This window comes from Amblyomma maculatum, chromosome 10 (genome assembly GCF_055883805.1).
Source record: "Amblyomma maculatum isolate TAMU_Amacu chromosome 10, ASM5588380v1, whole genome shotgun sequence".
Taxonomy (NCBI): Eukaryota; Metazoa; Arthropoda; class Arachnida; order Ixodida; family Ixodidae; genus Amblyomma; species Amblyomma maculatum.
In genome coordinates this window covers 20,959,594-21,031,023 of record NC_139353.1, presented here as the reverse complement: position 1 = coordinate 21,031,023, position 71,430 = coordinate 20,959,594, and the positions used below count along the sequence as shown (strand labels likewise).

General features: G+C 48.9%; 2 protein-coding genes across 2 annotated transcripts; one reads left to right on the top strand and one right to left on the bottom strand.

Moving 5' to 3' along the window:
* Positions 1-337: 337 nt before the first annotated feature.
* On the bottom strand, positions 338-11,878 carry LOC146175790 (iris-like). The gene is made up of 4 exons (XM_084581206.1): positions 11,831-11,878; positions 10,900-10,963; positions 2,914-3,662; positions 338-346 (listed from the first exon to the last, which is right to left on the bottom strand). The coding sequence occupies exons 1-4, from the start codon at positions 11,876-11,878 to the stop codon at positions 338-340; spliced, it is 870 nt and encodes a 289-aa protein (XP_084437332.1).
* A 20,600-nt stretch (positions 11,879-32,478) lies between these two features.
* LOC146175789 (uncharacterized) lies at positions 32,479-48,438 on the top strand. Its single transcript, XM_084581205.1, has 4 exons — positions 32,479-32,665; positions 40,249-40,317; positions 41,629-42,662; positions 48,427-48,438. The coding sequence occupies exons 1-4, from the start codon at positions 32,479-32,481 to the stop codon at positions 48,436-48,438; spliced, it is 1,302 nt and encodes a 433-aa protein (XP_084437331.1).
* The last annotated feature ends 22,992 nt before the right edge of the window (positions 48,439-71,430 follow it).

The window sequence follows — 71,430 nt, the reverse complement described above, 5'->3', positions numbered from 1 at the left end:
CTTATCAGAGTCAGTCAATAGCTTCGATGGCTTCGTATCTTCCTTTAGGTATTTGTGAAACAGCGCGTACCCCACATATACAGAAAAGTGAGAAGCCTCCTGATAATGATGGAGGCGTACATAAGCCGAACATGCTACGCCAGACCGTTCTTCAAAATCAGGACCAATGAAAAAGATAAGATAGGCGCGCTCATCAGCAGTTACGTCAAGAAGACGCTGGCTCTACCCATCCCTTCCTCTGTGCGGACGCCTGCTAGAAATGGGGGTGCATAACAGCTGAACGGAACTTGCTGAAGCAGTAAGAATCGCCAAACACGAAGGTAGGACAAGCATAGGTCTAACCATGCTGGAATGGGTGGGCAGAAAAACTGATTGGGGCAAAGGAGACCAGGTCGCCCTACCGCCACAATGTCGCGAGATCATAGTCCCTCCTCTCCGCAACATGCACCCCAAATAAAACAAGGAAAGGAGGGAAAAGAGAGCAGATGCGCTGGTTAAAAGAGTATAAAATTAACGAGTATAAGAGGTAGTCGGCTGCAAGCGGCCTTTCGGAGGCCGAAGTCGCCGCGGTAATATATGGTAGCGGTGCACCAGTCGTCTTTGCCACCATCCGGGGCAGAAACATAGACACGGTTGAATAGGTCGCAATAGCCCTCGCTTGCGTCCCAACCAAAGGTAGCTTGACTCTTAGCGATCGTAAAACTGCTATCTGGAATATTGGAGAAAGCAGGGTCTTTAGGTAAACCACCCACCTTTTATCAACAGCTGATATCGATCGCAAAATCACCCGAATTAGGGTCCAATACACACATCCGTCCCCGACAACGAGAAGGCCCACGCATTAGCCCGAGATCTCTACTTCCGGGCGAACGCGGACCCGCACGACTGCCAGGAGATGGACGATCGTTTGCAAACTTATACAGAAATCGTCGAAAATTATAGACTACAGGAAGACATCTGATGCCACCACTAGATCCTAGCTTAAAAAATAGAGGCCATAGCCTGGCGGCGATTACAAGCCGCAAACTTCCTTGACCCTTTCTGGTCGTTTCACAGCAAGATAGATGAGAAAAAATATGATAAATGTAAAACCTGCGAAATGAGGGGTATCCTCGACCACATAATTTGGGAATGCCCTAAATCTTTGGGCGCTAGGGGCAACATTAAAAAATTAGAGAAGCCTAGAATAGTCTGCTGTGAAGCGAGGTCCATGCTAACCAGCAACGGGCTATCCTCCTGGCGGATGAGGCCGCGGCGAACCAATATATCTTCGCCAGTATTTAGTCGCGAAAGTCCCTGCCCCCGGTCCTCAGGCCAGCGCTCCAGGAGCGAGGAGTAGGCGGCCTCCTAAATCGATCGAGAATAAAATTTTAATCAACCAATCAACTAATCAATCAATCAATCAATCAATCAATCAATCAATCAATCAATCAATCAATCAATCAATCAATCAATCAATCAATCAAATATTCAATCAATAATTTTCCTATCTTGAAAGAAATTGCCTTTTTGAATCACAGCACCAGGTTCTTATTATTTATTAAGGTTTTACATAACAATCATTTAACACCTGACACTGCTGTTGTGCCTCTAAATGATTACGCGGTTACTTAATGGTAATTTGGTAATATGTTTTGCTGTTGTTTCTCTTTGTTAAGGCGTCATTCCATGCGGAACGTCCCTGGCCGCAAAAGTGACCACCGCCAATTGTTCTAAACAATACTGTTTGTTCAACACGTTTGAGGTATTTTAATATTAACTAGAGCAACCAGAGAAAGCGCAAACTATTGTTTGGGGTTTCAATTTAAAATTTTTTCTAAAACGTTATATTTCTAGCATACTCAGTGAGCCGAGAAAATAAAAAAAAAATTCTTCTATTCCAGTATTCATGAATCCACATGAGAAAGCAAGAAAAGTAAAATATTCGCAAATATATTTCTCATTGTATGTTGCCTCTCGAATCACTTAATTTTTCAAGATCACCTTTTGATGCTTCGCAGAAACTTCAATAGCTCTTTATGAGCGAAACTTCTGCGTTCGCACAATAGCTAACTTGAACAATTATTTTTCTTTCACAACAATTGTAGATGGTCGCTCTTGGAGTCTGGGATGTTTCGCATGGAATGACGTTAATGAAGGTTTGCTTGTGGTTTTATTCTCTACGTTGGCGTTTACTTCGATACTCTGACTCTACTATTTGCTATGAGATATATTTTTTATGAGGCACCTAGTATCTATTCTCTGCTTTTGGACGCCGTACACGAGCTGGTTCTCGGGTTGACTCTATCTCGCCTTCGGTGGTATTAGTAATGGCTGTTTTGCAGTGATGGATACGCTTTCATGCTTCGACTTTATGACTACGCAGTGGATGCTTTTGTTTGTATAAAATGAGGCCTTCTGTCAATAAAATTCCATATGATTGTTCAACGCCGCCTGTCGTGTGGTCCGTGTGTCTTCTCTTTTGTCCTCGTTCTTTCGCGCTGCCACCTTCTACGAAGAATCAGCGACTAGCCCGCAGCAAGTTATTAATGCATTACTCAAAGTTTTTGTTGCAATGGCTACAGGCAGAAATCTTGTAAAGCGTGCTTTGCTTTGAAAAACAAAAAAAGCATTATGTTTCGAATTTGGTTATAATATGTAGGTAAACCTTAAGTTTCGCGTGGCATGATAATTGTCGGTGCGTTTCTAAACCCCCGAGGTTGACCGAAGAGTCGCATGATTTCAGACACTTATACTGCTTTCAGCTTCCAACCTCTTGATATCTTTATTATACTACTATCTCACGAACTGTTTGAAAGTAATCGGCTGGCGTTCTGCTCCAGCGTTGCAAGATACAAACACAACTTGATGAGTGGGGGTTTGATTCCAATGCCGCTATTCGATGCTTCAGCAATTTTAAGCCGGATTACGTACCGATCCCATAAATAATATCAAATTGTTATTATTACTCTTGATGATGAACATGAAAGGGTGATCCACCACGAAAAACTCAGGGGGTTTACCTCCGCGAACGACTATTGCAGTGGCAGCAGCGGCCTCTGTGCCATTTTCGTCGACTTCAACTACCGCTTGGTGAATAATTGAGCCCACTACCGCACTCGTATTCTCAAATATTCCCGACAGGTCCGTGAGTGCTGGATTGAACAGATCTTGAACACCCAGAGCCGTAAGAGTTTCTGCAAAGTCCATTTTGCTCCCGACCTTGAACATGGGAAGGGACAGCTTGACATTCTTAGGTGTGTCGAGGCTTTCCAGGAGCGAGCGTAGGTTTGTTTCTGTCAGCCGTTGTTGCAAGAAGGACAAGCCATCAATTTCATCTGGCAGAAGGATAACCATGGAGTAATGTTTTCCACTGTATGGCTTTTCCAGTGCCCAGCACTTCAGTTCGTCGGAACGGACAACTTTCAAAAGCGTCGTTTCGTGCATCATGTTAACCTTCAAAGAATTCCCAGAGTTGAGACGGAAGTCCTCCGAATTCGTTCGGTTCGGATCGAACATCCTTTCCCAGTTAGCCTTGAAATAAATGGCATTCAGCAAAATGAACAATGTTTGGCCATTGACAATACCAGGCCCTATAAGATTATTAATTTTATGCCCTGTGTTGTTCGATACCCACTCGTTGGCATTTTGTCGGATATCCTCGGCGTAGTCCTCGAAGTTGACTGATTCAACGGGACATTTGAATAATTTATCCAGAAGTGCTACGTAGTCGTTCCGAACAGGATAAGGACACGAACTGTACATTCTGTTCGCTATATTGAAGATGACGTGACTCGTTGAGAGGCCGCTGCTAACATTGGATAATCGTTGTATATGGACTTCTTTGTTCTCGATATGCATAGCTTTGCAGAGTTCAGTAGCGGTGTTGCCACGCGCTCCCGCGAGGACCATTGTGAGCGCTGTAACGAGGCTGAAGGGTGAATAGACGATGTTTTCGCCAGAAGAGTTCCTTACAATATGTGCATACATTTCCAGCGAAATATTGAACAGGTGGTATCCGAACATTTGTTCATCCATGATTGGACTGGGTCTGAAACGAAAAAATATTAATCATGTATTAAAAGTGCCAACGTTCGGAGTGAGGTTGGTATAGCATAAGAGACAAATAGAAGCAATATCTCTCATAGTAAGGACTCCCTTTCATGTCATTTAAGTTGCACTGCCTCATTACAACGAGGCCCATATCTGTCAAACTCTCATTTGAATAACGGGCATGGAAATGTCAAAGAATCGAACTGTATTCTGGTTGTTGCCAAGTGAAGGCTCCTATAAAGTGTGCATCACTTGCGTCAATCAGGAGCGCTAGATATATTGCCAACTTGTCCTCTGCCTCACCAGTTAGTGCAACAGTGTAGAGAGTTCAATAAAATTTTTACGTCAGCAAACTCCGGTAGTTCAGCCTTTCCTGCATTTGATGTCGCTTGCCAGGCAGTAAGCAATGCACCTACTGTTGAGATATTTAGATTGCAGCTTGTAAAGTTTTTTTTTTCCTTTGCTCTTGTTCAAACCCGGTTTTCGCCAGCGACGCAATGGCTAAATAGGACACGAACCATGGTACAGATGCGGACATCGTTATTGCTTACAGCCGGCGAGCGACGTGGTCTAGTAACAACGGAAATTGAAAGGTACAACCGTCACTTCCTGTGAACCTGTCATGAATCCCGTTCTCTAGTGTGACAACGAATTTGTCACTGGCATCCGGCACGACAACCTGCACTTCAGCGAGCCCAGCGTCAGAGAGCGCGTGAGCTCGGAGCAGGCTGTGCTATAGTGCCGCGCAACAATGTCTGTGCGCTGAAGAGCGCCCATGTGTATTTCAATGAGAATTCTCTGAGTTAGGAAGAAAAACTATAGGTACTACACGATGCGTCGCTGAGCCACCGACACCACTGATGAATAAAGACTGCTGGTTAAGGACATTTTTAGAGTAGCAAGGCATAAACTGTGCGCACATAACTCCTGTTTTGTGTATTTTTTCCCGTATCTTTCTCAATTGGGATTATCAACCAAGCGCTGGTTCATCCAGCGTTTTCTTGAATATTTACAAATCCAGGAGACCTGATCGGAAAGGAATTAGCTAAGGTGAGCAGCGAGCTAGATATTGATGCGACAGGTGTATCCGAGTGTAGAGAGAATTGCGCGTGTTCTGTATGATAACAGAACAGCGAAAATTGAAAGATGGGGATATTCTTAGACGTCTCTACGAACTGAAATTTTTTTTATGTGGCGGTGTCGGTGAAAACATCTAATAATCAGCAAAAGGATACAGCTTCTCGCAGAGTCTCCGCGTAGCTAGGATCGCAATTTCAACGTTTGATAGAAGATATGAAACTCCAAACTGTAATTATGCAACGCAAATAAAACAAATTCTGCTTTTAGGTGGATTATTTGTGTTCTAAAAGTATTCTTGAAAGAAAACAATGTTCCTGCCTGGGTGTTCACTCGTGTTTAAGTGTGTGTGTGTGCGTGTGTGTGTGTGTGTGTGTGTGTGTGTGTGTGTGTGTGTGTGTGTGTGTGTGTGTGTGTGTGTGTGTGTGTGTGTGTGTGTGTGTGTGTGTGTGTGTGTGTGTGTGTGTGTGTGTGTGTGTGTGTGTGTGTGTGTGTGTGTGTGTGTTTTACGCGAGAGCGCGTATACGGCTCTTTCGGCCTAAAATCTATCGCCGTGCTACGCCAGTTTAGATTCGGATTCTTTCCGAATTTCCCGGAAGCTGGGAGTTTTCGGAACGTGGTGGAAAAATTATTGCCGCTCATGTAATTGAGAGCTTATGTGACCATGAAATTGTTAGTTCGTATATTGTGTACTCCGGCAGTGGGGTGCAGTCTTCTACCATGACGTAAACCTCACAAAGCGGTCACTTTGCTCAGTGCGCTTCATACCTCTCATTTCATCAGTCTCCCGTGCTCATCTTAAGCAGCTGTGACGGCAACGGCATTGAAATAGAGAACTATGCACAAGCGCATCCGACAACGAAAAGAAGCTGAGCTGACAACAATAGAAGAGAAGCAGCAAATTCGATTCCTTCTCAAGCATGCATGCAACGGTCTACTAAGAAAAGAAACGCCATGTGCTGAGGCTGCAGATACAGGCCTGATTTTAAATTTCTGAACGCATTTCGAGCTGCTGCAGGTAGGCAGTCTGGTCAAGGCGGCGCATAGCAGCTGGTCTAGCTGGAACGTCAGCATATGTGTAATGGTCGCGAAGTGTGTGTGATCAGCGTCTAGAGGAAAAGCGTCAGCACCTTGTTGTTCAGTAATTTGGTGCAGAATGACAACCAAGTATGGTGAAGGTTCTCGATGGCTGGAAATAACAGAGAGCTGCAGAGCGACTTCTCGTTATCTGCGACAGGAGCGAAGACTGGTCGCCTGCATCAGTCAGTCTAACAAGTGACTCGACGTTTATTTTGCTTTCGCGAGTCAGAAATATCTGCTTGTATAGTTCGTCGAACCTAATATAGAGTAGCTAACGCTGACAAATTGGTGATTAAACTTCGGGCTACTTCTACGATGGGTAGCAGGTCTTGCACTCAAAACATGTCAAATGCGTCCTTATCGATGCTCTTTGGAATCGGGCTCTCATAGCTCTATGTTTACTTTCTTGTGCATATCGGTGACATCCTCGATGTGATTTCTAAAGTTCTTGCCGCCCTACTTAGACTGCACACGCAAGCGCTGTTGGAAGCGTAGTTTTCTGATAGCCGTACAGCAGCTGAGATTTCAGGTAAGTTGCTTTTGAACGGGAACCATGGCGTAATGTTGTCCTTATGGTCCCTATAACACTGGTTTTGCCACGCCGGTGAACTGAAACTCACCTTGTTCAGATTGGTCGCCGCTTCCCGTTTTTTGTAAGCACTGAACGGCTCGCCACATCTGAGCTTATCCTCACCACCATTGTCATCGGGGCAAATAAAGATGGCATGGGTCTTGCTGCCGGAAAGAGCCGGCCCAAATGGCGGCTTATCCCGCTTGTATGCTTTATTTGGTATGGCGATGTCTTCACGCATCGCGGGAAGTAGTGGCGTTGGAGACATATTAGACGGTAAAAGGCACATGAGTTGTGTTTGAACCAGCCTCTAAGTGACCGGTCTGTACAAGCACTAGGTGGAGGTGCCTTGCTTTGGGACTAAGGTGGCGGTGGCTGCCATCTGGACGCGCCCGACTACGGTTTCTTAGGCCTGTAAGTCGTGGCAGCCGAGCGTGATCACCTCCCAGTCCTCCCGGGTTGGGTTGGGTGTTGATTTGATTCAGTGATTTCGTTTAACGTCCCAAAGGGACTCAGGCTATGAAAGGCGAAATAGTGTATGGCTGCGCAAATATCGGGGGTTAAGGAGATAGCCTGATTGGAGTGGCAAACCTACACCATGTGAGAAGTGTCCGAAGACACAGTTCTACCCGTTCTTCGGCGACAGCTACAATTGGTAACGTGCGAGTACGGACTTCAGTGTCAGATGAAAGGACCCAACACTCCACCAGATTTATTCTGGGAAAATATTTCGGTAAGCATAGTGACGGCAGCAGAGCCGACAGCGATCTTAGATCAACGAGCCCATCCAAGAGCGTGCGATAGGCCATGGTAAGGTGGCTTTCATGTATGCTTGTGCCGACATGAGAGGGGAATTGTGCTTTATAAGCACATAGCTGCCGTTCATTCACAGCAAAACTTCTCGCATGCGGGGCTCAAGGTCACGTCGTTCCACATTTGTGATTCTGAAATACTGCGCCTAACCGCGTCATTCGCTCGCTCGACAGGTGTGCCTAAAGGCCCCACTCCATGGACACATTCAAGTCGCACTTGGGCGCCTGATCGTCAAGCACCATCTCCCGCTGGTTGTCTAAAGGAGACATGCACCTCTATGAGCATCATTCTGCTTCGCTCGCCCTCTCACCTAGACTGGAAAACTAGGGGATAATAGAAAAGACTTTTAGCAGTGAACAGAAAAGCAGGGGAAAAGGCGCAATGTCCTATTATTTCATTTGGGACCTCTGCTTGAGACGCGCGTGAGGGAGCCAATACCTGTCATGTACAGATATGTGCGCCGCTCCCCTGCCTGGGCTCACGCCGCGTCTGGCGCACGACTATTCCTGCTCCAGCGTATAGGCGTTGGCGGGCAAGCGCGTTTTGTGTATGCCTAAGTTGTCATGCAGAGAGGCCTTAACCACGTTACTCTCAGCTAACTCACCGCCGCGCGATCGCTTCTCTTTGCGTTTGCACCGATACAGCGACGTGTCTCGCCGTTTGCCAGATATAAGCACGAAAGTAGCTCGGAGCTTCGCAGAGCTATGGAAGAACCGGTGCAGATATTAGGATTTGGGCAGTGAATCGAAGGCTTGAGGCCGAATCTCACTGCCCTACCGATTGGGGTGCGCCGTTTATATTTGGCATAATTGAAATTGCGGAATAATAACGTGGTGTTACCTTCACCTAATTAAGCGTGGTTGTCCACAACCAAAGAGTAAACCTGGGACTTTGCCTTCGTTTCTCCAAAAAAAATTTAAACAAAAATAAGAAAAACGAGCAGAAGGAAAAGACGACTTTACATGGGCTATCGTGTGTATTCTCGAGGCAAAGATTGAGCGTCCCCACACATCAAACCATCAAACCATGTGAAACATTGCTAAACCATGTTTAGCGCAGCTTTCGCTCCTATGACTATTTCCAAGCTATGCTTAAACCCGCACAGTTGTTTTGTAGTTTAAAAACAAATGGAGGTGCTCTCGAGGGCTCGCGGCGAAAAAAATGTCTCTAAAGGACGCCTATTGAAGGAATCAAGTGAAAGCACCTCAGGCGAGGTGTCTACAACATAGATTACTAGAAATAAAAGAATGTTAGGGGGCACGTTTAATCACTAAGCAGTGATGAGGCGATCACCTCTATCGTGTGGTGATCCGAAGCCGTCCATTACGGCACTTCTTTCTCATTGGTTTCACTTCCACATTTGCGATGAGGTGGCAGCGTAAGCTACCAGCCAACATATAAAGCCCCGCTTTAACCGAGCCGTATGAACGGGCCTGCGTGGCCTAGGGATAACGTGAATGCAAGGATTTTGGCAGGCTGATTGTGGTATCACCCTCCCATGTGTAAAGAGAGACTCGAGTTGGCAGCTCCTGCCAAACGGGGGGCCAGGAAGCCCTACGTCCAGTTAGTGCTCGGCCATGTCAGCTGCCAGCTACGCCGGTGAACATTAATGCATTCAATAAAATGCTGGTCGTGTTCGACAAGGGGTGCGCGAAGTACCGTCACAACAAGACACTTTCCTAGAGCGGCCCCGAGAGAGGCCCGGAAGGTTGAATGTTTCCAGAGCGCACTGTCGAGGGCGCTTTACGCTTTACGCTGCGTATATCCAGGCACAGCAGAGCTATGTGTGAGAATCGTGTGAGAAAACGACGACATCGTCGAAATAACATAGGAAAGCGTTCACTTGACGCCGCATAGTCCATCCTTCGCTCCGATGTAACAGGGTTCACATAAAAGCCGACCGGCATCACGGTAAACTCATACGGTCCATCCAGGGTGAAAAAGGCTACTTTCAAAGCCATGTTGACTTTGTAATAGCCGGAACACAGGTTCAGGAACAAAAGGAACTCGGCTTCTTGTAAACAATAGATGGCGTCATCAATGGGGGGTAGTGGATATGCGTCCTTACGGGTGATTTTGTTAAGACGGCGGTAGTCAATGAAAAACCTGATGAAGCCATGCGCCTTTTTCAAAAATGGCATGGGAATTGCCACGGACTAGAAGAAGGCTGAATTCCACCGCGTTGCAGTATGTCGTTGTCCTACTCAGTAATGACACGTTGCTCTGAAGTCGACACTCGTTGGGCGCCAGCGAAAAAGCGCATGATTTCAGGTATCGATTTGGTGAGACATAGCGGCCGCACGGCCCAAAAAAGCCATCTAAACGTCAAAGGAACAACGGAACTTGTTGAGGAGAGCGAGCAGTCGCTAGTGGTGAGTCGGCTTGAGGTTACTGTCCACAGAAGACTGAAAAATGTCCGAACACGTTAGATCGAATGGAGCGGTAATCGGCGTGAGGGAGACTACGAGAGTACTCTGTGGGGAGTAGGCATCAGCGTCAAATGGCGAGAATGAGTTACAAATTCAACATAGCCATGGCATTCGCCACGACGTGATGGGACCGAAGCGAATGAGGCTATGAAAACAACGTCGGCGGCACCGATGTAAATGTCGACGAGAACACAGCGAACAAGAAGGTGGCGGTGAAAAACGAGCACGGAAGAAGGTTCTGGGAGAGTGTCGTGTCGAAAGAAGAGGTCGTACACACAGCAACAATCACAGCATAGTAGGCGCGAATGTTGGTGTCGGCCGCGACAAGTTCGGCGGCATTGAAGCCAGCGCGACGTCAAGAACCGCATCACCGGGCGCAGAAAATGCTACATGAACACGGGCGCAGTCAATAATAGCTGGGTGGCGGGTAAGAGAAACCCAGCCAAGAATGAGGTCATGCGCGCATGCGCCACGCACTAAAATTCAACAACACCTGTGACATCGGCGATACCGATGAGCACTGTTCAAGCAGCAGACGGACAAACGGGATCGACGAAGAGAGTCCAGAACGCGGGGTGGTGACGTTATGAAACAACTGGCAGAACATTTCCCCAATGATGCAGAGGGTAACACAGGTATCTCCAAGAGCAAGTGGATGAACACCGTGAGCAAAACGTCGAGAACGTTCAGCAGAAAGAGGCGGGAAGTTGTGGAAGAAATTGCACATTTCGTGCCATAGGAACTGGGGCTGCTAGCTTTCACAGTAGTTGATCACGCTGCGACGCTGTATTGGCGACGACGGTGGACGGCGAATGGCGTCACGGAATGCGCTGGTGGCCTGATGAGTTGTGGAGGGGCTCTAGTGATGTCACTGAAGGTGGGCGCAAGGTGTCGTACCGATAACAGTAGTCAGGTGTAGTGCGTTCAGGGACAGGGTGCAGAGCACGGCGACACAGGCGGCCTACGTGGCCAAGAATGCGCAGGCATAGGTGATATGCCCATTGCCATTAATTGCGCCAAGGATTGTAGGAAGGTGACGTTGACCGGAGTCGTGGAGCGGCAGACGGTGGCGCCACAGTCGACACGTATGCAAGTGGCTGCTGCGGCGATTGTTTGGCGGTAACTTCGGCATGCACGTAGGCATCTGCGCCAGCACAGAGAGTGGCGGCCCCACAACAATGGGGCCGTAGCTTAAAGGTGCAGTGACAGGTGTGGGTTGCAGTGGAACAGGGTCGACATCAAGTGCCACCGGCGCCGGCTGCCCAAAACTAGGAAGTGCACCTGCAATCTCCTGCTTGATGCTGTCGGGTCCTAGGGGTAAGCAATTCAGCTGTACACGACGGGCGTATGCCGCAGAGGAAGCCAAGGTGCCGGGCGACCTCGTCCCGGACGACATTTTTGATTTCAGCCAAAAGGTAACCGCGCACAGCCAGTCCAGCAATGGACGCGGCAGTTGCGGGAGAGTGACGGGTGAATAGGCACTCCTTGCACAACCCGTCGACACTGACACAGGTTGTAGTGTGGTGGGCCTACTTGCCAACAGCAAGCGTAGTACATCATCAATTCCTTTTTCATGTAGTTTATCTTTTCAGCCTCATCTATTGATGGGTCGACGCGCTTGCACGAATCAACGACATCTTCAAGATAGCTAGTGAAGGTTTTGCTTTCCTGCTGAGCTCGCACGCTCAAGGATTGCTCAGCGCGTATTTTACGCTCTTTGGGGTGATCAAAAACGTCTGCGAACGTTGTCGTGAAGGTAGCAGAATGTCGGTTAGAAGATGACCTTGTTGATCGTCATGAAGCCATCTGAATTGTTATGATTACTCACCCGCTCGTACCAGGCCAAGCAGTCTTCAACGTCTTGGTCGCTGAACATGGCGGGGTCTCGCTGTCGAGAGCATCTGACCATAATATGGAGCTCAACGGGGCAGATACAGGCTAATGGCCTACCTAGTTGGTTGCAATGAGTATCGTATGGCAGGGGAACTCTACGGTGATCGCGTACGGGTCGCACCGCGCACCTTCACCAAATGAAGAGATGTTTATTAGGATGTCCAAAGGACTGGAGACGGCGACCGATGGCACTAAGCGATCGTGTTGCAAAGCACAACGTCGGGTCCGACGATGACAGCTGAAGATTCAAATGCGCGTGATAGTTGATTGGCGAATAATCCAGAAGCCTTCACCGTGTGTCGGTGTAGTAGCATTTTCTTTACACTGAGAACATACAGACGCTAATTATGGGAGTAGGGAACACGCGAGTAGATATCCGCTCGGGATTGATGAAATTTTAGCGAGGACCCGCCAGACGAGCTGCTGAACGACGCGAATAGCACTATGGCATCATTCCATGAAGGGGAAGGCATGAAATAGATGTATCATACTTTTTACAACACAAGAAGCGTGGGTAGAATGGGCAGTGTTGCTCACCGTATTTCTTTATAATAAAAAAAGAACGAAATATTCCGATTCAGAGCGCTCTCCTTCTGTTCACACTTTTTCTAGAAAGCCGCAGTTATAGAATCTACTTCTAGATAACAAAGCCGTCATATTGAACCACTCATGTATCCTATCCACAAACTCAAAATGCCAAGGCAAGAAACATGGCATCAGGCAAGCACAGATAGACTTGCTTCAACCAAACCACATACCGTGAGGGTTCAGGCTTAATGTCTGATGAGGGGTGATTAATAAGAAGGATATTACAGCAAACACACGACTAAAAATGGCATCTGAGTAAGTTTAGGCTGGATGGGCTTTATATAGTTTCTTGGCTTGTGAGCCTGCTGCAATTTCGCTCTCAATAACTGACAATCTGTGAGGCAGTTCCAAGAGCTGAATATAAAAATACGGCATGAAAAGACACGCCGTGAGCCAAAAAAGAATAGGGTGAAGTGCACAAAGCGCAGCTGTTGTGTAGCCATTATCCAATTTGTGCGCAAGGAAATGGCGGCAAAGTTCTTCCCGATTCGATGCGCTGGCTCTCATCAGAATGCAACAGCCTTTCTCGACAAATCAGGCAGCGGGGAAAAGAACACACGAGGGTTTACGGCGCTAGAATATTTTAGAGCGTATTTTCGAAATCTCACTGCTCTCAGGCAAGGGCTCCCAAAGACTAGAGAACGCGGTAGTCGTAGTGTTCTCCCGAGGCCCATCAGGAGAATAACTTGGAGACAACTTTTGACGGGGAGGAAATAGGTGACGGGCGCGAACATAGGGTCAGATCTTGCGATGAGCAAGCAGCGTCGCAGCTCCAGAAATGTGTTCACCATGCCCATCTCCTGAAGACGCTTTTTGGAGGGTTCGCGGGGAGGTCGAGAGCGCGTTTGATAAACTCGCGGAGGACGACTTCGAGTGCATCCTTGTCCTGCTTTCGCAGGTGGAGGTACGAAGTCTTCTAAAGCATCCGACTTTTTACAAAAGCATGCGCAACACCTAAGGCGGCCTTGCATCGTAACTCCCGCGCTTGTAGGAAACCTGGCAGACCACGCGGCCCACCTGGCCCCCACCTTACACAGTTCTGCCAATGTCGTTTCTGACCGTCTGTGTGTATGTATAAAGATCCCCAGCATCCGGACTTTCGCACGTTCAGAGATTGGACCTGTTTCGAGGGACATTATATAAAGAGCCCCAGTATCCGGACTTCCACACCTTCAGAGTTTGGACCTATCTCGAGAGAAACTGTAATTTTGGCTGTGCATTTTGGTGATAGGCGTATTTGCACAGCCCCGTCGGGGTGGTGCAGTGGTAAGACGCCCAACTACTGTACCGGAGTACCCGGGCTCGATCCCGACCTCGGCGGCTACGTTCCCATAGGGGCGAAACGAAGAGGCGTCCGGGTGCTGTGCGATGTCAGCGCACGTTAAAGATCCCCGGGTGGTCGAAATTACTCCGTAACACTTCACTACGGCTACTCTTTCTCTCTTTCCACTTGCACTCCCACCTTCCTTCCTTGCCTTACGGCGCGGTTCAGGTGTCCACAGCAACAAGCGTGACAGATACTGCGCCTTTCCCTTCCTTTGAACCAATATTATTATTATTATTATTATTATTATTATTATTATTATTATTATTATTATTAATATTAATATTATTATTATTATTATTATTATTATTATTATTATTATTATTATTATTATTATTATTATTATTATTATTATTATTATTATTATTATTATTCCAAATTCCCACTTTGCGGGGAGCATTGAATCGCCGCCTGCTGAAAGTTTGCCACAATGTCTCTGGGGGGGAGCCCTGCGTCATCCACAAGATGATGTCATCGGCGTACAGCATATGCTGCACATCAGTGACAGCACCCAACTAGACTGACAGGTGCATCATGGCCAAATTGAATAATGGGAGAGAGCACCGCGCCCTGAAGACACCTAGCTCCTAAGCTGAAGATGTCCATGCTCCGTATCAAGGGTTCGAATGTAGTAAGACTGTTTGTCGGTAAAAACTGTCGAATGTATTGAAACGCGCTTTTGCCGCAGTTTTTTTCAGGGGGGATGATGTGCATTACGAGGGCACGAGAAGCAATGCCTTCTTTACAGGCACTCGCGCTTCTCTCTTTCCTTCTCTTCCCCTCTCTCACAAAGCACTCTACCCAGCAACCCAGCACTCTACCCAGCAAAGTAGTCTCTACCCAGCAACCGAATCGAGAGGTTCCTCGCTCACGGGGCTCCCACGCCCCGAATATAACATTGGCGACATGAGTGAGGCTGGTGTTCTGCCCGTTGTTGCCGAAACAGTCGTGTGCTGCTTGAGCAGAAACCGAGCCAGCCTGCACGCGAATGTTCCGGACTGATTCTTGGCCGATGCTTGCTTTGTTTCGTACACGAATGTCCCTGCTTGCCTATTAGTGGCCGGATGATAGGGAGCGCTTGTAATGTGCGCGACACCATTCTTCTTCGGGAAATCTCCTATTTCCGTGCAAACGAAGGACGGGCCGTTATCCGTTACCAGTTTTCTGGGAATGCCGAAGGTCGCGAACTGGTTGCGCAGTTCCTCGATCAGAGTCGGTGACTGTATGTTGCGCATGTAGCGCACTTCCAGCCACTTGCTGTACGCGTCTACAACAATTAGTAGCATCCTTCCCTCTACGGGGCCAGCGAAGTCAGCGTGGACTGTGTGCCATGGAGCAGTAGCGCGGTTCCAGTCAGGAAGTGGAGCCTTAGGCGGCGTCCTAAGGCTCCACTGGCAGCAAGTTGCACAATTCTTCAGTAGTCGCTCTATGTCTTTGTCGACACCGGGCCACCAAAAGTATCCTCGAGTGCACGCTTTCATGGTTACTACGCCCCTGTGCCCTGCATGTGCCAAGTCCAGTACGTCTTTTCTCGCTTCCGCCGGAACAACCAATCTGGTACCACGAATAAGGCAACCTTGCTGTAGGGAGAGCTCAGGTCCTTGCCTTTCGAACGCAGAAACTTCCTTCTCGAGCAATCTCTGCAGATCTCCGCTTGACACGGCTCTCATTACGCGGGACAGCAATGGATCTTCCCGGCTCAGTTCTGCGAGTTGACTTGGAGACAGTTTTATGCTCGGCGTGGAAGCCAGCATGAGCACATCTGCAGGAGGGTGTGGCTCATCTACTCGATAGGGCAGCGGCCGCCTGCTAAGTGCGTCGCATTTTGGTGCAGGCGTCCAGGCCTGTACACCAAATCATAATCGCACGTGGCCTACTTCAGACACCATCGGGTCATCCTAGGCGAGAGTATCTCCGGTAATTGTTTCTTTTATCCCATGATGCCGAGGAGCGGTTGGTGATCCCTTCATACGGTCACGTGCCGGCCAGCTATGTACTGGTGAAAATGGCTCACGCCGAAAGCTACTGCCAGACCTTTCTTGTCTTGTTGGGAGTAGTTTTTTTCTGCGGCTCCCAAAGTTCGCGACGCGAACGCAATTGGGGCCTCTCTGCCGAACGCATCTTTCTGGGCTAGAATCGCGCTGACGCCATATGGCAACGCATCCACAGACAAAAGTAGAGGCTTTGTATCGTCGTAATGCGCAAACAATGTGGAAGAGTGAATCAAACGCTTGAGTTTCTCAAAAGCAATCTGGTGCCTTTTCTTCCACGTCCAGGGTGTGTTTTTCTCCAGAAGCTTGTACAGCTCTGCGGCAACCGTAGCTCTGTTTTCTAGAAACCGGTCATAAAATGTCAAAAGCCATAGGAAAGCCTGCAGAGATGTTTTGTCAGTCGGCCTTGGAGCCTGAAGGATAGCCTGGACCTTTTCCTCGGTTGTATGAACGCCTTGCGCGTCAATTTCATTTTCGAGAAATTCGACTGACTTCATGCCGAAGCGGCATTTTTCTAGCTTGAGGAGTAGGCCTTTCTCGCTTAGCCTCGACAGGACTTTGTCTAGACGTTGCTCATGCTGTCTAGCGTCCTTCCCACTAACAATAATGTCGTCAAGGTAAACACTCGCCTCAGGAATTCCCGCCAGTCTTTTCTCCATCATACGCTGGAAGATGGCTGGCGCTGCGGATATTTCGAGAGGAAGCCGTTTCACTCGGAACAGTTCCTTGGCAGTGTTGACGGTGAGCACTGCGGCCGCCACATCGTCGACCTTATGGGAAGACAAAGAGCAACTTCATAAAGGCGGTGAAGAGTAGGCGCATGTGTGTAAAGCTGGCCCTGAGTGAATGAAAGATATGGTATAAAGTAAAGAAATTTGTTAAGAGCCAGCGTGTGAGCCAGTCGACAGGCGTCAGCTTCCCTCAGGCCAGAGGACAGTCTCACAACTCGGCGAAGTAAATGGGTGACGGACTGACAGGTAGCAACAGTCGCATGGAGAGCCCGGACATTTTTGACGGCATGCAGAGGCATGCCAAGAACGCGGCATTGAGAAGCTTTGGGGATTGGGGAGCCGCCCAAGGTAAGGGAGATCAGTGAGTTGTGAGCTCGTTGATAAGCAGAGTGAGTCAAAAGTAGGAGTTCTGACTTCTAAGGTGCGTGAGACAGTCTTGCATGGCCAAGAAAGCAAGAAATGATATCCAATCCCTGCTGAATGAACCTGACCAGAAGATTCGCGCGAGCACCACAGTGTGATGTCGTCGGGGTAAAAAAGTGCTGAAGATCGGGCCTAGGCGATAACTGAACCGCAAGAGGAACCATGGCGATATTAAAAAGGGTGGGTGAATGAACAGCGCCCTGCGGGGTACCGCAGGTGAGACGATGGAGTGTTGAAGTGAAGTTAAATGCTCTGAAACGGGCCTCGCAATTAGAAAGAAAAGCTCGAATGTAGTTATAAATGCGGGAGCCGCAGTCGGTGCTGGAAAGGCAGGTAGAAATATAATCATGGTAGACGCAGTCGAATGCCTTGCGGACATCGACTGTGACCAGGGCGTGAAGCTGAGAGCTACCACAGGTGAAGAAAGCATGCTGAAATATGATGAAAATGTCCTGTGCAGATACGCGGGAACGAAAACCAATGAGGGTATGAGGGAGAGATCTCGAAACCTTCAAATGCCTACTAAGCCTAGAGAGCGCCATTCTTTCCATCGTCTTGCTGACACAGGAGGTCGAAGAAATGGGCCGGAGATTTGAAAAGGCTAGAGGCTTACCAGGTTTAGGTATGAGCGAAATAAGTGAGGAAGTCCAGGATGATGGCAGAGAGCCTTCTTCGCAGGCAGTACTATAGAGGTTGAGAAGGTGCTCGTTTGAGTTATCGGGAAGATTGCGAAGAGTGGAGTAAGTGATTCCATCTTCACCGGGAGCCGACCGAGTGGCGTTAGCAAAAAGTGCAGCTGCAAGCTTGCGCAGTGTAAAAGAGGCATCGAGGTCATTGCTTGTACAGCCTGTGTATTCAGGGTAAAAGGGGGACAGGGGTTTTAACAAGAGACGGACAGGGGTAGCGGTGGCACCAAGGAGGGTTTGAAAAAGAGTCCAGGTTGATTTTTTATGGAGCGCGTGTCAAGATTGTTGCATAGGGTATTCCAACTAGAATCCTCAAGCGTAGCAAAATATGTCACGACATCGTCTCGCACTTTTGAAAGGGTGGTCTGCAATTGGATGTTGCGGGGTTGTAATCTGGCTGTTCGGAGCTTTTTGCGACGCTTTCATAGCCTGATGAGATGGGGGTCGGGGCCAGAAGTGGGATATGCAGCGGTCTCCGTGCGAGTAGAGGATGACGACGCTTGGAGAAGGGCATTAGTCCACTCCTCATAGGACGTGAAGGAAGCAGAGGAGAGGAGACAGCAAAAGGCCTGCCAGTTAGTATGCCGAATGCGCTGCTTGCGGATGGGCATCGAAGAGGAACCGGACTGAAATTAATAAAGTGGTCACTAAGAAGGGCTAGGTGGCTGACCATTGAGGTGATGTAGGACTAGAACAATAAGTGCGGTCAGGGGTTGTGGGGCGCTGGGAGTATGTCCCCGCCCTAGTGGGTACTCTGGGGGTGTTGAGGAGAGTGAAGTGAGCTTGCTGGGCCATGGAGTGGAGTAGGCGGCCGGTATGAAAGGTCAGCGGATAACCCTCTAATGTGTGCGGGACAGTAAAATTGCAGCAGAGAAATATAGCCGCATAAGATGGCAATGGGTTAAGAAATTTACCTAGGGCCGTGAAATGTGTGGCGTGAATGGAAGGGTTGAACAAGGACAGCCGTGCCAGGCTGAGGTAAGCCTGAGGAAGATAGTAGAGGGTGCCCACTAGGTAGGATTGGAGCGATGAAGGAATTTCAAGGTCTGCTACCGTGAGGTCACGGCGAACATAGATAGAAGATAGGGGGTTAGTATCTATAGAGTGAAATGCCCGGTAGCCAGGAATGTTAGCGGAGCAGCGAGTTTCCTGGAGGAGAAGCAAGTGGGGCAGAGAGGGGCAGAGAGGGGAGATTAAGATACTGGTTTAATGAAGTGTGGTTAGTATTGAGATTGCGATAGTTCCACTGAACTATATTGAGGTCCTCCATGTTGACATCTAAGCAATTGAATTGCGCTGTGGCATTCCATCGCGTTTTTTTGAGGGAGGATGAAGAGACTCCGTGATGGCTTGCAGTGAAGTCTGAAAGGTGGAGATCAAATTAAGGATGCGTTCGAACTAAACGTTGACGTGAGTATTGAGGCTATTGAATTTGGCATTAATTTGGGTAATAGGCTTATCAGGCTGTTGGAGGTGGCGCTCAAGGTCAGACTGGTATTTGAGACAGTCAGGGATGCCATTCTCTATGTTTGAGAATTAGGAATCGATTGTAGGGAGTAGCTGATCCATCCGAGCCTCAAGAGCATCTCGGCAGCGATCGATGCTTTGAAGATCTTGTTTAAGGGGGGGGGGGGGGGGGGGGGCGAATGGCCACTTTAAAACTAGTAACACGGAGCTCGAGGGTATGAAAGCGTACTTCAATAAAGGACGAAGGAGGGGTCGAGTAGGAAACGAGTGACTGTGAAGATGACTGGAGAGAGTAACGAGGCTTGGGAATTGGACGCGTCGGAGATTGACGCGATGAAGAGCACACAAGCTGAAGCTGGGAAGGTGCCTGTGTTACTGCTGCGTAGGAACCGGGAGGGGAATAGAACGCATGTTCTGCAAGAGGAGGATAGCCATAGTTTATAGCCGGCTCCTCAGCCGGCTGCGGAGGATCTGACTGAGTGGCCTGGCGAAGGTTGGCATGCTGTTGGTAGGCGTCCTTGGCACACTCCTTGTTTTTCTGCTTATAGTAGTTGCAAACAGGGGCGAAAGTAGCATGCTCATTTGTCTGGCAATGCCGGCACTAGGTCTTCGTGCACTAGTGGACCGAGGGCTGCGGGGGGATGAGTGAAGTGCACTTGGGGCAGTTAACAGCGGCACAGAGCACTGATTATCACGGTGGCCAATCTCGAGACAGCGCGTACATGCAGGAACGCGGGGTTTGGGAGTGCGGCATCGAAATGCTGCTCGACGAAAGTAAACAACGCGGGAGATGACAGCACTAGCAAGTGCAATTAGTACTGTTTCGGTGGACCCCATCATGCGCGCGGTTATGATATCGGCCCTGTAAGTCTCTAGGTCCCTCATGAGATCGGCGGTCGAAAGACCGCTTTCAACACCATGAATGACACCGAGACGGGAAAGAGGAGGTTTGACAAGGTATGGACGGACTTTTACGAGCTTACCGCAGAGGTTGATGTGGGTGATATGCAATAGAAGGTTGGCGTTGAGGTCAGAGTGCGTTTTCAGAAAGACCAGGTTCAGCACTGGCTAGGTCTCGAAGGTGAGGTCGTTACTGGAGCATTCAGAGAGGTTGGCAGCATCGATTATAGTTTTAAACAGTTCGTAAGGTTGGGTGAGGGGGGAAAGGGTGCCAGGCGGGAGCTGGAGCCCGACCAATATTACGTCCAGGCGAGATCTGGTAGGTTTCGCAGCCTTGCGAGTGGCACCGACCATTTCCCAGCCGTCGTCCGGGGAGGATGTGAAGTCCATGGTCGGGTGGAGTGCAGCAGCCATGATATCCAGCGGGTCAGAAGAGGCGCCTGCCGTCACTTCATGGAGAGGAGGCGAGTCTAAAGCAGACGATGCAGCTGGCGGGCCGTGAGGCGGCGGCGGCAGAGAAACTTGAAACGCGGGCTCGGGAGTGCGCGTCTGCGATGTATAGACAAGGATCGATCGGCGGTGATGCGGCTGATGCAGTATGCGGTCAGGCATGCCGACAGTATGCGCTCCTGTAGGGTTAGAGTGGCGTGTCGCCGCTTCAGTCCTCTTAGAAGTCCTGGCTAGATGATCGAAGGCCTGACTTTGATAAAAATGGTATCACCAGGTTCCTTGGAACGTTAGGGATCGCTTGATGCGAGTCTCGTAGCAGACGGATTCTGTCGTTAAGTGGTAAGGGCTGAAATAACGAAACCCGTGAATAAGCCATGGCGTGTGGATAGCGCCACCAAGCGGAGTGGTCATCAGCCAAATGGTCGAATGCAAGTGGACCGCGTCTCTACCAGACGCTGCTCTGGCCCTTTGAAGTACGTGTATGATACGCGTAGCTGTCGGATCCAGGCTGCAGCGTGGAGGCCTGCTGTAGAGTGGCCGTTGACTCGACTCGTCCATTCGGGACGCACAAAGAAGCGCCGACTCCACCGACGCCCAGATAAACCACTCCGCCGGATGCACCACCACTTCGAAGGACACGAACCCATGAGTGCACTTTTTAAGGCGAAAGCCTTTAATGGCTTATGTTGTCGTGGACAAAATGTGCCCCGCTTTTGCGGCGGCTCTGATTGGCCGAGGTTGGATGACGTCATAAGGTCTCGACCATTTACAGAGCACCACCACAGTATGCGTGAATGCGTGCCTTATATGGCCATATGCCAATGATCAATTGCTAAATAATCTAAAAAAAAATAAATAATTATTTACGAATTATTGAATAATTAAGTAAATAAACAAAACTAAATATTGGCTAATCAAATAAATAAATAATCAATTACCTACTCAATGAAATTTTAACTAGCATCATTCATCCCATCCAACTCAAAAAGTTCCACACAATATAGAGTAATCTATTTGTGTTCATCATATGATTTATATGCTGCTTTTGCGCACCACATCATATTACTGTTCGTCAACATCGAATGTAGATTCAAAAAAGCTGTTAACATAATTTTACCTCTATAGATTTGTATTGAATAAATTATAGTTCGTGTTCTTTTTTTCATTGTTGTAGAATTCTCTTCCCCTCTCTACTGTACCCTGTACCCTGAGGATAAGAGAAAGAAAGGAAAAAAAGCTAAGAAAAGTAACGGTATAGAGGAAGTGAGGGGAAGGGGGGGTTCAGTAGACGCTAGCAGACCCAAGTTAGAGGACCTATAATTTAAGGAAGGAATAAAGTAAGGAGCAAACTAAGGATCAAATGAGTGCGCGTCGAGAGGGCGAAAAGATGAACGGGCAAACTGTTGGGCGAATCAGAGATGCAAAGTCAAAGAACAAATAAAACGAATGATAGTTAAGGCTTTGTTATCAAAGCGCGGCCGCTTATTCGTGCAACAGCTTTAAATTCCGCGTGAGAGATTCTTCACCTTCCGCGCTTTTATTTAAGCATTCACGAAGCGACAGAGTCACATAACTGCGCCTAATAATGTACCTAGACAAAAACAGCGCGACAAAAATATTTTTTTTTCTCATAATCGGCAACAATGTACGAGAAAATGGCACTCAAAAAGCGTGTATTCACAATAGAAAAGCATTTCCTCCCACTACGTCACAGGCCGCAGAGCGAACTGCCATCTGGTACGGCTTAGACTAACTAGGGGACTTTATCTGGAACCGGCGCGGTCCGCTTTGTCCCCATCTATATATCTTGCACCGTGGCCTTGATGCAGTCGTAAGCCTTTCGCCTAGGGTTAATTTCGTTTAGATGTTCTAGTATAGCATAATGGGAGACATTGTCAAATGCTTTCTTTAAATCGATAGCCAGGATGGCCTGCGTATTTACCATGTTAGATCTCCTAATGATGTCATGTGACACTAGAAGCACGGCATCTAGCGTAGAAAGTTTCTTTCTGAAGCCCCCCATGGTGTGTGGTAGAAGCGAGTATTCTTCGGCATAGTCTTGCAGTCTGGTAAGCACAACATGCTCCATTAGCTTACCTAAGCATGAGGTAAGCGAGATTGGCCTTAGGTTTTCGAGGTTAATCTTTTGAATAAAAATCACCTTGGCGTGCTTCCAGGATTGGGGTATACTACCACTCCCCCAGAACTCATTCAGGTGATCTGTGAGCGTTGTGACCGACTTTAGATCTAGGTTCCGCAGCATCTTATTATTGATTTTATCTGGTCCAGGCGCAGATTTCATCTTGAGTTGAGACCGTGCGGCCCATAACTCTGCGTCGGTGAAAGGCCCGTCAAGAGTTAGGTTGTCGCGTCCCGTGTAGAGCGGGTACAAATCTCCATCTTTCCGAGGGTTTATATATTTATCATGTAGCGCGATATCGATTGTTCCCCGCTTCCGGGATATGCATGGATGATCTGGTCTATAGCGTTTCTGTTGACTGTCTTGGACTGGGCTGGGTCAAGGAGGCGGCGGGTTTCAATTTAAAAGGTTAATGTAAAAATATTTTTAAGACGCCATATTTTTTGCATACTGTGTGACCCGAGAAAATGCAAAAAAAGCAAACAAATTATTTTATCCCAGCATTCATGAGTCAACATGAGAGAACAACAAAAGTAAAATATTCTCAAATAATATCTCTCATTGTATCTTGCCTCTCGAATCATTTAAATTCTCAAGATCATCTTTTGATTCTTCGCAGAAACTTCAATAGACCTTATATGACCGAAACTTCCTCGTTCGCAGAATAGCGAACATAACCAATTATTTTTCTTTCAAAACAATTGTAGATGGTCGCTTTTGGAGCCTGTGATGTTTCGCATGGAATGACCTTAATGAAGGTTTGCTTGTGGTTTTATTCTTTATACCTTGGCGTTTACTTCGATACTCTGGCTCTACTTTTTGCTAGGACATATATTTTTTATGAGGCACCTAGTATCTATTCTCTGCTTTTGGACTCCGCCCACGAGCTAGTTCTCGGGCTGATTCTATCTCGCCTTCGGTGATATTGGTAATGGCTGTTTTGCAAGGATGGATACGCTTTCATGCTTCGACTTTATGACTACGCAGGGGATGCTTTTGTTTGTATAAAATGAGGCCTTCTGTCAATAAAATTTCATATGATTGTTCAGCGCCGCCTGTCGTGTGGTCCATGTGTCTTCTCTTTCGTCATCGTTCTTTCGCGCTGCCACCTTCTACGAAGAATCAGCGACTAGCCCGCAGCAAGTTATTAATGCATTACTCCACATTTTTGTTTCAATGGCTACAGGCAGAAATCTTGTAAAGCGTGCTTTGCTTTGAAAAACAAAAAAAGCATTATGTTTCGAATTTGGTTATAATATGTAGGTAAACCTTAAGTTTCGCGTGGCATGATAATTGTCGGTGCGTTTCTAAACACCCGAGGTTGACCGAAGAGTCGCATGATTTCAGACACTTACACTGCTTTCAGCTTCCAACCTCTTGATATCTTTATTATACTACTATCTCACGAACTGTTTGAAAGTAATCGGCTGGCGTTCTGCTCCAGCGTTGCAAGATACAAACACAACTTGATGAGTGGGGGTTTGATTCCAATGCCGCTATTCGATGCTTCACCAATCTTAAGCCGGATTACGTACCGATCCCATAAATAATATCAAATTATGATCATTACTCTTGATGATGAACATGAAAGGGTGATCCACCACGAACGTGATATGTTCCTTGTCAGGGCGGCTACCTATGCGCCCGACTATTGCAGTGGCAGCAGCGGCCTCTGTGCCATTTTCGTCGACTTCAACTACCGCTTCGTGAATAATGTGTCCCACTACCGCACTCGTATTCTCAAATATTCCCGACAGGTCCGCGTGTCCTGGACTGAAAAGATCATGAACACCCAGAGCCTTAAGAGTTTCTACAAAGTACATTTTGCTCCCGACCTTGAACATGGGAAGGGACAGCGTCACATTCTTAGGTGTGTCGAGGCTTTCCAGGAGCGAGCGTAGGTTTGTTTCTGTCAGCCGTTGTTGCAAGAAGGACAAGCCATCAATTTCATTTGGCAGAAGGATAACCATGGAGTAATGTTTTCCACTGTAAGGCTTTTCCAGTGCCCAGCACTTCAGTTCGTCGGAACGGACAACTTTCAAAAGCGTCGTTTCGTGCATCATGTTAACCTTCACAGAATTCCCAGAGTTGAGACGGAAGTCCTCCGAATTCGTTCGGTTCGGATCGAACATCCTTTCCCAGTTAGCCTTGAAATAAATGGCATTCAGCAAAATGAACAAAGTTTGGCCATTGACAATACCAGGCCCTATAAGATTATTAATTTTATGCCCTGTTTTGTTCGATACCCACTCGTTGGCATTTTGTCGGATATCCTCGGCGTAGTCCTTGAAGTTGACTGATTGAACGGGACATTTGAATAATTTATCCAGAAGTGCTACGTAGTCGTTCCGAACAGGAAAAGGACACGAACTGTACATTCTGTTCGCTATATTGAAGATGACGTGACTCGTTGAGAGGCCGCTGCTAACATTGGATAAGCGTTGTATATGGACTTCTTTGTTCTCGATATGCATAGCTTTGCAGAGTTCAGTAGCGGTGTTGCCACGCGCTCCCGCGAGGACCATTGTGAGCGCGATAACGAGGCTGAAGGGTGAATAGACGATGTTTTCGCCAGCAGAGTTCCTTACAATATGTGCATACATTTCCAGCGAAATATTGAACAGGTGGTATCCGAACATTGGTTCATCCATGATTGGACTGGGTCTGAAACGAAAAAAAAATAATAATCATGTAATAAAAGTGCCAACGTTCGGAGGGAGGTTGGTATAGCGTAAGAGACATATAGAAGCAATATCTGTCATAGTAAGGACTCCCTTTCATGTCATTTAAGTTGCACTGCCTCATTACAACGAGGCCCACATCTGTCAAACTCTCATTTGAATAACGGGCATGGAAATGTCAAAGAATCGAACTTTATTCTGGTTGTTGCCAAGTGAAGGCTCCTATAAAGTGTGCATCACTTGTGTCAATCAGGAGCGCTAGATATATTGCCAACTTGTCCTCTGCCTCCCCAGTTAGTGCAACAGTGTAGAGAGTTCAATAAAATTTTTACGTCATAAAAATCCGATAGTTCAGCCTTTCCTGCGTTTGATGTCGCTTGCCAGGTAGTAAGAAATGCACCTACAGCTGAGATATTTAGATTGCAGCTTGTAAAGCTTTTTTTTCCTTTGCTCTTGTTCAAACCCGGTTTTCGCCAGCGACGCACTGGCTAAATATGACACGAACCATGGTACAGATGCGGACATCGTTATTGCTTACAGCCGGCGAGCGACGTGGTCTAGTAACAACGGAAATTGAAAGGTACAACCCTCACTTCCTGTGCGCCTGTCATGAATCCCGTTCTCTAGTGTGACAACGAATTTGTCACTGGCATCCGGCACGACAACCTGCACTTCAGCGAGCCCAGCGTCAGAGAGCGCGTGACGCTTTTGAGCTCGGAGGAGGCTGTGCTATAGTGCCGCGCAACAATGTCTGTGCGCTGAAGAGCGCCCATGTGTCTTTCAATGAGAATTCTCTGAGTTAGAAAGATAAACTATAGCTACTACACAATGCGTCGCTGAGCCACCGCCACCACTGATGAATAAAGACTGCTGGTTAAGGACATTTTTAGAGTAGCAAGGCATAAACAGTGCGCACATAACTCCTGTTTTGTGTATTTTTTCCCGTATCTTTCTCAATCGGGATTATCAACCAAGCACTGGTTCTTTCGGCGTTTTCTTGAATATTTACAAATCCAGGAGACCTGATCGGAAAGGAATTAGCTAAGGTAAGCAGCGAGCTAGATATTGATGCGACAGGTGTATCCGAGTGTAGAGAGAATTGCGCGTGTTCTGGATGATAACAGAACAGCGAAAATTGAAAGATGGGGATATTCTTAGACGTCTCTACGAACTGAATTTTTTTTTTTTATGTGGTGGTGTCGGTGAAAACATCTAATAATCAGCAAAAGGATACAGCTTCTCGCAGAGTCTCCGCGTAGCTAGGATCGCAATTTCAACGTTTGATAGAAGATATGAAACTCCAAACTGTAATTATGCAACGCAAATAAAACAAAATTCCTCTTTTACGTGGATTATTTATGTTCTAAAAGAATTCTTGAAAGAAAACAAAGTTCCTGTGCGGGTCTTCACTCGTGTTTACGTGTGTGTGTGTGTGTGTGTGTGTGTGTGTGTGTGTGTGTGTGTGTGTGTGTGTGTGTGTGTGTGTGTGTGTGTGTGTGTGTGTGTGTGTGTGTGTGTGTGTGTGTGTGTGTGTGTGTGTGTGTGTGTGTGTGTGTGTGTGTGTGTGTGTGTGTGTGTGTGTGTGTGTGTGTGTGTGTGTGTGTGTGTGTGTGTGTGTGTGTGTGTGTGTGTGTGTGTGTGTGTGTGTGTGTGTGTGTGTGTGTGTGTCTGTCTGTTTTACGCGCGAGCGCATACGGCTCTGTCGGCCGCATGCCGTAGATTCGGCCGTAGATTCGGGTTCTTTCAGAGTTTGCCGGAAGCTGGGAGTTTTCGGAACGTGGTGGAAAAATTATTGCCGCTCATGTAATTGCGAGCATATGTGACCATGAAATCGTTAGTTCGTATAGTGTGTACTCCGGCAGTGGGGTACAGTCTTCTACCATGACGTATAACTCACAAAGCGGTCGCTTTGCTCAGTGCGCTTCATACCTCTCATTTCGTCAGTCTCCCGTGCTCATCTTAAGCAGCTGTGACGGCAAAGGCATTGAAATACAGAACTATGCACAAGCGCATCCGACAACGAAGAGAAGGTGAGCTGACAACAATAGAAGAGAAGCAGCAAATTCTATTCCTTCTCAAGCATGTATGCAACGGTCTACTAAAAAAACAAACGCCATGTGCTGAGGCTGCAGATACAGACCTGATTTTAAATTTCTGAACGCATTTCGAGCTGCTGCAGGTAGGCAGTCTGGTCAAGGCGGAGCATAGCAGCTGGTCTAGCTAGAACGTCGGCATATGTGTAAGGGTCGCGAAATGTGTGTGATGAGCGGCTAGAGGAAATGCATCAGCACCTTGTTGTTCAGTAATCTGGTGCAGATCGACAGCCAAGTATGGTGAAGGCGCTCGATGGCTGGAAATAACAGAGAGCTGCAGAGCAACTTCTCGTTATCTGCGATAGGAGCGAAGACAGGTCGCCTGCATCAGTCAGTCTAACAAGTGACTCGACGTTGATTTTGCTTTCGCGAGTCAGAACTCTCAGCTTGTATAGTTCGTCGAACCTAATATAGAATAACTTACGCTGACAAATTGGTGAATAAACTTCGAACTACTTCTACGATGGGTAGCAGGTCTTGCACTCAAAACATGTCAAATGCGTCCTTATCGAAGCTCTTTGGAATGCGCTTGACATCTATCGGGCTGTCAAGCTGTGCGTTTACTTTCTTGCGAATATCGGTGACATTCTCGATGTGATTTCTAAAGTTCTCGCCGCCCTACTTAGACTGCACACGCAAGCGGTGTTGGGAACGTAGTTGTCTGATAGCCGTACAGCCGCTAAGATTTCAGGTAAGTTGCTTTTGAGCGGGAACCATGGCGTAATGTTCGCCTTATGGTTCCGATAAGACTCTTTTTGCCACGCCGGTGAAACTGAAAATCACGTTGATCAGATTGGTCGCCGCGTCCCATTTGTTGCAAGCACTCAACGGCTCGCCACATCTGAGCGTATCCTCACTATCATTGTCATCGGGGCAAATAAAGATGGCATAGGTCTTGCTGCCGGAAAGAGCCGGCCCAAATGGCGGCTTATCCCGCTTGTATGCTTTATTTGGTGATGGCGATGTCTTCACGCATCGCAGGAAGTAGTGGCGTTGGAGACATACTAGACGGTAAAAGGCACAGGAGTTGTGTTTGAACCAGCCTGTAAGTGACCGGTCTGTACAAGCACTAGGTGGAGGTGCCTTGATATGGAACCAAGGTGGCGGTGGCCGCCGTCCGGACGCGCCCGACTACGGCCTCTTAGGCCTGTAAGTCGTGGCAGCCGAGCGTGATCACCTCCCACTCCTCCCGGGTTGGGTTAGGAGTTAGTTTGGTTCGGTGATTTCGTTTAACGTCCCAAAGGGACTCAGGCTACGAAAGGCGCAGTAGTGTATGGCTCCGGAAATATCGGGGGTTCAGGAAATAGCCTGATTGGAGGGGCAGGCCTACACCATGTGAGAGGTGTTCGAAGACACAGTTCTACCCGTTCTTTGGCGCCAGCTACAATTGGTAATGTGCGCGTACGGACTCCAGTGTCAGATCAAAGGACCCAACACTCCACCTAATGTAAGCTGGGGAAATATTTCGGTAAGCATAGTGACGGCAGCAGAGCCTACAGCGATCTTAGATCTACGAGCCCATCCAGGAGCGTGCGATAGGCCATGGTAAGGTGGCTTTCATGTATGCTTGTGCCGGCATGAGAGGGGAATTGTGCTTTATAAGGACATAGCTGCCGTTCATTCACAGCAAAACTTCTCACATGCAGGGCTCAAGGTCACGTCGTTCCAGGTTAGTGATTCTGAAATCCTGCGCCTAACCGCGTCACTCGCTCGCTCGACAGGTGTGCCTAAAGGCCCCACTCCATGGACACATTCAAGTCGCACATGGGCGCCTGATCGTCAAGCACCATCTCCCGCTGGGTGTCTAAAGGAGACATGCACCTCTATGAGCATCATTCTGCTTCGCTCGCCCTCTAACCTATAGACGGAAAACTAGGGGATAGTAGAAAATACTTTTAGCAGTGAACAGAAAAGCAGGGGGAAAGGCGCAAGGTCCTACTTTTTCATTTGGGACCTCTGCTTGAGACGCGCATGCGGGATCCAATACCTGTCATGTACAGATGTGTGCGCCGCTCCCCTGCCTGGGCTCACGTCGCGTCTGGCGCACGACTAGACCTGCTCCAGCGTATAGGCGTTGGCGGGCAAGCGCGTTTCGTGTTCGCCTAAAAAGTGGGCATGCAGAGAGGCCTTAACCACGTTACTCTCAGCTAACTCACCGCCGCGCGATCGCTTCTCATTGCGTTTGCACCGATACAGCGACGTGCCTCGCCGTTCGCCAGATATAAGCACGAAAGTAGCTCGGAGCTTCGCAGAGCTATGGAAGTACCGGTGCAGGTATTAGATGTTGGGCTGTGAATCGAAGGCTTGAGGCCGAATCTGACTGCCCTACCGATTGGGAGGCGCCGTTTATATTTGGCATAATTAAAATTGCGGAATAATAACGTGGTGTTACCTTCACCTAATTAAGCGTGGTTGTCCACAACCAAAGAGTAAACCTGGCACTTTGCCATCGTTTCTCCAAAAAAAATTAAACAAAAATAAGAAAAACCAGCAGAAGTAAAAGACGACTTTACATGGGCTATCGTGTGTATTCTCGAGGCAAAGATTGAGCGTCCCCACACATCAAACCATGTGAAACATTGCTAAACCATGCTTAGCGCAGCTGTCGCTCCTATGACTATTTCCAAGCTATGCTTAAACCCGCACAGTTGTTTTGTAGTTTAAAAACAAATGGAGGTACTCTCTAGGGCTCGCGGCTAAAAAATGTCTCTAAAGGACGCCTGTTGAAGGAATCAAGTGAAAGCACCTCAGGCGATGTGTCTACAACATAGATTAATAGAAATAAAAGAATGTTAGGGGGCACTTTTAATCACTAAGCAGTGATGAGGCGATCACCTCTATCGTGCTGTGATCCGAAGCCCTCCATTACCGCACTTCTTTCTCACTATTTTCACTCCCAGATTTGCGATGACATGGCAGCGTTAGCTACCAGCCAACATATAAAGCCCCGCTTTAACCGAGCCCTGTGAACGGGCCTGCGTGGCCTAGGGATAACGTGAATGCAAGGATATTGGCAGGCTGATTGTGGTATCACCCTCCCATGTGTAAAGGGAGACTCGAGTTGGCAGCTCCTGCCAAACGGGGTGCCAGGAAGCCCTACGTCCAGCTAGTGCTCTGCCATGTCAGCTGCCAGCTACGCCGGTGAACATTAATGCGTTCGATGAAATGCTGGTCGTGTTCGACAAGGGGTGCGCGAAGTACCGTCACGACAAGACGCTTTCATAGAGCGGCCCCGAGAGAGGCCCGGAAGGCTGAATGTTTCCAGAGCTCACTGTAGCGGGCGCTTTGCGCTTTACGCTATGTATATCCAGGCATAACAGAGCTATGTGTGAGAATCGTGTGAGAAAACGGCGACATCGTCGAAATAACACAGGAAAGCGCTTCACTTGAAGCCGCATAGTCCATCCTTCGCTCCGATGTAACAGGGTTCACATAAAAGCCGACCGGCATCACGGTAAACTCATACGGTCCATCCAGGGTGAAAAAGGCTACTTTCAAAGCCATGTTGACTTTGTAATAGCCGGAACACAGATACAGGAACAAAAGGAACTAGGCTTCTTGTAAACAATAGATTGCGTCATCAATGGGGGGTAGTGGATATGCGTCCTTAAGGGTGATTTTGTTAAGACGGCGGTAGTCAATGAAAAACCTGATGAAGCCATGCTTCTTTTTCAAAAATGCCATGGGAATTGCCACTGACGCGAAGAAAGCTGAATTCCACCGCGTTGCAGTATGTCGTTGACCTGCTCAGTAATGACACGTTGCTCTGAAGTCGACACTCGTTAAAGGCGCCAGCGAAAAAGCGCATGATTTCAGGTATCGATTTGGTGAGACATATCGGCCGCTCGGCCCAAAAAAAGCCATCTAAACGTCAAAGGAACAGCGGAACTTGTTGAGGAGAGCGAGCAGTTTCTATAGGTGAGTCGGGTCAAGGATACTGTCCACGGAAGACTGAAAAATGTTCGAACACGTTAGATGAATGGAGCGGTAATCGGCGTGAGGGAGACTACGAGAGTACTCTGTGGGGAGTAGGCATCAGCGTCAAATGGCGAGAGTGAGTTACAAATTCAACATAGCCAAGGCATTCGCCACGACGTAATGTGACCGAAGCGGATGAGGCTTTGAAAACAACGTCGGCGGCACCGATGTAAATGTGGACGAGAACAAAGGGAACGAGAAGGTGGCGGTGAAAAACGAGCACGGAAGAAGGTTCTATGAGAGTGTCGCGTCGAAAGAAGAGGTCGTACACACAGGAACAATCACAGCATAGTAGGCGCGAATGTAGGTGTCGGCGGCGAAGGATTCGGCGGTATTGAAGCCATCGCGACGTCAAGAACCGCATCACCGGGCGCAGAAAATGCTACATGAACACGGGCGCAGTCAATAGTAGTTGGGTGGCGGGTAAGGGAAACCCAGCCAAGAATGAGGTCAGGCGCGCATGCGCCACGCACTAAAATTCAACAACACCTGTGACATCGGCGATACCGATGAGCACTGTTAAAGCAGCAGACGGACAAACGGGATCGACGAAGAGAGTCCAGAACGCGGGGTGGTGACGTTATGAAACAATTGGCAGAACAGTTCCCCAATGACGCAGAGGGTCGGTAACACAAGTATCCCCAAGAGCAAGTGGATGAACACCGTGAGCAAAACTTCGAGAACGTTCAGCAGAAAGAGAAGGGAAGTTGTGGAAGAAATTGCACATTTCGTGCCATAGGAACTAGGGCTGCTAGCTTTCACAGTAGGTGATCACGCTGCGACGCTGTATTGGTGACAACGAGGGGACGGCGAGTGGCATCACGGAATGCGCTGGTGGCCTGGTGAGTTGTGGTGAGGCGCGGGTGATGTCACTGAAGGTGGGCGCAAGGTGTCGTACCGATAACAGTAGTCAGGTGTAGTGCGTACAGGGACAGGGTGCAGAGCACGGCGACACAGGCGGCCTACGTGGACTAGAATGCGCAGGCATAGGTGATATGCCCATTGCCATTAATTGCGCCAAGGATTGTAGGAAGCTGACGTTGACCGGAGTCGTGGAGCGGCAGACGGTGGCGCCACAGTCGACACGTATGCAAGTGGCTGCTGCGGCGATTGTTTGGCGGTACCTTCGGCATGCACGTAGGCATCTGCGCCAGCACAGAGAGTGGCGGCCCCACAACAATGGGGCCGCAGCTTAAAGGTGCAGTGACAGGTGTGGGCTGCAGTGGAACAGGGTCGACATCAAGTGCCACCGGCGCCGGCTGCCCAAAACTAGGAAGTGTACCGGCAACCTCCTGCTTGATGCTGTCGGGTCCTAGGGGTAAGCAATTCAGCTGTACACGACGGGTCTATCCCACAGAGGAGGCCAAGGTGCCGGGTGACCTCGTCCCGGACGACATTTTTGATTTCAGCCAAAAGGTAACCGCGCACAGCCAGTCCAGCAATGGACGCGGCAGTTGCGGGAGAGTGACGGGTGAATAGGCATTCCTTGCACAACCCGTCGACACTGACACAGGTTGTAGTGTGGTGGGCCTACTTGCCAACAGCAAGTGTAGTACATCATCGTCAATTCCCTTTTTTATGTAGTTTATCTTTTCAGCCTCATCTATTGATGGGTCGACGCGCTTGCACGAATCAACGACATTTTCAAGATAGCTAGTGAAGGTTTTCCTTTCCTGTTGAGCTCGCACGCTCAAGGATTGCTCAGCGCGTAATTTACGCTCTTTGGGGTGACCAAAAACGTCGGCGAACGTTGTCGTGAAAGTAGCAAAAGATAGTAAACTGGTTTCCTGATTCCAAAACCACAGGTTAGCAACGTCGGTTAGAAGATGACGTTGTTGATCGTCCTGAAGCCATCCGAATTGTTATGGTTACTCACCCACTCGTACCAGGCCAAGCAGTCTTCAACGTCTTGGCCGCTGAATATGGCTGGGTCTCGCTGTCGAGAGCATCTGAGCATAAGATGGAGCTCAACGGGGCTGATACAGGCTTATGGCCTACCTAGTTGGTCGCAATGAGCATCCTACGGCTGCCGAACTCCACGGTTATCTTGTACGGGTCGCATCCCGCACCTTCACCAAATGAAGAGATGTTAGGATGTCCAAAGGAGTGGAGACAGCGACCGATGGCACTAAGCGATCTTGCTGCAAAGCACAACGTCGGGTCCGACGATGACAGCTCGAGATTCAAGTGCGCGTGATAGTTGATTGGCGAAGAATCCAGAAGCCTTCACCGTGTGTCGGTGTAGTAGCATTTTCTTTACACTGAGAATATACAGACGCTAATTATGGGAGTAGGGAACACGCGAGTAGAATATCAGCGGGGGATTGATGAAATTTTAGCGAGGACCCGCCAGACGAGCTGCTGACCGACGCGAATAGCACTATGGCATCATAGCATGAAGGGGAAGGCATGAAATAGATGTCTCATACTTTTTGCAACACGAGAAGCGTGGGTAGAATGGGCAGTGTTGCTCACCGTATTTCTTTATAATAAAAAAAGAACGAAATATTCCGATTCAGAGCGCTCTCCTTCTGTTCACACTTTTCCTAGAAAGCCTCAGTTATAGAATCTACTTGTAGATAACAAAGCCGCCATATTGAACCACTCATGTATCCTATCCACAAACTCAAAAATACCAAGGCAGGAAACATAGCATCAGGCAAGCAGATAGACTTGCTTCAACCAAACCACATACCGTGAGGGTTCAGGCTTAATGTCTGATGAGGGGTTATTAATAAGAAGGATATTACAGCAAACACACGACTAAAAATGGCATCTGAGTAAGTTTAGGCTGGATGGGCTTTATATAGTTTCTTGGCTTGTGAGCCTGCTGCAATTTCGCTCTGAATAACTGACAATCTGTGAGGCTGTTCCAAGAGCTGAATATAAAAATACGGCATGAAAAGGCACGCCGTGAGCCAAAAAAGAATAGGGGGAAGTGCACAAAGCGCAGCTGTTGTGTAGCCATTATCCAATTTGTGCGCAAGGAAATGGCGGCAAAGTTCTTCCTGATTCGATGCGCTGGCTCTCATCAGAATGCAATAGCCTTTCTCGACACATCAGGCAGCGGTGAAAAGAACACACGAGGGTTTACGGCGCAAGAATATTTTAGAGCGTATTTTCGAAATCTCACTGCTCTCAGGCAAGGGCTCCCAAAGACTAGAGAACGCGGTAGTCGTAGTGTTCTCCCGAGGCCCATCAGGAGAACTTTTGACGGGGAGACAACTTTTGACGGGGAGGAAATAGGTGACGGGCGCGAACATAGGGTCAGATCTTGCGATGAGCAAGCAGCGTCGCAGCTCAAAAATGTGTTCGCCATGCCCATCTCCTGAAGACGCTGTTTGGAGGGTTCACGGGGAGGTCGAGAGCGCGTTTGACAAACTCGCGGAAGACGACTTCGAGTGCACCCTTGTCCTGCTTTCGCAGGTGGAGGTACGAAGTCTTCAAAAGCATTCGGCGGGTACAAAGGCATGCGAAGGAGGAGGAGGAGGTAAACTTTATTAAAGAAGAGGTCGTAGGCGCGGGGTGGGTTGGCGTTCCCGTCCCCGCGGTGGGCTCCTCTTCTAGGCCGGACGCCAGGTGGCCGACCGACGATGTCGTTCGGCGACCTCTTCGGCTCGCTCCGTGACTCGGAGTTGAACCTCCGGGTCGGAGCTGAGCAGCGCGGCCCCCCACTGAGATTGGGTAGAGAGCTGCAGACTCTGTGATGGCTTGTCTTGATTACATGAGTATAGGATGTGTGGTGTGTCTGCCTTTTGATGTCCACAGAGAGAACAGACAGGGCTGAACTGCTCTGGGAACCATATGGAGTACATGTACGGATTAAAGAAAGTGTCTGTTTGAAGCTGGCGCCAGGTGACTTGTTGTGTTTTACTTAGTGATCGATGTGGTTCTGGAAAGATTTGTCTTTCTTTCTTAAAGTGGGTAGTAATTTCTTTGTAGGTTGTCATCCGCTCCCTAGCCGACCTGAGCTCAGGGCAGCGCACCTCCCGGTTAACTACGAATCCTCGGGCAAATTGGTGCGCTGCCTCGTTCCCAGGATGGTCCGAATGGGCAGGGACCCAGATCAATGTGATAAGGCGGGTATGGGAGATTTTTTGCAAGATTTTGATGGCTGCGGAGTGGGCCCTTCCTTTTGCAAAATTTCGAATTGCAGTTTTAGAGTCGCTAAGGATGTATTTGGCAGTGGTGGAGGTAATGGCTAAAGCTATGGCAGCCTCTTCGGCCTCCTCCGGAAATTTTGTTTTATTGATTGTCGCCGATGCGAGGGGAGAACCTCGATGATCGACAACTGCCAGGGAAAAGGCATCTCTGTCCGCATGTTCTGCCACGTCCACGTGCGCCGTGTCTTTCTGTACTGAAAATCTTTCGTGTAATTTTTGTGCTCTAGCCCTTCTTCTGTCCGTATCATATTCTGGATGCATGTTTTTAGGCAGAGGACGGACTATTAATTGCTCGTGCACGTGTCTTGGAATCGGCAAAGTGTGGGCCCGGGTCCCTTCATATTGTATTCCTGCTTTTTTTAAGATGAAACGTCCCGTTTCAGTGCTTGACAGTCGTTCATACTGTGCGGTGAGGTGTGCTTCCACCATTTCCGCTAAGGTGTTATGAATTCCTAACTTTAGTAGTGTTTCATTTGGGGTATGACGAGGGAGGTTTAGCGCAATTTTATAGGACTGCCTAATTAGTGAATCCAGGTCGTCTCTTTCTCTAACTGTGAGGGTGACGTATGGTGTAGAGTAGATAACTCTGCTAAGAACGAAGGCTTCTACTAGTTTCCTGGTCTCAGCTTCTTTAACTCCTCCACGCCTATTCGCGATTCGTCTGAGGAGGAGGGAAATTTGGTTCACGGTGTTTTTCAGTTTCTTAATTAGTGTGTCGTTTTTTTGGTTTGACTGTATGAGCATTCCCAAGATTCTTAGTGTTTCCACTTCTTGGATGGCTGCACCTTCCGCGTAGATTTTTATCGCAGGCGCTTTATTCTTTCTTTGACGCTTTGGGTGTAGAACGAGTAACTCAGATTTCTGGGGGGAACACGCGAGTCCCGCGGCTTGCGCCTCCTCTACGACTACGTCTACCGCTTGTTGTAGCGTATCTTGTATCGTGCCAATACTCCCCTTGGTGGTCCAAAGGGTGATATCGTCCGCGTACAAAGAGTGTTCTAGGTCTGGGATTCTTGCGAGTTCGTGTGCCATTTTGATTAGGGTTATGTTGAATAAAAAGGGGGAGAGGACCGATCCTTGCGGAGTTCCTCTATCTCCTAAAGTGAAGGTGTCGGATTTGATAGTGCCAATTTGAATTTTAGCCGTCCTATCGGAGAGAAAGTCTTTGATGTAGTTAAACGTTCTTGCGCCTACATTCAGCAGTGAAAGAGATTCTAGGATTGCTTTGTGTTTAACGTTATCAAAGGCTTTGGTTAAATCTAGGGCTAGGATTGCCCTGGTACTCCTTTCTTGCTCATGAGATAGGACTTCGTTTGCTAGTCTTAGCATCGTATCCTGTGTTGATAAATGTGGTCTAAAGCCGACCATAGTGTTTGGATATAAATTCTCTTTTTGCATGTGGGACTGGAGTCTGTCTAGTATGACGTGCTCTATCAGTTTTCCTATGCAAGAAGTAAGCGAAATAGGTCTGAGGTTTTCGAGCGCGAGCTTTTTGCCAGGTTTTGGGATAAATTTAACGATGGCATGTTTCCAAGACGCTGGGAGTTTTCCCTCCCTCCAGCACTCGTTCGCAAAGTCCGCGAGGGCTGTGATAGAAGCGTCGTCTAGATTTCTGAGTGTCTTATTGTTAATGCCGTCCTCTCCTGGGGCGGATGTTGTACGTACCTTAAAGAGGGCTGCTCTTATTTCCGCCGATGTTATGTCAGCATCCAGGATGGAGTTAGGCTCTCCTTTATAATTGGGCAGGGACTTCGTCTCACGGGTTGTGCAGAAGTATTTCTGCTGTAGCGTGTCTATAATATCTTGATCCGTGCCTGGGTCTATGTTTAAAATTTTGGTGATTTCCTTTTGAGTGGTAGCTTTGTTGGATTCCGGATCAAGGAGATGCCGCAGAAGATTCCACGTCTGCCTCGTGCCTAGATTGCCATTCACATTTTCACAAATATGGCTCCACTGCTGTCTCGCTAGTTCTGCGGTGTGGTGTTGAATTTCTTTTGTGAGTGTGACGATCCTGTTTCTAAGCTTTTTGTTATATTTTTGCTTAAGCCATCTTTTTTCTAGGCTCTGCCTTGCCTCCCACATGTGCGTAAGTCGGCTGTCAACCGTATTTACGCCTAAGTCATGTACTATTTCCTTAGTGGCCTTTCCCACATCCGATAGGAGGGTCTGTGTCCAGTGTTCTAAGTCTATGATTGGTTCGTTGTTTTGGTCGCGGATAGTCCTAAGTTTGTCCCAGTCGGTGATTTTGTTTTTTCTGGGTTGGGGTTTGAGATTGGCAATGGTGATTTTAGACATTATGATATAATGGTCACTTCCCAGATTTTGTCTGGTGTTGCTCCAGCTTAAGTCTGGGAGATTTTTGCCTATCGTTAGGTCCGGGCATGTGTCCCTGGTCACGCTGTTTCCTATCCTAGTAGGTTGCATGGGGTCCGTGTATTGGGTGAGCCCTCTTTGCTGGATAAAATCCATTAGGGCCGTTCCTTTCCTGGACATGGTTGCGTGTCCCCATTGCACGTGTTGAGCGTTGAAGTCGCCCACAATTAGGGTTGGGTTTTGGCCTGCGATTTGGAGGGTTTTGAGTATAGCGGCTTTCGCTGGTCCAGCCGGTGCCCTGGGGTGGCTGTATGCGTTTAGTACGAACAGAGAAGAGGAGTTTCTTCTGCTAGGCAGAATTTCAATTAATATACAATCGAGCTCTACGTTTTCAATCTCGTGGTTAACCACGGTAAGATTTCTATGCACCAACGTAGTGGTTAAAGGCTTTTCTCTGATGTGACATGGCAGAACCGCCCGGTACCCTGGCAGTTTTAGTCGAGACATTCTGGGTTCTTGAATCGCTATAATGTCAGGTTTTTCGGATTGCGATTGAATGTGTAACTGCAGATCTGTTTTTTTGTTGCGCATAGACCTGCAGTTCCACTGCCAAATTGTTACGGTTTTAGGATTGGCCATTTTGCTGGGATAGATCGATTGGCGCCCCTTGAGCTAAAGGGGGAAGCCGGTGTAAAATTTCCTGTAAAACGGTGTCAATTACTCCGAATTTGTGATTTACATCCTGTATGTGTTGTTCGAGTCTTTGTGTTAAATTATCAACTCTTTGGGTTAGACTATCGAGTTTCTGGCTGTGCTCCTCCACTTTTTGTTCGAGTTTTGGGACTCTATCCTCCACTGAGGTATTTCTTACGTCAGCTGCTACTGCTCGTTTTTTGCGAGGTGTTTCTTCCTTGCTAACTACGCTTACTGGGGTTTCGACTGAGGCGGTCACAGTAGTTTCCATTTCTGTGACTTCCGGCAATGGGAGTGGTTTCGGAGGTGGGTCCTTAGATATGACGGGTGCTTTTAGTTTACTATTTTCCTCCTCCAAGTGTTTGATTCTATCCGTGAGAATTTGAATGTGATGGAGTGCCTGATCTAGTTTAGACTGTAATGTCTGCAGCTCCATCCCCTTCCCATGAGAGGCCACTCCTGCCCAGCTCACCTGTTTCGGCCCGGGGCTCTGAGTCCGGCTGCTAGTGCTGGCGCCTCCTCCATTGCTGCTGCTTCCGTTTCGTCCGCCGCTGCTGCTCCGTCCGCTACGGCTGCTGCTGCGTCCGCTGTCCAAGGACGGGAAGGAGCTCGAGCGGTCCTTCCTTTCGGTAGATGTTGGGTCGTCACATGTCCGTGATTTGGGTCTTGATTGGTGCTCCGACATTTTCTTTTGGTGTCGTTGAAATCGCTTCTTGCAGCTGTTATCGCCTGTGCGGTGCCCTCCTCCGCAGATAATGCAGACCGGGTCGCAGACTTCTTCTTTCAGGTGTTGGTTTCCGCAGTACGGGCACCGTTGTTGCGGTGGCTCCGGACATACGTCTCTTCTGTGACCGACTCTTCTGCAGTTTGTGCACGCCTCTACTTTAGGAATGAAGGGGTAAACTGGGTACAGGACTCCGAAGTAGACGATGCTATCTGGGAGTTCGTCCGCGTCGAAGTGAAGCAGGAGGGACTTTGATGTTCTTCCCATGGTGCGTGCTTGAACGATGTCCGGGTTTCTTTTTCGGAATTCGGTCATCATTTCTTGGTGCGTTTCGCCATCGTAAGCCCTATAGATAATGCCTTGCAGGGCCCTGTCCGGAGGGGCGATGTACGACGTCATAACAATGTCTTTGCCTTCTATTTTGATTTGCTTTACTGCGACGTAGCGTAGTGCGTTTGCCTGCACCGGCGTCGATATGGTGATCACATTTTTTGCAGAGTTGGTTCTAGATTGGTCGTTTTCGGCCGCGGACGCGGTGACGCCGCTCGCTGTTGCGATCGCTTGCCTGATAGATTTCTCGGTGTAGCGCGTGATGTCTACGCCTCCCGTTGGTCTGTAGATGATTTTATAGTCCTTTTCCGGGAGTCGGGGTAGCGGTTTCTTCGGATGTAGCGGAGGGAGAGGTTTCGCCTTCGGTTTCTCGGACTGCTCATTTTTCCTCTGAGGTGTTAATGACTCAGATTTGGGGTTCTTGGTACGGTAAGAAACAATTGTCTTCCAGTCTGGTGTTTCGAATTCGGCTGGAGAAGCGTTCGTCCCAACTACGGCGTATTCCATGACTGCCGCCGTGGCGTTCGCGCCGCACTAGGCCTGGCGTTCGGGTAAGCAAGGGCGCCGGAGCGACGCTGGATTTAGACAGTCGGAGCTCGGTCTCCCGAGCTCCGATTTGCGTAAAAAAGGTCTTGAAATGTGCCTTGTACACTCACGGTTCTTGTCCCGCTCTTGTAGGAAACCTGGCAGACCACGCGGCCCACCTGGTCCCCACCTTGCACAGTTCAGCCAATGTCGTTTCTGACCGTCTGTGTGTATGTATAAAGACCCCCAGTATCCGGACTTCCACACCTTCAGAGATTGGACCTGTTTCGAGAGACACTGTATAAAGAGCCCCAGTATCCGGACTTCCACATGTTCAGAGATTGGACCTGTCTCGAGGGACACTAATTTTGGCTGTGCATTTTGGTGATAGGCGTATTTGCACAGCCCCGCCGGGGTGGTGAGTGGTAAGACGCCCAACTACTGTACCGGAGTACCCGGGTTCGATCCCGACCTCGGCGGCTACGTTCACATAGGGGCGAAACAAAGATTCATCCGCGTGCTGTGCGATGTCAGCGCACGTTAAAGATCCCCAGGTGGTCGAAATTACTCCGTAACCCTGCACTGCGGCTACTCTTTCTCTCCTTCACCTTGCACTCCCACCTTCCTTCCTTCCCTTACGGCGCGGTTCAGGTGTCCACAGCAACAAGCGTGAATATACTGCGCCTTTCCCTTCCTCTGAACCATTATTATTATTATTATTATTATTATTATTATTATTATTATTATTATTATTATTATTATTATTAATATTATTATTATTATTATTATTATTATTATTATTATTATTATTATTATTATTATTATTATTATTATTATTATTATTATTATTATTATTTTCCCAAACAAATTCCCACTTTGCGGGGAGCATTGAATCGCCGCCTGCTGAAAGTTTACCGCAATGTCTCTGGGGGAGCCCTGTGTCGTCCACAAGATGATGTCACCGGCGTACAGCATATTCTGCACATCAGTGACAGCACCCAGCTAGGCTGACAGGTGCATCATGGCCAAATTGAATAATGGGAGAGAGCACCGCGCCCTCAAGTCACCTAGCTCCTAAGCTAAAGATGTCCATGTTCCGTATCATGGATTCGAATGTAAGACAGTCTGTCGGTAAAAACAGCCGAATGTATTGAAACGCGCTTTTGCCGCAGTTATTTTCAGGGGGGATCATGTGCGTTACGTAGGACAGTTTTCCACTCACCAGGGCGATAGTCTTGTGGGTTGGGTATGTCTGCATCCACTGGTTCCTCCATGGTTGTTGGGGACTGAGGAACGCGGCGCGCCGGACAGGGTCGCCTCGATGAGACGAGGCCTAGTGCGGCGGCGTGGCTGTCAGAGGCGTTTTCACTGGATGATTCTCGAAGATCGCGGGGCACATCCAAAAGATGGCAGTGGTTAGGGTCCGTGTACCTTCCTGGATCCGTTGATCGTTTTGACGTGTCACAGGAAAGATTGGCTGGGCACAAGAGCCAGAAATTGGCTGAGCTGTTGCGAACCGCACCCGCTCCACAGCTTATCGAGCTCAAACCTCAGATTCAAACGCGGCCTCAAAAAACCCATCAACGGCCTCAGTTCACGTCAACCCTAACGGAAGCAACGCCGGCGCGCCGTCGGACGCTGCGCCTGGAACCTCTCGAGCCCCGCACCAGGAGACGCCGCACTTACTACGCATGACGCGCGCGGTTGTGCACAAAAGTAAACAACTTGCCGCGCTGCCGGCAGGCACGATCCGAGTCGTATTTCGCCCGAGAGGCGGGCTCTCCCTGGAAAAGCTTCCAGCTCCAAGTCTCTTGCAGGCACTGCATGCAACTCCGAGCTGCTCAGTGATGGGCGAACTGCACATCAGAGTTCATCCCACAAACAATACCTTCACGGTAGCGACGGTGGCGGAGGCAACAGCTCTCGCCTTAGTGAACATGCAGGAAATCACTATAGATGGAAAGAAATTCCCGGTAGCCGCGTATATCGCGGCACCTCCAGCGGCAGTCAAGGGTGTTATTTCCCGTGCATACTGGAATGAAGCACCAGATGAAATACTGAAGGACTTGCAGTATCGCAACCCGGAGGCCAATATCATAGCGGCTCGACGCATGGGGAAAACGTCGTCAATTCTAATAACATTTGCTTCTGGTCCGGTACCCCACACCATCAAGTACATGTGTGTTGTACATCGATGCACCAAATACAAGGGCAGCCCTGAAGCTTGTACAAACTGCCGGAAACCTGGTCACAGGTACGATGTGTGCCCTCTCCCAAGAAGCGGACTCTGCCCCCGATGTGGAGAGAATCACGACAGGCAAGAAGCCACTTGCACGCCGAAATGCATTCTTTGTGGTGGGAACCACCTTACCGGTACAGGCTCATGCAAAGCCAGGACCCCCCAGCATCGACGACGGACAGCGCCGAAACCCAAAACAGCCGTGCCCACGGCAAAAGACTTTCCACCCCTAGTGCCTCGTCAGGATCGCCAGCCAGCCTGGACCAAAGCCAGCAGTACACCCCAAACATCACGGCGGGAGGAAGAGATAGCTCTCCTGCGGGAAGAGGTAAGGCATTTAAGGGCAGCCGTTAGCTCTATTCCTTCCACATCCAACCAACCCCCTCAATCGCCAACACCCCAATCGTTCACACCCCCTCCCCAAAAAAAACGCAGACCAGAAGACGTTGCAGACATTGACTCCAAATTCAAAGACTTTGCCCAAAACCTAGAAGCCAAGATTCTGGCTCAGACTCAAACGTACATTGAAACCGCCATGGCTAGGCTTACAGAAACAATTATCAGACAAGTAACCACAGCCATTATGCAACAGATTCCAAAAATGATAGCTGGAATGCCTTCGAACACCCCAGCTAACAACCCTACACCAACTTCCATCCTTCGCCCTCCTACCCTCCAGCATGGCCCTGTCGACAGGAGGCAGTAACCCCCGACTACGCATTTTGCAATGGAACTGCAGGGGGTTTCGCCGCAAACGAGACCCCCTGCAGCAACTACTATCTGCTTCTTCCACACACCCCGATATATTAGCGTTCCAGGATGCTGGAACAAATGTATCACTACCAGGTTACGCTCTGGTACCCTCTGACATCACTCCCAACCCTAGGGTTACCACGTATGTTCAACACTTAATTCCATACACTTGTCACGAAATACACTCCCCGGTGGCTCACACATATTTAGAATTAATCCCGTCTACTCAGAAATCCTATCCCCTATTCATCCTTAACTGTTACCTCCTTCCGAGGCAGCCGGTCGCCGAATTAATTGCTCTCATTAAAGCTGCATCCACAGTGGCAAAAAAGGACCCCCTCATTATTATAGGCGACTTTAACTGCGCACATGTAGACTGGGGCTACATGCGCACCAACAAGAGAGGAGCGGAATTACACAACACCCTTCAGATACAGGGCCTCTCTATATATAATGATCTCAGCACACCTACAAGAATCGACAATAGTGTCACCACCGATACTAGCCCAGACCTTACATTCGGTCGAAACCTCCCAACACTGGTATGGAGCAACTCGAATGAGACCCTGGGCAGTGACCATTATATAATAACTATAGAGCTTGACTTTGCCAAAAAAGCTAAAATCTACCGTGTCCGGCAAACTAGCTGGGATAATCTGCGTAAGCATAGAGAGGCCAGAACATTAAAGACCCCCTTTAACCTCCACACATGGATGACACAGCTCAAGGAGGATGTCCAGGCTTTCACGCAAACTTTAGACACCACCCCCGAGACTCCCATTGCAGATAGTAGGTTAATGCACCTTCTCGAAGCACAGAAGAGTATCCTTGCGCGCTGGAAAAAACATAAGCATAATCGAAAGCTTAAACTTAAACTGGCGCAAATTCAAAAGCAAGTAGAGGAGCACAGCGCCGCCCTCAGTAAACATAACTGGCACCAAATATGCGATGGGTTGCGAGGTAATCTCTCCTCCTCCAGGGCCTGGCATCTTCTTCGACACATGATAGACCCCACACAAACTAAAAAGGAAACTCGGCTTACCCTCAAAAGGCTTATCCATAAACATCGATGTAGTCAGCAATCGCTCTTAGCCCAACTGCAATCAACTTATACTACTGTGGGCCAAGCAATATCCTATCCAAACTACATAGGCCCTGATCAACCCTCCCTAGATGCCGCCATTATGGAGATCGAAGTTAGATCAGCCCTCCTTAAGCTACGCAACTCAACCCCTGGAGAGGACAAAATCACCAATGTCATGCTCAGAAACCTAGATGACCGTTCTCTTTCCCTGCTCACTGAATACTTTAACGAGTGCTGGGAAGCGGGGCAGCTACCGGATGAATGGAAGCACGGTAAAATAATATTCATTCCTAAACCAAACAAGCCCATAAATGCCCAAAATCTCCGCCCCATCTCCCTGACATCATGCCTGGGGAAACTCTTTGAGCATGTCATCCTCAACCGTCTTACGCAACACATGGAATCCCATGGACTGTATCCCCATAGCATGCTAGGTTTTCGAGCTCATTTATCGGCGCAGGACGCCCTACTACAGATTTCAAATGCTATCCTCAATGATATGCCACACCACACCAGAGCAATACTGGCAGTAGACCTCACCAAAGCATTTGATAAGGTCACGCACAGTGCTATCCTGCAAAGCATTCAAGAGCTGCAGCTAGGGCCTAAGGTCTATAACTATATCAGGGCCTTCCTGAACGGACGCACCGCCTCCCTGCATATAGATGATATACAGACCCCCTCTTTCACACTTGGTAACATTGGCACCCCGCAAGGCGCAGTGTTGTCGCCATTCCTTTTTAATATTACCATGATCCCGCTGGCAAAGGCTTTAAGCAGTATCCCACACTTGGGACACACCATTTACGCGGATGATATCACGGTTTGGACCACATACGGCTCGGATGGAGACATAGAATCTACACTTCAAGAAGCGGCCACAGCTATATCTACCCACACGGAAAAAATTGGCCTTGAATGCTCCCCGACAAAGTCAGCACTCTTTCTACTCCGGCCGCGGCGTGTTCCTACCGCCCCCATAACAATTTATTTGCACGATACTCCCATACCACAAACCCCCAACCTCCGCATTCTTGGTATGAACTTACAGGACACGGGGAAAAACGACCTTACCCTGAAGGCACTAAAACAGTCTACTTACTCCGTCATCCATCTTTTGAGAAGGGTTTCACACTCACGAGCCGGCCTAGATGAAGCTGACAATTTAAAGGTACTACATGCCTTTGTGCTCAGTCGTATTCTTTACACCTCTCCTTACCTGAACCTCTCCTGTGCAGACAAAGATAAAATCAACGCCTTAATCCGCATGGCTACCAAAGCAGCGCTCAACCTACCGAAGACCACTAGCACGGACAGGCTCTTAAAACTAGGAATGCACAACAATATACAAGAACTTATAGAGGCACATCGGTACACACAGTACCTTCGGTTGGCTGGCACGCAAACAGGACGACATATACTGGACACTCTCGGCATTCGCATACCCGCACATGCTGAAGAGTTAAACCCTCTCCCTCAGGCCGTGCATTCAGCGCTTATCCTCAAACCTCTTCCTAAGAACGTCCACCCAGAACACCATCAATCCCGCCGCGTCGCGCGAGCCAAAGCTCTCCATAAACACTATGGGACTGCAGAGGATGTCCGCTGGGTGGACGCCGCATGTGGTTCAGACCGTTCGGTAGCCGTGGCCTACAATCCAGCAGCCCCCCCACTCACTCACTTCATAGACCCTCCCTGTAACTCGGAAGAAGCAGAGGAAGTGGCTATAGCCTTAGCAATCGCCCAAACAGATGCGGCTTACATACTTAGCGACTCCAAAACAGCCATACTTAACTTTGCCCGCGGACGCGTCCATCCTCCCGCGTGGCAAATATTGAGAATGTGCACCCTGAATTCTGACAGGCGTATTGAGCTTATATGGGTGCCGGCTCACTCTGGCAATCCCGGAAATGAGGCCGCCGATAACATAGCCCGAGGACTTATTAGCCGGGCAAATGGCGACCCATGCCGGGACTTCTCGAGGGAGCGGGCACATACATTTTCTGAGCTCACACAGCAAGCACGCCTTGCCCGTCGACTCTACTCCCCTCCCCACTCCCAGCTGTCGCACTCCCAACAAATCCTCTGGAGGCGTCTTCAAACCCGAACGCTTCTCACCCCTCAACTCCTATCCTACTACCGACCCGTTTCCCCTGAGTGCACTCTCTGTGGAGAGTTGCACGCCACCTTGGACCACATTCTTTTCGGCTGCCCTGCCGATCCTCCCCCGCAGGGACAGCCTGCCATCGGATCATGGGAGGAATGGGAGGCCCTCCTTACGTCGCAGGACCTGGACATACAACGTCGCTGTGTGGACCGGGGTGCCAGTGCCATGGCCCTACGTGACCTGGACACATGCACGTAATGTGAGGGCCGTGCGGTGGCCCTGGGCCCTTGAAGGGTCTGAACTCGCTCGTTTAATAAAGTTTTTTCCTCCTCCTCCTCCTCCATGTGCGTTACCAGGGCACGAGAAGCAATGCCTTCTTTACAGGCGCTCGCGCTTCTCTCTTTCCTTCTATTCCCCTCTCTCCCAAAGCACAATAAAGTAGTCTCTGCCCAGCAACCGAATCGAGAGGTTCCTCGCTCACGGGGCTCAGACGCCCCGAATATAACATTGGCGACATGAGTGAGGCTGGTGTTCTGCCCGTTGTTGCCGAAACAGTCGTGTGCTGCTTGAGCAGAAACCGAGCCAGCCTGCACGCGAATGTTCCAGACTCATTCTTGGCCGATGCTTGCTTTGTTTCGCACACAAACTCCCTGCTTGTCTATTAGTGGCCGGACGATAGGGAGCGCTTGTAATGTGCGCTACACCATTCTTCTTTGGGAAATCTCCTATTTCCGTGGAAACGAAGGACGGGCCGTTATCCGCTACCAGTCTTCCGGGAATGCCGAAGGTCGCGAACTGGTTGCGCAGTTCCTCGATCATAGTCGGTGACTTTATGTTGCGCATGTAGCGCACTTCGAGCCACTTGCTGTACGCGTCTACAACAATTAGTGGCATCCTTCCCTCTACGGGGCCAGCGAAGTCAGCGTGGACTGTGTGCCATGGAGCAGTCGCGCGCTTCCAGTCAGGAAGTGGAGCCTTAGGCGGCGTCCTAAGGCTCCACTGGCAGCAAGTTGCACAGTTCTTCATTAGTCGCTCTCTGTCGTTGTCGACACCGGGCCGCCACAAGTACCCTCGAGTGCACGATTTCATGGCTACTACGCCCCTGTGCCCCGCATGTGACAAGTCCAGTACGTCTTTTCTCGCTTAAGCCGGAACAACCAATCTGGTACTACGAATAAGGCAACCTTGCTGTAGCGAGAGCTCAGATCCCAGCCTTGCGAACGCAGAAAATCCCTTCTCGAGCAATCTGTCAAGATCTCCACTTGACACGGCTCTCGTTACGCGGGACAACAATGGATCCTCCCTGCTCAGTTCTGCGAGTTGATTTGGAGACAGTTTTTCTCGGCGTGGAAGCCAGCATGAGCACACCTGCAGGAGGGTGTGGCTCATCTTCTTGATAGGGCAGCGGCAGCCTGCTAAGTGCGTCAGCATTTTGGTGCAGGCGTCCAGGCCTGTACACCAAATCATAATCGTACGTGGCCAACTTCAGACACCATCGGGTCATCCTAGGCGAGAGTATCTCTGGTAATTGTTTCTTTTATCCCACGATGCCGAGGAGTGGTTGGTGATCCCTTAATACGGTCACCGTGCTGGCCAGCGATGTACTGGTGAAAATGGCTCACGCTGAAAACTACTGCGAGACTTTCCTTGTCTAGTTGAGAGTAGTTTTTTTTTTCTGCGGCTCCCAAAGTTCGCGACGCGAACGCAATTGGGACCTCTCTGCCGAACGCATCTTCTGGGCTAGAATCGCGCCGACGCCATATGGCGACGCATCCACAGACAAAAGTAGAGGCTTTGTATCGTTGTAATGCGCAAAAAATGTGGAAGAGCGAATCAAACGCTTGAGTTTCTCAAAAGCAATCTGGTGCCTTTTCTTCCACGTCCAGGGTGTGTTTTTCTCCAGAAGCTTGTACAGCTCTGCGGCAATCGTAGCTCTGTTTTCTAGAAAACGGTCATAAAATGCCAAAAGTCATAGGAAAGCCCGCAGAGATGTTTTGTCAGTCGGCCTTGGAGCCTGAAGGATAGCCTGGATCTTTTCCTCGGTTGTATGAACGCCTTGCGCGTCAATTTCATGTTTGAGAAATTCGACTGACCGTGCCGAAGCGGCATTTTTCTAGCTTGAGGCGTAGGCCTTTTTCCCCTCGACAGGACTTTGCCTAGACGTTGCTCATGCTCTCTAGCATCCTTCCCACTAACAATGATGTCGTCAAGGTAAACACTCGCCTCAGCCTAGAGAGCGCCATTCTTTCCATCGTCTTGCGGACAAAGAAATGGGCAGGAGATTTGAAAAGGCTAGATGCTTACCAGGTTTAGGTATGAGCGAAATAAGTGAGGAAGTCCAGGATGATGGCAGAGAGCCTTCTTCCCAGGCGGTACAATAGAGGTTGAGAAGGTGCTTGTTTGAGTTATCGGGAAGATTGCGAAAAGTGGAGTAAGTGATTCCATCTTCACCGGAAGCCGACCGAGTGGCGTTAGCAAGAAGTGCAGCTTAAAAGAGGCATCGCAGTGTAAAAGAGGCATCGAGGTCATTGATTGTATAGCCTGTGTATTCAGGGTAAAAGGGGGACAGAGGGGGTGGGAGATAAAGATCTGCAAGGGCTTTTCACATCTTTGTGGCTAGGGTTTTAACAAGAGTCGGGACAAAGGTAGGGGTGGCACCAAGGAGGGTTTGAAAAAAAGTCCAGGTTAATTTTTTATGAAGCGCGTGTCAAGACTGTTGCATAGGGTATTCCAACTAGAATCCTCAAGCGTAGCAAATATGTCACGACATCGTCTCGCACTTTTGAAAGGGTTGTCTGTAATTGGATGTTGCGGGGTTGCAGTCTAACTGTTCAGAGAAGCTTTTTGCGACGCTTTCATAGCCTGATGAGATGGGGGTCGGGGTCAGAAGTGGGATATGCAGCGGTCTCCGTGCGAGTAGAGGATGAAGACGCTTGGAGAAGGGCATTAGTCCACTCCTCATAGGACGTGAAAGAGGCAGAGGAGAGGAGACAGCAAAAGGCCTGCCAGTCAGTATGTCGAATGCGCTGCTTGCGGGTGGGCATCCGAAGTGGGACGGAACTGAAATTAATAAAGTGGTCACTAAGAAGGGCTAAGTGGCTGACCACTGATGTGATATAGGACCAGAAAAATAAGTGCGGTCAGGGGTTGTGGGGCGCTGGGAGTATGTGCCCGCCCTAATGGGTACTCTGGGGGTGTTGAGGAGAGTGAAGTGAGTTTGCTGGGCCATGGAGTGGATTAGGCGGCCCGCACGAAAGGTCTGCGGATAACCCCCTAGTGTGTGCGGGGCATTAAAATTGGCCCAGAGAAGTATAGCCGCATAAGATGGCGATGGGTTAAGAAATTTACCTTGGGCTGTGAAATGTGTGGCGTGAATGGAAGGGTTGTAGAAGGACAGCAGTGCCAGGCTTAGGTGAGCCTGAGGAAGATAGTAGAGGGTGACAACTAGGAAGGATTGGAGCGATGAAGGAATTTCAAGGTCTGCTACCGAGAGGTCACGGCGAACATAGATAGAAGATAGGGGGTTAGTATCTATAGAGTGAAATGCCCGGTAGCCAGGAATGTTAGCGAAGCAGCGAGTTTCCCGGAGGAGAAGGAAGTGGGGCAGAGAGGGGAGATTAAGATACTGGTTTGATGGAGTGTGGTTAGTATTGAGATTGCGATACTTCCACTGAATTATATTGAGGTTCTCCATATTGACATCTAACTAGTTGGATTGCGCTGTGGCTTGCCATCGCGTTTCGTTGTGGGAGGGGGAAGAGAATCCGTGATGGCTTGCAGTGAAGTCTGAAAGGTGGAGATCAAATTAAGGATGCGTTCGAACGGAATGTTGACGTGAGTATTGAGGCTATTGAATTTGGCATCAATTTGGGTAATAGTCCTATCAGGCTGTTGGATGTGGCGCTCAAGGTCAGACTGGTATTTGAGACAGTCAGGGATGACATTCTCTATGTTTGAGAATTAGGAATCGATTGTAGTGAGTAGCTGTTCCATGAGAGCCTCAAGAGCATCTCGGCAGCGATCGATGCTTCGAAGATCTTGGGGGGGGGGGGGGGGGGGGGCGAATGGCCACTTTCAAACTAGCCACACGGAGCTCGAGGGTATGAAAGCGCTTCAATAAAAGGACGGAGGATGGGTCGAGTGGGAAACGAGTGATTGTGAAGATGACTGGAGAGAGTAACGAGGCTTGGGAATTGGACGCGTCGGAGATTGACGAGATGAAGAGCACACAAGCTGACGCTGGGAAGGTGCCTGTGTTACTGCTGCGTAGGAACCGGGAGGGCAATAGAACGCATGTTCTGCAAGAGGAGGATAGCCATAGTTTATAGCCGGCGCCTCAGCCGGCTGCGGAGGAGCCGACTGAGTGGCCTGGCGAAGTTTGGCACGCTGTTGGTAGGCATCCTTGGCAGACTCCTTATTTTTATGCTTATAGTGGTTGCAAGCAGAGGCGAAAGTAGCATGCTCATTTGTCTGGCAGTGCCGGCACTAGGACTTCGTGCACTCGTGGACAGAGGGCTGCGGGGGGATGAGTGAAGTGCACTTGGGGCAGTTAACAGCGGCACAGAGCACTGATTGTCACCGTGGCCAATCTCGAGACAGCGCGTACATGCAGGACGCGGGGTTTGTGAGGGCGGCATCGAAATGCTGCTCGACGAAAGTAAACAATGCGGGAGATGACAGCACTAGCAAGTGCAATTAGTACTGTTTCGGTGGACCCCATCATGCGCGCGGTTATGATATCGGCTGTGTAAGTCTCTAGGTCCCTCGTCAGATCGGCGGTCAAAAGACCGCGTTCAACACCATGAATGACACCGAGACAGGAAAAAGAAGCTTTGACAAGGTAGGGACGGATTTTCACGAGCTTACCTTGAGGGGTTGATGTGGGTGATATGCAATACAAGGCTGGCGATGAGGTCAGAGTGCGTTTACAGAAAGACCAGGTTCAGCATTGGCTTGGTCTCGAAGGTGAGGATGTTACTGGAGCATTCAGAGAGGTTGGCAGCATTGATTATAGTTTTAAGCAGTTCGTAGGGTTGGGTGCGGGGGGAAAGGGTGCCAGGCTGGAGCTGGAGCCCGACCGATATTACGTCCAGGCGAGATATGATAGGTTTCGCAGCCTTGTGAGGGGCACCGACCATTTCCCAGCCGTCTTCCGGGAATAGAGTGAAGTCCATGGTCGGGTGGAGTGCAGCAGCCCTGATATCCAGCGGGTCAGAAGAGGCGCCTGCCGTCACTTCATAGAGAGGAGGCGAGTCTAAAGCAGACGACGCAGCGGGCGGGCCGTGAGGCGGTGACGGCAGAGAAACTTGAGACGCGGGCTCGGGGGTGCGCGTCTGCGATGTATAGACGGGGGTTGATCGGCGGTGATGCGGCGGATGCAGCAGCCGCCTGCGGCTGATGCAGTATGCGGTCAGGCATGCCGGCAGTATGCGCTCCTGTAGGCTTAGAGTGGCGTGGCGCCGCTTCAGTCCTCTTAGAAGTCCTGGCTATATGATCGAAGGCCTGACCTTGGTAAAAATGGTATCACCAGGTTCATTGGAACGTTAGGCATCGCTTATTGCGAGTCTCGTAGCAGACGGAGTCTGTCGTTAAGTGGTAAGGGCTGAAAGAACGGAGCCCGTGAATAAGCCATGGCGTGTGGATAGCGCCACCAAGCGGAGTGGTCATCAGCCAAATAGTCGAATGCAAGTGGACCGCGTCTCTACCAGACGCTGCTCCGGCCCTTTGAAGTACGTGTATGATACGCGTAGCTATCGGATCCGGGCTGCAGCGTAGAGACCTGCTGTAGAGTGGCCGTTGACTCGACTCGTCGATTCGGGACGCACCAAGAAACGCCGACTCTACCGACGCCCAGATAGACCACTCCGCCGGATGCACCACCATTTCGAAGGACACGAACACATGAGTGCACTTTTTAAGGCGAAAGCCTTTAATGGCTTATGTTGTCGTGGACAAAATGTGCCCCGCTTTTGCGGCGGCTCTGATTGGCCGAGGTTGGATGACGTCATAAGGTCTCGACCATTTACAGAGCACCTCCACAGTATGCGTGAATGCGTGCCTTATATGGCCATATGCCAATGATCAATTGCTAAATAATGTCAAAAAAATTAAATAATTATTTACGAATATTGAATAATTAGGTAAATAAACAAAACCAAATATTGCCTAATCAAATAAATAAGTAATCAATTACCTACTCAATGAAATATTAACTAGCATCATTCATCTCATGCAACTCAAAAAGTTCCACACAACATAGAGTAATATATTTGTGTTCATCATATGATTTATACGCTGCTTTTGCGCGCCACATCATATTACTGTTCGTCAACATCGAATGTAGATTCAAAAAAGCTGTTAACATAATTTTACCTCTATAGATCTGTATTGAATAAATTATAGTTAGTGTTCTTTTTTCATAGTTGTAGAATTCTCTTCCCCTCTCTACTGTACCCTGTACCCTGAGGATAAGAGAGAGAAAGGAAAAAAAGCTAAGAGAAGTAACGGTATAGAGGAAGCGAGTGGGGGGGGGGGGGGGGGGTCAGTAGGCGCTAGCAGACCCAAGTTAGAGGACCTCTAATTTAAGGAAGGAATAAAGTAAGTAGCAAACTAAGGATCAAATGAGTGCGCGTCAAGAGGGCGAAAAGATGAACGGGCAAACTGTTGGGCGAATCAGAGATGCAAAGTCAAAGAACAAATAAAACGAATGACAGTTAAGGCTTTGTTATCAAAGCGCGGCCGCTTATTCGTGCAACCGGTTTAAATTCCGCGTGAAAGATTCTTCACCTTCTGCGCTTTTATTTAAGCATTCATGAAGCGCCAGATTCACATAACTGCGCCTAATAATGTACCTAGACAAAAACAGCGCGACAAAAATATTTTTTTTTTATCATAATCGGCCACAATGTAGGAGAAAATGGCACTCAAAAAGCGTGTATTCACAATAGAAAAGCATTTCCTCCCACTACGTCACAGCCCGCGCTCGCGAACAGCCATCTGGTACGGCTCAGGCGAATAGGGGACTTTATCTGGAACCGGCGCGGTCCGCTTTGTCCCCGTCTATATATCTTGCACCGTAGCCTTGATGCAGTCGTAAGCCTTTCGTCTAGGGTAATTTCGTTTAGATGTTCTAGTATAGCATAATGGGAGACATTGTCAAATGCTTTCTTTAGGTCGATAGCCAGGATGACCTGTGTATTTACCATGTTAGATCTCCTAATGATGTCATGTGACACTAGAAGCACGGCATCTAGCGTAGAAAGTTTCTTTCTGAAAGCCACCGTGGTGTGTGGTAGAAGCGAGTATTCTTCGGCATAGTCTTGCAGTCTGGTAAGCACAACATGCTCCATTAGCTTACCTAAGCATGAGGTAAGCGAGATTGGCCTTAGGTTTTCGAGGTTTATCTTTTGAATAAAAATTATTTTGGCGTGCTTCCAGGATTGGGGTATACTACCACTCCCCCAGAACTCACTCAGGTGATCTGTGACCGTTGCGACCGACTTTAGATCTAGGTTCCGCAGCATCTTATTATTGATTTTATCTGGTCCAGGCGCAGATTTCATCTCGAGTTGAGACCGTGCGGCCCATAACTCTGCGTCGGTGAAAGGCTCGTCAAGAGTTAGGTTTTCGCGTCCCGTGTAGAGCGGGTACAAATCTCCATCTTGGCGAGGGTTTAGATATTTATCATTTAGCGCGATATCGATTGTTCCCCGCTTCCGGGATATGCATGGATGATCTGGTCTATAGCGTTTCTGTTGACTGTCTTGGACTGGGATGGGTCAAGGAGGCGGCGGGTTTCAATTTAAAAGGTTAATGTAAAAATATTTTTAAAACGCCATATTTTTTGCATACTGAGTGACCTGAGAAAATGCAAAAAAAGCAAAAAAATTCTTTTATCCCAGCATTCATGAGTCAACATGAGAGAACAACAAAAGTAAAATATTTTCAAATAATATCTCTCATTATATCTTGTCTCTCGAATCATTTAAATTTTCAAGATCATCTTTTGATTCTTCGCAGAAACTTCAATAGCCCTTATATGACCCAAACTTCCTCGTTCGCACAATAGCGACCATAACGAATTATTTTTCTTCCAAAACAATTGTAGATAGTCGCTTTTGGAGCCTGTGATGTTTCGCATGGAATGACCTAAATGAAGGTTTGCTTGGGGTTTTATTCTGTATACCTTGGCGTTTACTTCGATACTCTGACTCTACTTTTTGCTATGACATATATATTTTTTATGAGGCACATCTATTCTCAGCTTTTGGACGCCGCCCACGAGCTAGTTCTCGGGCTGATTCTATCTCGCCTTCGGTGATATTGGTAATGGCTGTTTTGCAGTGATGGATACGCTTTCATGCTTGGTCTTTATGACTACGCAGGGGATGCTTTTGTTTGTATAAAATGAGGCCTTCTGTCAATAAAATTTCATATGATTTTTCAACGCCGCCTGTCGTGTGGTCCGTGTGTCTTCTCTTTTGTCCTCGTTATTTCGCGCTGCCACCTTCTACGAAGAATCAGCGACTAGCCCGCAGCAAGTTATTAATGCATTACTCCACGTTTTTGTTGCAATGGCTACAGGCAGAAATCTTGTAAAGCGTGCTTTGCTTTGAAAAACAAAAAAAAAGCATCATGTTTCGAATTTGGTTATAATATGGAGGTAAACCTTAAGTTTCGCGTGGCATGATAATTGTCGGTGCGTTTCTAAACCCCCGAGGTTGACCGAAGAGTCCCATGATTTCAGACACTTATACTGCTTTCAGCTTTCAACCTCTTGATATCTTTATTATACCAATATCTCACGAACCGTTTGAAAGTAATCGGCTGGCGTTCTGCTCCAGCGTTGCAAGATACAAACTTAACTTGATGAGTGGGGGTTTAATTCCAATGTCGCTATTCGATGCTTCAGCAATCTTAAGCCGGATTACGTACCGATCCCATAAATAATATCAAATTATGATCATTACTCTTGATGATGAATATGAAAGGGTGATCCACGACGAACGTGATATGTTCCTTCTCAGGGAGGATACCTTCGCGCACGACTACTGCAGTGGCAGCAGCGGCCTCTGTGCCATTTTCATTGACTTCAACTACCGCTTGGTGAATAATTGAGTCCACTACCGAACTCGCATTCTCGAATATTCCCGACAGGTCCGTGTGTTGTGGATTGAACAGATCATGAACACCCAGAGCCTTAAGAGTTTCAACAAAGTCCATTTTGCTCCCGACCTTGAACATGGGGAGGGACAGGTCCACGTACTTAGGTGTGTCGAGACTTTCCAGGAGCGAGCGTAGGTTTGTTTCTGTCAGCTGTTGTTGCAAGAAGGACAAGCCGTCAATTTCATCTGGCAGAAGGATAACCATGGAGTACTGTCCTCCCTTGTATGGCATTTCCAGTGCCCAGCACTTCAGTTCGAGGAAACGGACAGCATTCAAATTCGTCTTATCGTGCATCATGTTAACCTTCACAGAATTCCCAGAGTTGAGATGGAAGTCCTCCCAATTCGTTCGGTTCGGACGGAACATCCTTTCCCAGTTAGCCTTGAAATAAATGGCATTCAGCAAAATGAACATAGTTCTGCCATCGACCATACCAGGCTCTATAAAATCATTAATTTTATGCTCTGTTTTCTTCGATACCCACTCGTTGGCATTTTGTCGGATATCCTCGGCGTAGTCCTTGAAGTTGACTGATTGAACGGGACATTTGAATAATTTATCCAGAAGTGCTACGTAGTCGTTCCGAACAGGATAAGGACACGAACTGTACATTCTGTTCGCTATATTGAAGATGACGTGACTCGTTGAGAGGCCGCTGCTAACATTGGATAAGCGTTGTATATGGACTTCTTTGTTCTCGATATGCATAGCTTTGCAGAGTTCAGTAGCGGTGTTGCCACGCGCTCCCGCGAGGACCATTGTGAGCGCGGTAACGAGGCTGAAGGGTGAATAGACGATGTTTTCGCCAGCAGAGTTCCTTACAATATCTGCATACACTTCCAGCGAAATATTGAACAGGTGGTATCCGAACATTGGTTCATCCATGATTGGACTGGGTCTGAAATGAAAAAATATTAATCGTGTATTAAAAGTGCCAACGTTCGGAGTGAGGTTGGTATAGCATAAGAGACAAATAGAAGCAATATCTGTCATAGTAAGGACTCCCTTTCATGTCATTTAAGTTGCACTGCCTCATTACGAGGCCCACATCTGTCAAACTCTCATTTGAATAACGGGCATGGAAATGTCAAAGAATCGAACTGTATTCTGGTTGTTGCCAAGTGAAGGCTCCTATAAAGTGTGCGTCACTTGCGTCAATCAGGAGCGCTAGATATATTGCCAACTTGTCCTCTGCCTCACCAGTTAGTGCAACAGTGTAGAGAGTTCAATAAAATTTTTACGTCAGCAAACTCCGGTAGTTCAGCCTTTCCTGCATTTGATGTCGCTTGCCAGGTAGTAAGCAATGCACCTACTGCTGAGATATCTAGATTGCAGCTTGTAAATTTTTTTTTCCTTTGCTCTTGTTCAACCCGGTTTTCGCCAGTGACGCAATGGCTAAATAGGACACGAACCATGGTACAGATGCGGACATCGTTATTGCTTACAGCCGGCGAGCGACGTGGTCTAGTAACAACGGAAATTGAAAGGTACAACCCTCACTTCCTGTGCACCTGTCATGAATCCCGTTCTCTAGTGTGACAACGAATTTGTCACTGGCATCCGGCACGACAACCTGCACTTCAGCGAGCCCAGCGTCAGAGAGCGCGTGACGCTTTTGAGCTCGGAGGAGGCTGTGCTATAGTGCCGCGCAACAATGTCTGTGCGCTGAAGAGCGCCCATGTGTCGTTCAATGAGAATTCTCTGAGTTAGGAAGATAAACTATAGGTACTACACAATGCGTCGCTGAGCCACCGCCACCACTGATGAATAAAGACTGCTGGTTAAGGACATTTTTAGAGTAGCAAGGCATAAACTGTGCGCACATGACTCCTGTTTTGTGTATTTTTTCCCGTATCTTTCTCAATTGGGATTATCAACCAAGCGCTGGTTCATCCAGCGTTTTCTTGAATATTTACAAATCCAGGAGACCTGATCGGAAAGGAATTAGCTAAGGTGAGCAGCGAGCTAGATATTGATGCGACAGGTGTATCCGAGTGTAGAGAGAATTGCGCGTGTTCTGGATGATAACAGAACAGCGAAAATTGAAAGATGGGGATATTCTTAGACGTCTCTACGAACTGAATTTTTTTTTTTTATGTGGTGGTGTCGGTGAAAACATCTAATAATCAGCAAAAGGATACAGCTTCTCGCAGAGTCTCCGCGTAGCTAGGATCGCAATTTCAATGTTTGATGGAAGATATGAAACTCCAAACTGTAATTATGCAACGCAAATAAAACAAAATTCCTCTTTTACGTGGATTATTTATGTTCTAAAAGCATTCTTGAAAGAAAACAAAGTTCCTGTGCGGGTGTTCACTCGTGTTTACGTGTGTGTCTGTATGTGCATGTGCGTGCGTGTGTGTCTGTGCGCGTGTTTGTGTGTGTGTGTGTGTGTGTTTGTGTGTGTGTGTGTTTACGTGTGTGTGTGCGTGTGCGTGCGTGTGTGTCTGTGCGCGTGTTTGTGTGTGTGTGTGAGTTTGTGTGTGTGTGTGCGTGTGCGTGTGTGTGTGTGTGTGTGTGTGTGTGTGTGTGTGTGTGTGTGTGTGTGTGTGTGTGTGTGTGTGTGTGTGTGTGTGTGTGTGTGTGTGTGTGTGTGTGTGTGTGTGTGTGTGTGTGTGTGTGTGTGTGTGTGTGTGTGTGTGTGTGTGTGTGTGTGTGTGTGTGTGTGTGTGTGTGTGTGTGTGTGTGTGTGTGTGTGTGTGTTTTACGCGCAAGCGCATCAGGCTCTGTCGGCCGTATGCCGTAGATTCGGGTTCTTTCAGAATTTGCCGGAAGGTGGGAGTTTTCGGAACGTTTTGGAAAAACTATTGCCGCTCATGTAATTGCGAGCATATGTGACCATGAAATCGTTAGTTCGTATAGTGTGTACTGCGGCAGTGGGGTACAGTCTTCTACCATGACGTATAACTCACAAAGCGGTCACTTTGCTCAGTGCGCTTCATACCTCTTATTTCATCAGCCTCACGTGCTCATCTTAAGCAGCTGTGACGGCAACGGCATTGAAATAGAGAACTATGCACAAGCGCATCCGACAACGAAAAGAAGCTGAGCTGACAACAATGGAAGAGAAGCAGCAAATTCGATTCTTTCTCAAGCATGTATGCAACGGTCTACAAAGAAAAGAAACGCCATGTGCTGAGGCTGCAGATACAGGCCTGATTTTAAATTTCTGAACGCATTTCGAGCTGCTGCAGGAAGGCAGTCTGGTCAAGGCGGAGCATAGCAGCTGGTCTAGCTGGAACGTCAGCATATGTGTAATGGTCGCGAAGTGTGTGTGATCAGCGTCTAGAGGAAAAGCGTCAGCACCTTGTTATTCAGTAATTTGGGGCAGATTGACAGCAAAGTATGGTGAAGGTTCTCGATGGCTGGAAATAACAGAGAGCTGCAGAGCGACTTCTCGTTATCTGCGACAGGAGCGAAGACTGGTTGCCTGCATCAGTCAGTCTAACAAGTGACTCGACGTTTATTTTGCTTTCGCGAGTCAGAAACCTCTGCTTGTATAGTTCGTCGAACCTAATATAGAGTAGCTAACGCTGACAAATTGGTGATTAAACTTCGAGCTACTTCTACGATGGGTAGCAGGTCTTGCACTCAAAACATGTCAAATGCGTCCTTATCGATGCTCTTTGGAATGCGCTTGAGTCTATCGGGCTCGCATAGTTGTATGTTTACTTTCTTGTGCATATCGGTGACATCCTCGATGTGATTTCTAAAGTTCTTGCCGCCCTACTTAGACTGCACACGCAAGCGCTGTTGGAAGCGTAGTTTTCTGATAGCCGTACAGCAGCTGAGATTTCAGGTAAGTTGCTTTTGAACGCGAACCATGGTGTAATGTTCGCCATACGGTCCCGATAACACTGGTTTTGCCACGCCGGTGAAACTGAAACTCACGTTGTTCAGATTGGTCGCCACTTCCCGTTTTTTGTAAGCACTGAACGGCTCGCCACATCTGAGCTTATCCTCACCACCATTGTCATCGGGGCAAATTAAAATGGCATGGGTCTTGCTGCCGGAAAGAGCCGGCCCAAATGGCGGCTTATCCCGCTTGTATGCTTTATTTGGTGATGGCGATGTCTTCACGCATCACGGGAAGTAGTGGCGTTGGAGACATATTAGACGGTAAAAGGCACAGGAGTTGTGTTTGAACCAGCCTGTAAGTGACCGGTCTGTACAAGCACTAGGTGGAGGTGCCTTGCTTTGGGACTAAGGTGGCGGTGGCTGCCGTCTGGACGCGCGCGACTACGGCCTCTTAGGCCTGTAAGTCGTGGCAGCCGAGCGTGATCACCTCCCAGTCCTCCCGGGTTGGGTTGGGTGTTGATTTGGTTCGGTGATTTCGTTTAACGTCCCAAAGGGACTCAGGCTATGAAAGGCGAAATAGTGTATGGCTGCGCAAATATCGGGGGTTAAGGAAATAGCCTGATTGGAGTGGCAAACCTACACCATGTGACAACTGTCCGAAGACACAGTTTTACCCGTTCTTAGGCGACAGCTACAATTGGTAACGTGCGTGTACGGACTTCAGTGTCAAATGACAGGACCCAACACTCCACCAGATGTAATCTGGGAAAATATTTCGCTAAGCATAGTGACGGCAGCAGAGCCGACAGCGATCTTAGATCAACGAGCCCATCCAAGAGCGTGCGATAGGCCATGGTAAGGTGGCTTTCATGTATGCTTGTGCCGGAATGAGTGGGGAATTGTGCTTTATAAGCACATAGCTGCCGTTCATTCACAGCAAAACTTCTCGCATGCGGGGCTCAAGGTCACGTCGTTCCACATTTGTGATTCTGAAATACTGCGCCTAACCGCGTCATTCGCTCGGTCGACAGGTGTGCCTAAAGGCCCCACTCCATGGACACATTCAAGTCGCACTTGGGCGCCTGATCGTCAAGCACCATCTCCCGCTGGTTGTCTAAAGGAGACATGCACCTCTATGAGCATCATTCTGCTTCGCTCGCCCTCTCACCTAGACCGGAAAACTAGGGGATAGTAGAAAAGACTTTTAACAGTGAACAGAAAAGCAGGGGAAAAGGCGCAAGGTCCTATTATTTCATTTGGGACCTCTGCTTGAGACGCGCGTGAGGGAGCCAATACCTGTCATGTACAGATATGTGCGCCGCTCCCCTGCCTGGGCTCACGCCGCGTCTGGCGCACGACTATTCCTGCTCCAGCGTAGGATTCATACATCATCCCCGTGGAGCGAGCGGACGCATCTCACATGAGCTCCGTGATTTCACAGCAAAATTTCGTATTTCTTGCCACTTGCGTTCACCAACTTTGCCCTGGACGTTCGTCTATCGCTCCGGACCCGGTGTGCTGATTTCCAGACCAAGGCAAGCAGTTTAATGATTTTCGACCAAATATTTTTGGCCGCAACAGCTGCGACAGCTAAGCCTATCGCTGCCTCACGACATCGGCGCGTTCGCGCGCAGCGGCGGTGGCGACGTCGCGTCCCGCCAAGCCCAACACCGCCTTGACTATGCCTTACACTGTGGAAGGCACCGACATTACCGCCGCGGAGTTATCCGATGGCTCATGGACGGCATTCGAGATGCAACGCCGGTACCGAAGACCATCTCCGCCCAAGAAACAACCTGCCGAGGCCCAGACGCCAGCCACGACATCGACTGTACCGAATCCGCGGACACGCGGACGCCCTCCACCTTTGACCAAAAAGCGTCCTCTGCCCCGCCTGCCCTCGGAACACCTCAAGATCGTCCTCCGTCCACAGGGCACGCTGAACCTTCACACCGTAGGCCCCGCACGACTTGCACTTGCTATCTACGCAGCCGCCAACGTCGACCACCGCCTAGCGGTTACCGCCGACCAAGTCCGCATACACCCCACTAACAACACCATCACAGTGAGCACGCCTGACAATGCCCGTGCAGTGTCTTACGCCAAGATCGGCACCATCACCATCGACAAGACAGTAGTCCCGGTTGCCGCCTACGCCCCAGCCCCGGACAATTCCGTACGGGGGATTTTGTACCGAGCCTACAGTTACGAAAACGATGCCGAGATCCTGGCTGAGCTCCGCGCTCGAAATCCCGATCTCCCCATCGTTGCTGCGCGTCGTATGGGCAAGACGCAGCACTTCGTCGTTACGTTCGCCAACACCGAGCTGCCCCGATACGTGCGGTACTTGGGGTTTACTTTCGAAGTCTTCCCTTTGAAGCCTCGTCCGGAGGCGTGCTTCAACTGTCGCAAGCTGGGTCACCGAGCGGACGTGTGCCCCCAACCACGAATACCTACATGCCGCCGCTGCGGCGTCGCTCACGACTCCCCACCAGCCGGCCAACCACCTACCTGCCAAGCCATGTGCATCGTATGCAAAGGCTCACATCCAACAGGCAGCAGAAGCTGCAAATACCGCTTCGTGTCTAGCCACAGGCGCAAATCTTCACAGTCCCCCACGGACACTGCCACTGACCCAGACAGTTCGCCAAGCGGCCGCCAGTCCCGTCCCCGAGAACGCGGCCACCAACAACCACCTCCAAGGGATGAATCCTTCCCGCCACTGCAAAGCAGCAGTCCCCCAACTGACCTCGCCACAAGTCCACCACTTCAGCTGCAGGAACCAAGAGATGACTCTTTTCCCCCTCTACGTGGACGCAGTGGGAGCAGAGATAGGAGCAGGTCATCGTCCCAGAGACGCAGCTCGCGGATCAACTCCAACTCCGGAGAAGAAGGAAGACCTGCCAAACATTTGGCATGGAAGACTCCACTTACAGACAAGCAACGCCGAGCACCCGACCCACAGGTAAGGGAGCTGGCAGAGTTAGTCCGACAACTGCAACAACAGTTAGCTCAGTCTAACGCAAAAATCAAACAGCTAGAAACTGCAAATGCGCAATCAAAAAATGAACAGTCGTCTGTGGCTTGCGCTCGCCTTGAAGTCAGCCGCAATGAGGACATGGAAGTAGATCAAAACCGCCGTAACAAACGAAAGGCACCTTCGGTACCTCGGCCAGATACAGATGACTTAGAGAGTAATTATGAAGAGAGATTTGCAAAAATAGACCAAAGACTAGCCAAGGTGGAGGAAACTATCCAGAAATTAATACCACAGCTTAACAAAGTAACTGACACAATGGAAAAGTTTCCGACTACTTTCGAAACTGTCCTAGCTAAACTCGACACGCTTACAACCAGGGTTAACGCACTAGCATCCCCTAGCAATCTGATATCTCCAACGCCAAATGCAGGCTCTTTGCTTCCCGCCAACACAGCATTCTCACGCCCAGCTGACGGTGCTTCGGCGCGTCCGTCCCCCAGCAGCATTCTCCGACCCAGCGTATTGCAACCCGCGCGAGCGGAACCTTACCCGATACGCGATGGCTAGTACACCTGTTATAGTGTGGCAATGGAACTGCAGGGGATTCCGAGCCAAGCGCAAGGCTCTGGAATATGCAGTTTTGGCCCAAACAAACAGGCCGGTAGTCATAGCACTTCAAGAGACGAATACAGAAGTAAAGCTTGCAGGGTATACAGCATACAATGAGAAAGTGTCGGCTGAGTGCCGGCCGATCACAGCTACACTTGTACACCGTAATCTAACTGCAAACCAATTAGATTTGGAAATACCGGAGGTCTCTCATACATTTATACAAATCCTGCCGAACAAACGAACAGAATCTCCCCTTTACATTCTAAACGTATATAGTCCACCTAAAGACAACAGCACGAAAATAGCCACACTCTTCCGTAAGGCGCATGTAGCCGCTCATAATGGAATGTTGCTGACTGTTGGAGACTTTAACGCACCCCATGCAGAATGGGGCTACTCAGTTAACAGTAGAAAGGGAACTAAATTATGGGAGACAGCCCAGGCGCTAGGGCATACCTTACTCGTCGACCCTGATAAACCTACGCGCATTGGTAACAGTGTAACCAGGGATACGTGCCCTGACCTTACCTTTGCCAGAAATATCCCCGATGCGAGATGGGAAAACCTAAATACAAACATAGGAAGCGACCACTATGTACTATGTACCACTTTCCGAGCTACGCATTGCAAAATGCGTCGCCAGGAAGTGAAGCACACGAACTGGGACGCCTTTAGATATGTCCGCTCGCAAAGGCCAGCGGAAAGTATAGTAGATTTAAGACAATGGACGGAGCGTCTGTTGCAAGACGCCGCAAACACTTCAAAAACTGTTGCCCTTGAGGACAGCAGCCCCAGTCCGGACGCTAAGCTAGTGCACATGATTGAAGCACAAGGAAGTATCCATGCTCGATGGCGTAAAAATAAGCATAACCGACGTTTAAAAATTCGGCTAACCCGGCTTGAAAAGGAAATCGAGGCTTACTCGTGGGAACTTAGCCGAGAACAGTGGCATCAGACTTGCGACCGCCTTAATGGGCAACTGGGCAACAAGAACACGTGGTTTTTACTTAGACATTTACTGGACCCTACGAGAACTAAGGCAGATTCCCACAAGAACCTACATAGGATCTCGCAATCTTTCCAAGGCACCGACGAAGAGCTCATGACCACTTTAAAAGATAAATACATTAACACCTCCCAGGATATACCCACGCCAGATGGGTACTCAGGATTGGATAATCCTCGCATGGATAGCGTCTTTACCGTAGCAGAGATTAGGGCTGCTCTTAACAAAATTAACACCACCTCGGCACCGGGGGAAGATTGCATCACCAATAAGATGTTGCGCAATTTAGAAGACCAGTCAGTAGAGGCTCTTACGGACCTCTTCAACAGGTACTGGACAGAGGGCAGCGTCCCTGAGGAATGGAAGCACGCTAAAATTATTTTCATACCTAAACCGGGCAAAAGACTCGAGATGGGGAACCTCCGCCCAATCTCGCTAACGTCATGTCTCGGGAAGGTAATGGAACACGTTGTCTTAAACAGGCTCCTTATGCACACCGATGCGGAAGGCACGTTTCCCCCGTCCATGATTGGGTTTCGAGCAGGTCTTTCGACTCAGGACATTATGTGGCAAATTCAACAAGACATTCTAGATACAAATCGCATAAGAGCCACGCGAACCATCCTGGGACTCGATGTGAGTAAGGCCTTCGACAATGTGTCACACGCTTCCATCCTCACTCACCTCTCACAGTTACACGTAGGCAAACGGACATACGACTACATCGCTGCCTTTCTGAATGCGCGTACGGCTACGCTCCATTTCGTTGACAAAGTTAGCGACAAAATTACACTAGGGACGAGAGGAACGCCGCAAGGCGCCGTACTTTCACCTTTTCTCTTCAACATCGTTATGAGCGGCCTCCCGCGTCTGTTAGATGATATCCCACACATACATCATTCCATATACGCCGACGACATCACCATATGGACCAATTCTGGCTCCGATGGAGATATTACAGATTCATTACAACGAGCTATCGACACGGTACAGTCTTATGTGCAGGAAAACGGCCTTACCTGTTCACCGGCTAAATCAGAACTATTAGTTATAAGGAACAAACAAGCTTCACAGGTAAAGCCAGATTCTCGAGAACCTATCCAGTTACACATTGACAACCATCCGATACCCCCGGTAGCCACGATCAGAGTTCTCGGAATGTTGATTCAGAATAATACACAGAACACAGAAGCTATACGCCGGCTACGCGTCACGGCGCACCAGATAGGTGGGCTGGTGAGACGCATTGCCACACGTCGCAGGGGTATGAGAGAAGCCGACCTGTGCAGGATTATCCAAGCCTTTATGATAAGCAGAATCATGTACGCTTGCCCGTACTATCATCTGCGTCGTAGGGACGAACATGCACTTAATAGCATAATTAGAACAGCATACAAAGCGGCCCTTAGCTTACCAGTATACGCTAACTCAGATCGACTACTGCAGTTAGGAATTTTTAACACACTATCTGAACTAATTGAAGCCCATAAGACAGCACAAGTGACCCGCCTGTCACGCAGCCTTGCGGGACGCGTAATTCTCGACAAGCTCCACATCCACCCCACTGAGGAGGTGTGCGCAACATCCCATTTATCGGCTGACATAACTAGTAGACTAGTTGTTAAACCAATAGCCAAAAACATGCTACCAGGTAGACATGATGCCCGCAGGAAGACAAGGGCACAGACCCTTGAGAAACAGTACGAGGACGATCCACAAGCAGTGTACGTGGATGCAGCTCAGCACATCAAAAACGGAGCATACGTGGCATGTATGGCCACTCCAAAGTCAACCTTCATTAACGCTATAACATTTCATGCTAGCTCCATATGCGAGGCAGAGGAAGTAGCTATCGCACTGGCCATCGCGGATCCCCACACCAAAACTATTCTAAGCGACTCAAAAAGCGCCGTTCAAAATTTCGCCAAAAATTCTGTAAGCGCACTCGCGGCGCGAATTCTGCGCAACCGATCTCTCAATCACAACATCAATCTCGTATGGGTTCCGGCTCACGCGGGTAACTCCGGAAACGAAGGGGTCGACCGTCTAGCCCGAGGCTTAACCAACCGGGAGACGGGAGATCTATCGGGAACGGACGCGCCTGTGGAGGCACCGCGCACATACGCGGAGGTAACAAACTTTTATCGCGAGCTAAGACGCACGTACCCCGCCCCTCACCCCGACCTCGACCGGGCGCAAGCCACGACACTCAGACGCCTACAAACAAAGGCCATTCTTAGCCCCTACCGACTATCGTTAATTACAAACGGAGAATTCAACCCTGCATGCCGGCACTGCGGTGACGGGACGCAGGCCACTCAAGACCATATACTGTGGGAATGCGCCAGCAATCCCCCTCCAAAGACACTCTTGCCAGCTCCCTCAGCGGAGGAATGGGACAAGCTGTTGGCCAGCCCAAGGAAAACTACGCAACTGGCCCTCGTCACGCGAGCTCAAGAGGTCGCTCCCGACTGGAGGCCACCCTAGACTCGCCCCAGCCCGAAATAATTCCTTTCATTTCGTGGCAATAAAAGTTGTTACCACCACCTGCTCCAGCGTATAGGCGTTGGCGGGCAAGCGCGTTTCGTGTATGCCTAAGTTGTCATGCAGAGAGGCCTTAACCACGTTACTCTCAGCTAACTCACCGCCGCGCGACCGCTTCTCTTTGCGTTTGCACCGATACAGCGACGTGTCTCGCCGTTCGCCAGATATAAGCACGAAAGTAGCTCAGAGCTTCGCAGAGCTATGGAAGAACCGGTGCAGATATTAGATGTTGGGCTGTGAATCGAAGGCTTGAGGCCAAATCTGACTGCCCTACCGATTGGGATGCGTCGTTTATATTTGGCATAATTAAAATTGCGGGATAATAACGTGGTGTTACCTTCACCTAATTAAGCGTGGTGTCCACCAAAGAGTAAACCTGGCACTTTGCCTTCGTTTCTCAAAAAGAAAATCTTAAACTAAAATAAGAAAAACTAGCAGAAGTAAAAGACGACTTTACATGGGCTATCGTGTGTATTCTCGAGGCAAAGATTGAGCGTCCCCACACATCAAACCATCAAACCATGTGAAACATTGCTAAACCATGCTTAGCGCAGCTTTCGCTCCTCTGACTATCTCCAAGCTATGCTTAACCCCGCACAGTTGTTTTGTAGTTTAAAAACAAATGGAGGTACTCTCGAGGGCTCGCGGCGAAAAAATGTCTCTAAAGGACGCCTGTTGAAGGAATCAAGTGAAAGCACCTCAGGCGAGGTGTCTACAACATAGATTACAAGAAATAAAAGAATGTTAGGGGGCACGTTTAATCACTAAGTAGTGATGAGACAATCACCTCTATCGTGCGGTGATCCGAAGCCCTCCATTACGGCACTTCTTTCTCACTGTTTTCTCTTCCACATTTGCGATGACGTGGCAGCGTGAGCTACCAGCCAACATATAAAGCCCCGCTTTAACCGAGCCGTATCAACGGGCCTGCGTGGCCTAGGGACAACGTGAATGCAAGGATTTTGACAGGCTGATTGTGGTATCACCCTCCCATGTGTAAATAGAGACTCGAGTTGGCAGCTCCTGCCAAACGAGGTGCCAGGAAGCCCTACGTCGAGTTAGTGCTCGGCCATGTCAGCTGCCAGCTACGGCGGTGAACATTAATGCATTCAATGAAATGCTGGTCGTGTTCGACAAGGGGTGCGCGAAGTACCGTCACGACAAGACGCTTTCCTAACGCGGCCCCGAGAGAGGCCCGGAAGGCTGAATGTTAACAGAGCGCACTGTCGAGGGCGCTTTACGCTTTACGCTACGTATATCCAGGCATAGCAGAGCTATGTGTGAGAATCGTGTGAGAAAACGACGACATCGTCGAAATAACACAGGAAAGCGTTTCACTTGAAGCCGCATAGTCCATCCTTCGCTCCGATGTAACAGGGTTCACATAAAAGCCGACCGGCATCACGGTGAACTCATACGGTCCATCCAGGGTGAAAAAGGCTACTTTCAAAGCCATGTTTACTTTGTAATAGCCGGAACACAGATACAGGAACAAAAGGAACTAGGCTTCTTGTAAACGATAGATTGCGTCATCAATGGGGGGTAGTGGATATGCGTCCTTACGGGTGATTTTGTTAAGACGGCGGTTGTCAATGAAAAACCTGATGAAGCCATGCTTCTTTTTCAAATATGGCAAGGGAATTGCCACAGACGAGAAGGAAGCTGAATTCCACAGCGTTGCAGTATGTCGTTGTCCTGCTCAGTAATGACACGTTGCTCTGAAGTCGACACTCGTTAAGGGCGCCAGCGAAAAAGCGCATGAATTCAGGTATCGATTTGGTGAAACATAGCGGCCGCACGGCCGAAAAAAAGCCATCTAAACGTCAAATAACAACGGAACTTGTTGAGGAGAGCGAGCAGTCGCTAGTGGTGAGTCAGCTCGAGGTTACTGTCCACGGAAGACTGAAAAATGTGCGAACACGTTAGATCGAATGGAGCGGTAATCGGCGTGAGGGAGACTACGAGAGTACACTGTGGGGAGTACGCATCAGCGTCAAATGGCGAGAATGAGTTACAAATTCAACATAGCCATGGCATTCGCCACGACGTAATGGGACCGAAGCGAATGAGGCTATGAAAACAACGTCGGCGGCACCGATGTAAATGTCGACGAGAACAAAGGGAACAAGAAGGTGGCGGTGAAAAACGAGCACGGAAGAAGGTTTTATGAGAGTGTCGCGTCGAAAGAAGAGAGAGAGGGAGAAGAGAGAGAGAGAGAGAAGAACCGCATCACCGGGCGCAGCAAAGGCTACATCAACACGGGCGCAGTCAATAATAGCTGGGTGGCGGGTAAAAGAAACCCAGCCAAGAATGAGGTCATGCGCGCATGCGCCACGCACTAAAATTCAACAACACCTATGACATCTGCGATACCGATGAGCACTGTTCAAGCAGCAGACGGACAAACGGGATCGACGAAGAGAGTCCAGAACGCGGGGTGGTGACGTTATGAAACAACTGGCAGAACAGTTCCCCAATGACGCAGAGGGTCGGTAACACAAGTATCCCCAAGAGCAAGTGGATGAACACCGTGAGCAAAACTTCGAGAACGTTCAGCAGAAAGAGGCGGGAAGTTGTGGAAGAAATTGCACATTTCGTGCCATAGGAACTAGGGCTGCTAGCTTTCACAGTAGGTGATCACGCTGCGACGCTGTATTGGCGACAACGAGGGGACGGCGAGTGGCATCACGGAATGCGCTGGTGGCCTGGTGAGTTGTGGTGGGGCGCGGGTGATGTCACTGAAGGTGGGCGCGAGGTGTCGTACCGATAACAGTAGTCGGGTGTAATGCGTACAGGGACAGGGTGCAGAGCACGGCGACACAGGCGGCCTACGTGGCCTAGAATGCGCAGGCATAGGTGATATGCCCATTGCCATTAATTGCGCCAAGGATTGTAGGAAGCTGACGTTGACCGGAGTCGTGGAGCGGCAGACGGTGGCGCCACAGTCGACACGTATGCAAGTGGCTGCTGCGGCGATTGTTTGGCGGTAACTTCGGCATGCACGTAGGCATCTGCGCCAGCACAGAGAGTGGCGGCCCCACAACAATGGGGCCGTAGCTTAAAGGTGCAGTGACAGGTGTGGGCTGCAGTGGAACAGGGTCGACATCAAGTGCCACCGGCGCCGGCTGCCCAAAACTAGGAAGTGTACCGGCAACCTCCTGCTTGATGCTGTCGGGTCCTAGGGGTAAGCAATTCAGCTGTACACGACGGGTCTATGCCACAGAGGAGGCCAAGATGCCGGGTGACCTCGTCCCGGACGACATTTTTGATTTCAGCCAAAAGGTAACCGCGCACAGCCAGTCCAGCAATGGATGCGGCAGTTGCGAGAGAGTGACGGGTGAATAGGCATTCCTTGCACAACCCGTCGATCTGACACAGGTTGTAGTGTGGTGGGCCTACTTGCCAACAGCAAGTGTAGTACATCATCGTCAATTCCCTTTTTTATGTAGTTTATCTTTTCAGCCTCATCTATTGATGGGTCGGCGCGCTTGCACGAATCAACGACATCTTCAAGATAGCTAGTGAAGGTTTTGCTTTCCTGTTGAGCTCGCACGCTCAAGGATTGCTCAGCGCGTAATTTACGCTCTTTGGGGTAACCAAAAACGTCTGCGAACGTTGTCGTGAAAATAGCAAAAGATAGTAAACTGGCTTCCTGATTCCAAAACCACAGGTTAGCAACGTCGGTTAGAAGATGACGTTGTTGATCGTCCTGAAGCCATCCGAATTGTTATGGTTACTCACCCACTCGTACCAGGCCAAGCAGTCTTCAACGTCTTGGCCGCTGAACATGGCTGGGTCTCGCTGTCGAGAGCATCTGAGCATAAGATGGAGCTCAACGGGGCTGATACAGGCTTATGGCCTACCTAGTTGGTCGCAATGAGCATCCTACGGCTGCCGAACTCCACGGTTATCTTGTACGGGTCGCATCCCGCACCTTCACCAAATGAAGAGATGTTAGGATGTCCAAAGGAGTGGAGACAGCGACCGATGGCACTAAGCGATCTTGCTGCAAAGCACAACGTCGGGTCCGACGATGACAGCTCGAGATTCAAGTGCGCGTGATAGTTGATTGGCGAAGAATCCAGACGCCTTCACCGTGTGTCGATGTAGTAGCATTTTCTTTACACTGAGAACATACAGACGCTAATTATGGGAGTAGGGAACACGCGAGTAGAATATCAGGACGGGATTGATGAAATTTTAGCGAGGACCCGCCAGACGAGCTGCTTACCGACGCGAATAGCACTATGGCATCATTCCATGAAGGGGAATTGGCATGAAATTGATGTCTCATACTTTTTGCAACACAAGAAGCGTGGGTCGAATGGGCAGTGTTGCTCACCGTATTTCTTTATAATAAAAAAAGAACGAAATATTCCGATTCAGAGCGCTCTCCTTCTGTTCACACTTTTCCTAGAAAGCCTCAGTTATAGAATCTACTTGTAGATAACAAAGCCGCCATATTGAACCACTCATGTATCCTATCCACAAACTCAAAATGCAAAGGCAGGAAACATAGCATCAGGCAAGCAGATTGACTTGCTTCAACCAAACCACATACCGTGAGGGTTCAGGCTTAATGTCTGATGAGGGGTGATTAATAAGAAGGATATTACAGCAAACACACGACCGAAAATGGCACCCGAGTAAGTTTAGGCTGGATGGGCTTTATATAGTTTCTTGGCTTGTGAGCCTGCTGCAATTTCGCTCTCAATAACTGACAATCTGTGAGGCAGTTCCAAGAGCTGAATATAAAAATACGGCATGAAAAGACACGCCGTGAGCCAAAGAAGAATAGGGTGAAGTGCACAAAGCGCAGCTGTTGTGTAGCCATTATCCAATTTGTGCGCAAGGAAATGGCGGCAAAGTTCTTCCCGATTCGATGCGCTGGCTCTCATCAGAATGCAACAGCCTTTCTCGACAAATCAGGCAGCGGGGAAAAGAACACACGAGGGTGTACGGCGCTAGAATATTTTAGAGCGTATTTTCGAAACCTCACTGCTCTCAGGCAAGGGCTCCCAAAGACTAGAGAACGCGGTAGTCGTAG

Excerpts from the sequence above, each read along its gene's own strand:
- LOC146175790 (XM_084581206.1), bottom strand. The coding sequence starts at position 11,878 with ATGTTCAGCGACCAAGACGTTGAAGACTGCTTGGCCTGGTACGAGCGG. Across the intron at positions 10,964-11,830 it reads GCTTGGCCTGGTACGAGCGG|GCCGCCTGTGTCGCCGTGCT; the intron begins GTGAGTAATCAT and ends TTGGCCACGTAG. Across the intron at positions 3,663-10,899 it reads ACACCTGACTACTGTTATCG|TCAACTTCGAGGACTACGCC; the intron begins GTACGACACCTT and ends CCGTTGAATCAG.
- LOC146175789 (XM_084581205.1), top strand. The coding sequence starts at position 32,479 with ATGCACGTAGGCATCTGCGCCAGCACAGAGAGTGGCGGCCCCACAACA. Across the intron at positions 32,666-40,248 it reads GATGCTGTCGGGTCCTAGGG|GAAACCTGGCAGACCACGCG; the intron begins GTAAGCAATTCA and ends CCGCTCTTGTAG. Across the intron at positions 40,318-41,628 it reads AGCCAATGTCGTTTCTGACC|CTTATCGAGCTCAAACCTCA; the intron begins GTCTGTGTGTAT and ends CCCGCTCCACAG.